At 39.8% G+C, this 72,089-nt stretch overlaps 1 protein-coding gene across 1 annotated transcript; it reads left to right on the forward strand.

Annotated features, from left to right (window-relative positions):
* The first annotated feature begins 10,010 nt into the window (after positions 1-10,010).
* On the forward strand, positions 10,011-41,474 carry LOC132096453 (cadherin-6-like). The gene is made up of 12 exons (XM_059501818.1): positions 10,011-10,143; positions 22,226-22,562; positions 24,041-24,335; positions 25,453-25,572; positions 27,891-28,064; positions 28,721-28,908; positions 29,058-29,308; positions 30,847-30,983; positions 31,238-31,368; positions 36,939-37,056; positions 37,296-37,547; positions 39,235-41,474. The coding sequence occupies exons 2-12, from the start codon at positions 22,350-22,352 to the stop codon at positions 39,738-39,740; spliced, it is 2,385 nt and encodes a 794-aa protein (XP_059357801.1). The 5' UTR covers positions 10,011-10,143; positions 22,226-22,349; the 3' UTR covers positions 39,741-41,474.
* Positions 41,475-72,089: the final 30,615 nt, after the last annotated feature.

A 72,089-nucleotide genomic window follows, 5' to 3' on the forward strand; every position in this document is an offset into this window, starting at 1 on the left:
CTGGGTGGCGCAAGAACTGGAATTGAGAACCGCTGGTATTACCATTATAATCCATAATTATCTCCCCACTGGATGCAACAAATGCCTTGTTTATAATGGGTTTTGATGTTTTTGTCTGGGCGCTCCGGGACACACAGCATCACAGTATGGTAAGGGGCGTAACATTTCTGTCGCACGCTTGAGGTATTCGGCCAATCACAATGCGCTGGATAGCTGGCCAATCAAAGCACACCTCGCTTTTCACACCGATGAGCTTTGTTAATTCAGAAAGGCAGGGCATAGAGGAGAAATAATTATATACAGTATGTGGAAAATAATGTGTTTTTTAAACTAAAACCACATAAACCAATTTCATTACACCAAATATACAAAATAATGTTATTTTTACCACCATCATATGACCACTTTAAAAGAATTTTACAATATCTTCACACATTTTTGCGTCTCTGTTATACATAGGTTAAATCTGAATATATTCATATCGTCCATTTTGATTCGAATATTTTTTTTTTTCGTTTGTTTCTCTTTGTTTTTGTTTTGTTTTCCAGTTAACTTCCTCAACCTGTGCTGTTTACAAAATATATTTGGCATATGTTTGAAAAAAATGTAAAATAAAAAACCTGTACGGTTATAATAATAAGAAATAAAGGAAAATATAGCCACTAAAGCTCTTCCTCAAAATCCTCCTTCAGTGAAGCAATCTGTGCCTAATACAATTCAAGGAACAGAAAATTAATGATTTAGCTAAAGCTACTGTTCCTCTTAAGAGATTTCATCTAACATTTTATTAATGCTCATCTTTGTACAACTTCAATGTGTTTTAGATATGAGACGTGTGCTACAGTACAAATTACATGGGCAAGTGTGGTTAGTTTGTATAAAAGCATTACTGCTGAAGGTCTACAGTCAGAGGCAGCTGCTGAAGTGCTGTGGCAAAAGAATTGCAGGGTTGAGTGCACTCTCCAACCAAAGGTTGCACCAAAGTTAATTACCATAGACTGAAGTTATTTTGTGTTCACCATGGGATTTCCTCTAAGAAAAAATAAAGCAGTAACTTGTGAATTCATGCCATTTCCTGAAGCCTTCCACCTCATTAAAAAAAAATGGGACAACCTCTAGTGAATGTTACCATAGGTTTCCAGCAGTCCCTGCTCCCGCTTATTGTAGCCCTATACCTGAACATTATTTTTGACTAATCCTTTTATTCTTCAGGCAAGACAAAGGCTCTGTGGGTCATCGCCCATTGGCTCTTTAAAATCTCAGACTTGGTCCTTACCAGTTGGAAGAAGCAGATTCCAGGCCACTTCAAAAAAAAAGGGGGGGATTAAGTCCATTGGCTTTCTAAACCACCAACACCTGAAAATGCCTTTAAACGGGCTGCACTCTGGCTAAAGATTTTCTCATTTTTGCTTTGTTAATTTGAAGATGGATTTAAACATAACTCTTGGATTAATCAACTGAACAGTCTTTAAAGCTTTAAAAATGCCAAGTGCTTAAGGGTAGTCTCCAGACAGCCGGAACTGCACAAGTGTGAAAAGTGATTTTCCTGAGGGACGGAACGGAAATATCCTTATTTGCATTTAGAGAATGCATCAACTTTATGAAATGTTTAGCAACTGTGAAGCAGCTCTTGTGTTGATGTCACAGCACAATTTGGCTTTTAATAAGACCAGAGGCTTAAGCGCAGCATTACATCTTTCCTTCCTCTTGAAATTGTCACTCCGTAATCCCTTGGCAAAGAGTAATACAGCTAGATTAGTGGGCCAACCCCAGATTTCTGAGCGATCGTCAGAGGACCCACAAAGAGATCGCAGGACCATCTAGCTTACAGTATATACGTCGCTTCATGTTTTTTCATTTGAAAGCTACAGAATGCATGCCAACGCTATACTGTATATATGTGATCTGATGAAGACGAGGGCTGTGAAATGTGTTGATTTGAGTACAAAACACTTGGGGATTTAATAACAGCAAACATGCTCTGTCCATCTGGGCCAGCGAGGGGGGGCTGATTAATCCATGGCTCTGTGCAGTATGAGGGATAATAAGAATGCACAGTTGAAAAAGGACCTGTCCAAATACAATGAAAGCAGAGAGAAATGTTTTTATTTCACATGAAACAGCTTACAGCTCAAAATATGATTCATTTGATTAAACCTTCCACCCTTCAAATGATAATTTCCACAACCCACATGAGATGCCTTTTCAGAATATAAACAAAATTAGATTTGCTCAACACTTCATTCAAAATACTAACGTAATCGCCCGTTAATTCACTTTTCAACAGCTTTTATCACCTGTCAGTATCTTTATCAATGCAAGACAATCAAGGGGTAATTGATGCTAATGTTACTTACAAATCAATCATATTATTAAATTAACAATGAGAATCATTGTGACTGTCATCACCACTGACTTGGCTGTTAATCGTCATTAGAACTGATTATATATTTATATTACATTGAGATGATAATAAAAAATGAGAACAGAAAGAAATATGCAATGCAAATTGGTTTTGTGAACTTTAGTTTACTGTTACTCTTTTAGGTAACACTTTGAAATAAGTTTTAATTTATTAATGTTTGTTAATGCATTATGTATAATGAACTACATTCATAATTTAAAATGCTTATTTGTAAAAGTGTTTATATATTAGTATTATTTTAGAATTATTATACATTTTTATATTTTTATATATTAATATGAATATTTGTTTTGTGTTTTGATAATATATGCTTGTTTATAATACATTCAAGTTATTTTATACATCTAGAAAAAGTGGAAAAATATATTAGTATGTAGAAATTAACTTAAGAAATTAAGCAACCAAAAATGCCATAATATATTGTTCATTGTTTAATATACAGTACACAAAAAAAAAGACATAGAAACAACTTAACTTAAAAATTGCTTGTAAATTTCATAATTACTTAGAAATATACCGCATATAACACATTGAATTAAACATGACATTTTGAAGTAGAAAGCAAATCCTTGTAAAATATACTCCAGAGCTCCTTTAAAGGGTCATATGATGTTGCTAAAAAGAACATTATTTTGTGTATTTGGTGTAATGAAATGTGTTCATGTGGTTTAAGGTTCAAAAAACACATTATTTTCCATATAATGTACATTATTGTACCTCTATGCTCCAACTTTCTGAAACATGTGGATTTTTACAAAGCTCGTTGGTCTGAAAAGCGAGGTGTGCTCTGATTGGCCAGCTATCCAGGGCGTTGTTCACTCGCTTCACTTGAGAATACGACCTCAGCAGCCGTTTATGAGCACTGTTTATTCATATTAATAATTTAAGCTAAATGCTTTCAAACTTACGGTATACACTACAGTCTCCGTGCTCACAGCATCCCAAACACAAATAATTTTTATATATTTTTTTAATATTTATATTTTCATTGTCTGGCTATCTGGAACTTCGGTATGGAGTTAAAGGTTAAGATTATAACTTTTTCGTTAGTATTCTATCACATTGTGAGTTTATATTAGCACCTTTTGTTGTTTTCTCGTGGTAACTGATAGAGCGTTTGGACACAGAAGCACTGCTACGTGACGTCAGACTTAACAAGCGAATAATGACATATACTGTTTGTTTGTTTGTTTGTTTTTACGTGTTGCGTTGTATCGCCCCACATAAACATAAAACCATGTGAGTATTTGTGTTTGGGAGAAACTACAAACAACAAGTGCTACTTTACACTGCTCAAAACTAATGTTTGAATCATCAATGCAAAATTCTTTAAATATAAATAACGTACTAACAGACTATGAGTCAGGAGCACCAGACTGTCCTTGCAAAGAGTGAGGAACGGCTGAGGGCTAGAGATAGGTACAGCCGGCGGGTAGAGTGAGTAACAGCCAGCAGCAAGAGTGAGGAACTGCTGGCGGCTAGAGTGAGGAACAGCCGGTGGGTAGAGTGAGGGACTGCCAGCGGCAAGAGTGAGGAACAGCCGGGGGCAAGAGTGAGGAACAGCCACCGGCTAGAGTGAGGAACAGCGAGTGGCAAGAGTGAGGAACTGCCAGCGGCTAGAGTGAGGAACAGCCAGCAGCAAGAGTGAGGAACAGCCAGGGACTAGAGTGAGGAACTGCCGGCGCCAAGAGTGAGGAACAGCCGGGGGTAGAGTGAGGAACTGCCGGCAGCTAGAGTGAGGAACAGCCGGCGGCTAGAGTGAGGAACAGCCAGCAGAAAGAGTGAGGAACAGCCAGGGGCTAGAGTGAGGAACTGCTGGCGGCTTGAGTGAGGAATAGCCAGCAGCAAGAGTGAGGAACTACCTGCAGCTAGAGTGAGGAACAGCCGGCTCCTAGAGTTACAAACAGCCGAGGGCTAGAGTGAGGAACTACCAGTGGCTAGAGTGAGGAACAGCCAGCGGCTAGAGTGAGGAACAGCCAGCAGCAAGAGTGAGGAAGAGCCGGGGGCTAGAGTGAGGGACTGCCGGTGGCTAGAGTGAGGAGCAGCAAGAGTGAGGGGAACTGCCGGCGGCTAGAGTGAGGAACAGTCGGGGGCTAGAGTGAGGAACTACCAGCGGCTAGAGTGAGGAACAGCCAGCGGCTAGAGTGAGGAACAGCCAGCAGCAAGAGTGAGGAAGAGCCGGGGGCTAGAGTGAGGAACTGCCGGTGGCTAGAGTGAGGAACAGCCAGCAGCAAGAGTGAGGGGAACTGCCGGTAGCTAGAGTGAGGAACAGTCGGCGGCTAGAGTGAGTAACAGCCAGCAGCAAGAGTGAGGAACAGCCGGGGGCTAGAGTGAGGAACTGCCGGCGATTAGAGTGAGGAACAGCCAGCAGCAAGAGTGAGGAACAGCCGGGGGCTAGAGTGAGGAACTGCCTGCGGCTAGAGTGAGGAACAGCCAGCAGCAAGAGTGAGGAACAGCCGGGAGCTAGAGTGAGGAACTGCCGGTGGCTAGAGTGAGGAACAGCCAGCGGCTAGAGTGAGGAACAGCTGGCGGCAAGAGTGAGGAATAGCTGGCGGCTAGAGAGAGGAACATCCAGTGAATTCAACGAATAATAAACATTTGACGACCCTGGGCTGGGCTCCATTTCGGCCACGGTGAAAGCCGATCCAGTGACCCACAGCTCGAAGTTTATGTATTTCCTCACCAACCAGCACGGATCAGCTCTAGGCATGACGAAGCAGATATCATCCTCTTTTGGAAAGTAGTTTCGCTTTGACTTTAAAACACAGTGTCTCCACGACATGGCACTGGCAGCAACAGAATAAAAGGTACAATACGCCTTCTTTCTTTGAGTGAACATTTGGGCGACATTATGCAAATCTTCCCACGCAGTGATGTAGACATGTGGGGGTGTTTAAATTAGCCCTTTTAGGAGGGCGCGGACAAGTCTTAACTTTTACATACAGTGTAATATCTCTTTGTATTTGAGACTTTAGTCTTTGCAACTTTACAGATCTTTAAGCACCAAGAACTTTTTTAACTCTCTGAAGAGAAAGGAAAAATTTTAATCGCATCATATGAACACTTGAATTATTTAAAATAATAATAATAATTTGCAGTGTGTCCAACACATTCATTAATGTTAATGGATTGTACATCGTTGCAAGTTGCCGTCTTTTTTTTTTTTTTTTTGTTTCATTTCAAAACACTCACATGCACTTGTATGTCCTTCTAGAATTCTTTAGGCCAGTGTTTGTCTCTTTCGCTCTTGTTTGCCCATGACAGAAGCGCTAAAAATGCAACATGACAAAGTCTATTGAGAAGCATGTCTAATAAATTTCTCCCCCTGCTGTAGTGATGTTGCCCTGGGTCCTTGGGATCTGCTCTCTTGCTGAGGGTGGAAATCAAATTCCAGTGGCGGAGTTGGGTCAACCCCTGCGATTTTCCATGCTCAGCAAGAGCACTCGGGACTACTCTCTTAGGCCTCAATGACTCACATTTGGATCCTCAGGGAATAGATACTTTACAGCTCGTCTCTTAACACATCAGCCTTACAGGACATGCAAATAAGATACCCTTGAAGTTTCCACATTCATTAAAAGAAATTCAGATATTTGCATTTGGAAACATGGAGATACGAAGACTCGGATGTGACAAGAAGTCATCAGCATAATTATGTATGTTATACAAACCGCCGTTTGCTCCATGCACATATTTTTTTTTCTTTGAAATACTGAAGGCATTGCATGACATTTCTGGGCTGCTTATTATTTTACATTGTACCCATTGCTCCTTGACTCTGTCTTGGGTGGTATAAGGTATAAGCCTGAGCCAATATGCTGTTACTGATTTAAAGCGGATTATCGTTTGCTGTCCTAAGCCTCAGTGAAATCCTTTAAAATATTCATATTGGCAGACCTGGATTAGAAAACGAAACAACAGACCTCTTTTATTTATTTATTTGTCCTGTATGTTTTTTTTTTTTTTTACCCTTGTAGATTGGGTATATGTATTTATTTATTTTAGTTTTTTTATCTGCAAAACTCTTACGAACACACTAGTTAAGATGAATCTCAGTTTCTTTACAATCAACTTAATGCTATGTTCAGAGTTAATGTGTGATGGAGTGTGTGTTGTATCTATGCTAGATTAGATTGCGCTTAATGCAGCATAAACAAAAACATCTGCTGAGTGATTGGCTGTTAACATAAAGCATGTGTGCTATCATTCCATCCTCCGTCACCACATTTATACTCATCTTCACATTACAGCCACAATCTCTTTTAGCATGAGACTGGAGACAACAAGGAGGATAATTTTCAGTATCATGCTGGTTTATTGGAGTCAAGAGTATTTGTATTGCTATCAGTAATCCATATATATATACTATATATTCACTTTCTTTAATGCACATGCATGTACAGCTTTATCAGTGTATGACAGGATATATGTCCTTTCCCATTTTTTACACATACAGTACAAGCATTTGTAGGTTTATTCACGCTGACTTGAGCAAGACTTTCTGCTTTGTCAGCAGTCAAGTGGAATGTGCATCAGCCATGTCAAAGAATACATTTAGGTCATGTCAAGATTTCATCAGTTAGAATTCAGCTGGTGTGTGTAAACGCGTTGCATTTCCAGAGTCGAGCATCATACCTATGAGTGCTCGTCACATTCCTGGTAACTGGAATTATTAATGCAGTGTAGGTCATTTTTTATTATTATTTTCTTTAAAGAGAAAAAAATGCAAAGACAATTGTTATAATTTGTTCTGATGTTGTGAAATGTCTAAGGTTTTGTGAGCAAAGAAACAAAAATTTCACATCTTTCAAGTCATAAATCTGCTGAAACAATAACTTTATTTGGTTAGAGTTGACCGGAAGGGGGCTTGCTTCGTTAAAGTGTGACCAGGTTTCATGGGATTGTCTCTCTGATGACTGAACATGGTATGTGGCTTTTGACTTTAGGGCTTGACTTTTAATACATAGCTAACTATATAAGTTATCATAACAAACTCAGTTCACAAGTTCTCTATAATACAGGAGTCCACTGGGCAGAATCTGATAATTATTTGTTTGTTTGTTTATTTAACCCACTGAGTATTATTGGTACCACTCAATACTGCCTGTAAATCAGTTTTCTCTCAGCATTTAGGTTTGGCACTTAATTTTATCTAAAGATTTACTTTTTCTATATCTATAGGTTTGCTAAACAGTAGCTTATGCCTCTGATTAGATGTACACTAAAAATAAAATGTTGTTGTATTTCCTTCTTGGAAAAAAAAAGTTGTAAATTTTACAGATAATTACAAAGATACAAGAAGCACTGAAATAAAACAACATTTTGAAGTAGAAAGACGTTTCATTAAAATCGGTTTTATTTATAGTTTTGAAGAATTATTTCTCTTTTTTTCTTTCTTTTTTTTTACAGTGTATATACATGTTCCATAATTCATAATGACTCATTTATGCAAATTTGGATATTGTCACAGTCATAAAGGCATAATTATTTAAATATTATATGAAGATATAATGCACTTTGTATGTTGATGGTGATCCTTTAGCTAAATTAGTGCTGTCAATCAATTAAAAAAATAATAATAATCACACATTTTTTTATTAAATTAAATTATTTGTGATTAATTTCCCACCTAACATAAAAAATAAAATAAAAACTTTTACAGTATATTGCAATAATTTCACAATTAATCTTCAAATTAATGTAGAAACAACATAACAACACTTTTAATATTTGTTTAATGGCATCTTTTTTATAACTGAAGGCATGTATCACTGATGCCAAAACTACTGATGTCTCTAGGAATTGTTTCCACCTAATATTTAACCGTTGACTATAGCCATGTAACATTATAATATAATTGAGCATAACTATATATATATATATATATATATATATATATATATATATATATATATATATATACATACATAACATTATCCAGTTTGTTTGCGTTTGAGATCTAATTCTTGATAGTGGTACTATTAATAAAATGATTTGCCTTGCTGTCCATTATGGAGGACTCAAATGTTAAGTTTCCCCCATGGATTACATAATTTAATATTCAGTAGAGATACAACAAAACAAAGCTGCCGGAGAACTGTTGTCACGGGAGTGAGTGATCAGCTCTATATCCTTCTGACTGACAGGAGTTGAAAAGCATGCTCCTCCCGGAATTTTGTTTAGAGCTCCATAAAATGCAAGAAGGCCAAGAACATAACATAATAGTTAAATAGCTTCTGGTGTTGGCGGCCTGATGCATTTCCCTTTATTGTGAAGTCTAACTTTACAGCTGCTTCCATAACCAGAGATCATACATCAGTAATTCTTTTATCACTAGTCAGAAAAGTGCTAAAGCATCATATGTGCAAAAGATGTCAGGCGGGGGTCTTGAGGGGGTTTTGATTCTCAGCAGTAAAATATATGGACGGTAAAACTTCAGTAAAATTGTAGGCTTCAATGCCCACAACAGCTACACAGGGTCAGTGGAGTTATGACACCAAGTCAGAGTCTTTGAAAAATGAACTAAAAAGCTTGTTATCCATCTCACATAACATGTTCAAGATTCTGAAGCCTTTCAATAACGGGATAGTTCACCCAAAAAAGAAAACCCTGTCATGTGGGCATACTCATCCTTGTTTCAAACCTTTCTTCAGTGGAACACAAAACGAGATGTAAAAATGACAGCTTTAGTCAATTCACTTTCACTGTATGGAAAAATAATGATCAAAGTGAATGATGACTAAGGCTGTCAGTCAATAATATTCTGCCTTTTCTGCATCTCATAATCTTGTACTGCAGTTATATCTGATCAAATACACATTATTATTCTTTAGCTAGGGTTAAACAAATCACATTTGCTTGGTTGGAACAGCAGCTATGCTAATTATGTCTCTATTTGTCTGTTTCTGCAACTAGGATTTATCCAGAACAGTCTGGATCCAGAACACCTGAGAAGAGATGATGCCCACCCCTCAGAGGACCTCAGATGATGCTAACCCTGAAACAACATACAGAACTACCAAATGTTGTTATACGTTTGATTGCAACATACAGTAATTGCTTTTAATAGTGTGCAGCATCTCTTTGATTATGTCTTTAATTGATTTTTCCGTACATTTCTGCCATATGTACTTTAACTGACATAGTCACCACTGATAAGTTACTACTAAATATATTGTAGAAACTGAATGTTCTATAAAGCTGCTTTGCAACGTTTTGTAGGCCTATCGAACATCACGCAACATCTCTGTTTAAGCTCTTTGGAAAAGTCGCACAAGTTTAAAATAGCACGAATAGCTCTATGAGTAAATATCCGAATTAAATTCGGAATTTTTAAAGCTGGCTCTGCCTTTTTCCTCCACGGCCAAAAATAGATTAATGATAAACTGCATCAAAGTAGAGAGTTAATAGTAGTGACCCAAATCTCTGAACAGACGTGACAATATCATATAACGCAGGCTTAATTTGCAAACTACTTTTGCAAAACCTTAATGTTTATGATCCCTCTCAGTCACCGCGCTGCGTGTCACAGCCAATCAGCAGCTCTGTCGCTTACACCTCACGAGATTTGAGAGAGAGAGAGAGAGAGAGAGAGAGAGAGGTGATGCGGCGCACCGGGAGGGGAGAGAGAGACAGGGAGTACACACACTACAGTGTCTTCACAGCGCTCAGCGAATACACATCGACAGCAGGACTACTCTCGAATCCTCAGCATTGAGGTGAGTGGGGAAATTAATTAGACTTATCTAATATTCGCGTTTAATTAAACAGAAATGCACTGAATATGCGTGCGCTGTTTGACCCCTACAGACTGTGTGCTTAAGCTGTAGACTGACTCGGATGCGCGGATGGATGAGGCCGGTCAAAATTGGCCCGGATACTTAAAAAAAAAATAATAATAATAATAAACCTATTAAGCTGCATATAAGTGATGTTTACCATAGAAAAATATTTGTATGGTCTTATTTCTACGTGTTTAATGTTTATGGTTCATGTAGGCAGCTTCCTATATTTCAGAGCACATGAGTTTTAAAAGGCTCGTTGTAATACTGCACTTGACAGTGTTGTTTATTCTTGTTTTTAATGCTTAACGTTGTATTCGAGTTTAAAATGTTAATACTATTTCTGGAGGGAAGTTGAAGTATTGTAGTTGCCGTTACAAATACAAAAACCTGCTGTATTTTTTTCCGTCTATCCATATAACTTGCAACAATAATAACTTTGTAATAGTGTTTTCAGGATTTTATCAGTTATTGAATTCAAAGGAGTAAAAAAGAGCACTGACCACGTCACTGCAGGTTATGATGTGATGATTTTACTTAATGATTTAATGTAGCAATTAAACGTAATTTTTCAGTTTTAGTTGGCTGACATTTTATGCAGTGCTCACTGTCCATCTGTTCTGTGGCAAGCATGATAGAAAGTGATGTCCTTAGTTATTTACATTTCAAGGCCTTTTTTTCTGAGATAACAATGAACAATAATTGTATTTTTTTTATCATGTATATGCGACAACTATTTTTTTCAGTACTAATCTGACAAAGACTCTCTGTGCTGCTTTGTTGAACCTTGTTACTATATTTTCACTGTATTTTTGTGTCAGGTCTGTTAAAACTGAGATGCTAACTTAATTTTTTTGTAAGATTTTCATATACACAGATGTGGACATGAACTGACCAGAAAATGTGAAATGTGAGAAATGTGACTATATATATATATATATATATATATATATATATATATATATATATATATATATATATATATATATATGGCTAGATATCACTCTTTGTGAGTGCAGACCCTTTATAATTATTTTTAAGAAAATCTTTATCCAGTAATCATGGGTGACTGAAAAAGTAATGGAGAAGTCATGGAAATTCAATGATCAAAAGGTTTGGGAACATGTTCAGACTGTAGCTCTGTTCGAGTCCTTTTATGTCAGGCACCTGTAGATTTCTGGGTGGATTGATTAAAGTTGTTCTACATTATGTAAATTATTCATAAATTCAGGGCTTCTCCTTCAGAATTTATTCTGAGGAAGAACCACAATAGTTGCAATTGTTTGTAAAATGGGAGATGGTATTTTAATTTGTCAATGCTATTATTTTGTGATATGAATACAAAACAATATTAATGTTTGTTTTTTCCAGTCTTTGTGGCGATGCAGCTTTTAATCCTATAAACTGCTGGATTTGACACACTGTAATATATCTTAGTCTTGTGAATATTGGTTGAGCAACTGTGGTCTTCAGTATATGGATTGTTTTGTAGTGTTCTCCTTGGACTTTCATTGGATTTTAGGCCATGAACGTAACAAACAGTAGACCTCTTAGATGTGATCCTTTTTGATAATTCTGTTAGGAATATATATATATATATATATATATATATATATATATATATATATAATTATTATTTTTAAATGATAAGGAAACGAATAGATGGGTTTATTCAAACTGATTTTAGTTAATAATATACTGAATGCAAAGATATTAAATTTTCAGTTTCAGTTTTCAGGAATAACACTTTGTGTGGCTCTTTATGGATGTATAATGGATTCTGAACAGTTGGGTTTTCACTAAAGACTCAAAGAACCCTGATACATAATTTCTAAAGGAAGATTATATGCAAAACATGGATTTTCAATGGAAGGAAATGTAGCTGCCTACCACGTACAACATGTTTTTTTTTTTTTTATAAAAACTTATTTAAATGTTAGCATATTGAGAAATATGTCACCTAATTATCAAAGGGTTGCAATTCTGTTTGGGTTCAGAATAGATTGTCAAAGTCTACGTGATAGTTAGGCCACATGACCTTTGACTTGCTGAAATTCTTTGACAATAAGCCACATCACAATTGAATGGAGAATAATGTACATGTTTGCTTTTGTTTTATCAAGGCCATTTTAATTAAATCTGAGAGTCTGTCTGAGAGGGTTTTATTTATAAACAAAAAAAGCATTTTAATGGCAGTTGTATTAGTTGTCATGTTGCATTTTAACATATTTTAAAATATGATGTTTTAGCAAACAATAGACTTTCTCTTTTTATCAAAAGTTTCACACTTTGACAGTTTTAATAGTTTGAGAGTTCTCAGATTGTGAGGATGCCTGTATGCAAATGTTTCAGTAGGCTCTGTATGATAATTAGATCAGAGCTATCTGTCACCTGACATGACAATGGCCCAGCAAAAGCTGTGTTTGCTCACAGGAGATGAAGCAGGATAACATTGTTTAGCACATGCACGTGATTAATTTCACCCAAGAGTGATTTATGGAGCTCCATCATGCTTTTACCTCAGTAATGGAACCCCTCATAAATATCGCCCAAATTTAAGCACTTTCAGACAACTGAACTGCAAAATAACATGATCAAGAAAAGCGCGACTGGAGTTTAAGCCTTTTTTCCAAGATATGGGTAATTTGCTGTTCTGATGTGTAGAACACTTCCAAAATCAATAGAACAGTGTTTATCTACACCCGCTTTAGTCCAATACGAGGCGATTGATTTTCTTTACCAATTTATCGTCCGCTATCTGTTTTCAGTTTCCTGGCTTGTTCGTGTTCCTTCTTGTTGTTTACTAATTCGTAAGGATGAGGTTGGAAGGGAGGCGAACAATTGAAAGTGTCTCCAGTGAATCTTTAAATGGGCCCACAAAGGAAAATACGTTCTCCACGGTTGCTGTCTATGATAATAAGTTTACTTCTTACAGCAGGGTGTTGTTATTTTCTTTCATCCACACATCCCTATAGGAAATAGCCTTGGTATATGAAAGCTCTGGATGTCCTCCAAGCATACTCCTCGCATCGTGCAGTGTGTAAGAGGACAGGGCAGATCACAGAGAGTTTGAGTTGGAGGAAATTTGGGGGAAAAATAGCATTGATGATGAAAAACAAACTTGAAACGGAATTCACTATGCACAATGAATATTTCTACGATTCAGGCTGGTGCTTTAGAATAAATTAGGATCGCTTGCTCTTTTTGTGCCAAGTGCAGTGTGAAATAAGAATGCTGATGGCAGAGACACCGTGCTGGCAGTCCTGCTATGGTTGTGTCTATGTAAGATGATTTATTCAGTCAGCACATGACTGCTCTGACCTGTGACTCCCCTCCATCTTAATCACTGTGACCCTGGTGAATCAGGTAAACTTCAGTTCAGCTTCAAGTCTTCTGAGCATGTACAGTTAGTCAAAAGGAAGAGGTGCGATTTGAATCAAATGGGCATATGGTTTCATTTAGTCATTGATGGTGGGATTTTAAAACATTTGCTTTTGTAAAAGATCCACTGTAAGCAAATTTGTGAAATGTATATAGAAATGTTATATAGAAAAAAAAACTTTCATTTCAAAAATAAATTTAATTAATTTAAATAGTGTTACTATATCAAAATACTAACATTTTTAGTTAACTTTATAACATTCTAGCAACCACCTTCAGTTGGTTAAGAGAAACAACATGATGAATCATAATTAATAAAAATTACCTTTTTCACAATCTGAGGTAAATACTAATACATATAAGGTGCACCTTGTCAATTTAAAGTTTACAAAATGGACAAACTGCTCTACATAGCGTGTTTCGTCACTTTGTTGTTTTTGCGAATAAAACACTGACACAATGATGAGCAAGAACATTCGCAATAACTTTGATTTATTGAATAATTAAGTAAATATAATTCCTAGATTTACCTTTGTAAAGAAATCTCATTGCTCTCTGCTGTCTTTACCGACGATATCTTTACCTGTGTCGGCCACCATAGCTTCTCTAAAGGGAGGGGTGAGCGGGGGATTGAGTCGTTGGTTGCAATTCGCAACCTCACCGCTAGATGCCGCTAAAAATTACATAGTGCACCTTTAAATAAATAAATAAATAATGCAGTAATCATTAATTTACCAACATAAGATGTAACATTAAAACCCTAATGTACAGATACGAAACAAAGTTAGTAAAATAGTTATTTCAATGAAAAAACCATCAAAAGTGTCACAAACATTTTGTGCCAATATTTACATTTTTAATTTTAAATTATAAGATTGCTTGTTCTTTTTCACATCTTAAAACTTTACTTGTAAAAGTGTTTTACTGAGAAAAAATACACAAAATGTCCCATTTCATCTTTGACAGTTTTTCACCATACTTACTATAGAGTGATTTATTTATTTTTTACAATAGCATATTTTACCATTAAAATTACTTTAATTTTTAGTCTTGTCATTAGCACAGAAATGCAGCACAAATCTGTTTTCACCAGAATGGAGAGGCTTTAATCGGAAATCATCCTCAAAGTTTTTGATTCGTGTTTGAAGTTACTTTTGATTCATGTTTGCAGCGACTTGCTCAGATCGGCTGTCTCTGCTGGTGTGATCTGCTCTGGCTGGTACATGTCGAAGCTAAGTTCTCCACCCTTTTTACGTAGGGATACATGAGTCATCTCGATCAATTTTTCATAGTCATATATAAGACATCTCTAACTGTCTCCAGTTGCATGGAAATTTGCGTGTGGCTAATTATCTGGTGGCTGGTGTTTGAAATACCGCTCATTGAAATCTAGCACTCATGTATCTCCTTCAGCATAGCCTTGTAGTAAAGTCTAGATTTGCATAACTGAGGAGCTTCCTCCCTTTGGAAGTTGAAACTGTGTCCACAATATATGGCAGCACCTGATTACTTGCCAGAGCTGGGTTGTCAAAAATTGGCTATCTGCGCAGGCAGGATCCAATCATGTAGTCCACTTTCAGGCACAATATTAGGCCTAATGTCATTAATGTTCCTCTCAGCTGTCATGCTTCTTTCAATTGATTGCTTTCTCCTATTACGTACGAGTCAGTCCAAAATGAGGCAGGATGTATTACAGCTCTACAATTTTCGAACCTGCCCTGGACGTGCGTGATATGAATTACACCAGTGCCGAAAAAGTCCATTTTGTTGAGGAATCACAGTTGTCTCAAACCTAGATTGGTCAGACAATCTAGCCTGGATATTTTCCACAGTGACATCTCGCACTGAAACTGCGATACTGATATATTTACCCTTGGAAAAACAAACTGTCATACAAGCAGCATGGCCCAAAAGCAAATAGTTATTACCTGGAAGATGACACAGTCAGAATGTGGTCGCCGAAAGGGCACAAGCCCCAAGAGCAAAGCGCAAGAAATACAAACCACATACAGATTACTGAATGGCTGCTGCATTTAATGGTAAATGAGATTCAGTCTGTTATGGAATGGGTAAACAAACTTCTTTTGTAATATAAGTACTTTAGGTATACACAATATTTTGGTACTTAACCAGTTATCAGCTTATTTCCCTTGCCTTATTATTCTTTTTTATTTATTTTTATTTTTGTTATTATTGGCCTATTGGGTTTTTATTGGATATTTAATTGTGCACGCTCATTCATGCTCATTCATCTCTGTTTTTTTTTTTTTACATTTAAATTAAATTTGCCATCATCAAAGTCTCATCTTATACGTATATATATATATATATATATATATATATATATATATATATATATATATATATATATGAAAAATCCAGGGTCGAGTTTCCACCGTTTTAGAGCCAAGTCCAAAGTAAGAAAATATAGAAGAAAAGAAGTCAGTTTTAATCAACAGCCTTTAACCTTTGCTCTCTGTTTTCCTTTGGCATATACAGTGGCTTTTAATATGAAGAATTTTCCATTTCCACTCACAGGGTTTATTTATTTGTGGTCACAGAGCGTTGGGATTTTCAATTGTTGCTGCGCTTGTTAATGTCAATAAATGTCATTATTGATTATTTCGGTTGATATATACGTTTTCCTTCCTTGTCATATGGGGCCTGGACTATAATATCAACAAAGAAGCAAAATCAAATGTCAGAGTTTGTTGTGATTGCAATCAAGATGACTTCGTGTGACCTTTTGAAATGGAAGCATTGTTACCTTGGTTGTAAAATCCTGTCTTTAAGGCTTCTTCTATAAAAGCAAGGGTTAGAGGCATAAAACAACACAATGAATTACGACCCAAGCCAGGAATGGTTCCATTTAGATACCTTCATGTAAATCCAGGCCGTAAATTGAAACGTAGTCTGTGGGGTTAAACAACCACGCCACAGTCTGTCTGGAACTCAAGTGTTTACCAAGGTAAAGGTGCCACACTTACAAGATGTTGTGAGTCTGAGGATGAGTTAATGGCATTGTCAAGTTGTAAAAAGGCCTTCAGGGTTGAACACACAATAAATATCAACAATGATACGAGAAAGTCTGTTTGACTTTGTCAGTCTCTGCAAACTCTATTAGCACAGTGTTTGTGATTTGCGTATTTGTCAGTTGTGGAAGTGACAAGTAAACAACCACGCACGTAAACGCGTGCGCACAAAACAACCAGACGTGGAGACATTTGCATTGCAATGGGAGCTGCATTCCAGGGCTGAATCACAATGCTGAAGGGAGGCTGCTGTCTCGTAGGCTCCCGTGGAGCTCTTTACACATGCCATAAAACTGCGGTTCCCACGGCTTCTCCTGTGCCTCATGAGGGGAACCCTAAACAAACACCCCACAATGCTGTTATGGGATTACAGGGAATCCTTTCCAGCTCCACTGTAAACACTAGGAACACACTGACACAAAGGTTAACAGGTGTTTTGTGCTGTCTATTTGAACAGTCTGCACAAATCGACAAAGGAAGGGCAATATCCAGTCTATCACGTGATGCTTTCTCGAGCAAATGAATGGTACGCAGCTAAATGGATATTTGAGGAACATTTGATTTTAGCAGGTTTGGCTAAATTGCTTTAATTCACCACACAGTATGGTCTGCCCAAGGCAATTTGTGCAGCAAAAACACACGCTTTCAACATCATTATAGCCGACCAGGAAAAGCAGATTCGAAAGTCAGTGGCACAACATTGCTTCCAGATCTCATTATGGCCTCTCTCGTTACGTAATTAAGAGGACCCATCTGGTACGGGCAGCGCTCCCTGACACTAATTGTGTTGGTGTGCACATGGCCGTCCCATTGAGCAAAAAAAGACCTCCAACATTTGAATCCATTATCTCCTACTGTTCAGATTAAGGCGCACATGTTGCCGGGGAGATTATGGCGGAGGGTCGAGCAACGCTTGTGTCTTGTAGGGTCGCGGCTTGAGGATTAAGTCTGTGGTTTAGTAACCCTATTGGTTAAATACTTCCAGCAATCTAGTCACATGCCGGGTGTGGTGTGTCTTAATAAGTGACTACTTTTATGTTTAGAGATAGTCGGTTTTTACCAATATTCATACTTTTCATACTTTACAACTTAATCATAAAGGAGTTCTTTAACACTGGGTCTATTTGGCAAGTCACTACAACTCCCAACTCACCCAACAATAGGTAATACAATTACATGTATTATTGGAAGAATAATAAGAATAACTTTTTTAAGTTAACAGCCATTCATTCTCAAATAAGAAATTTATAGCTTAAAATTGAGCTAATAATTACAACAAATATAGGGGGAAAATATAAATTCTTAATAATAATAAATATAAGTAATACAATGTATTATCATAATTTTTTTTATTATTATTATCACCAATTTAAATTAAAAAAACTATAATGATACATACATTAATATAATGATAACATTATTATTGTTAATGCATTTGTTGCTATTGTAGTTTAAGTTCAGTTTTGAATTTCAGTCATTGGATAGTTCATTATTAACATTAAAATAATCCCTCACTATCGATCTTAAAAGTAATATATCAATCGATTGTGTGCTGTTATGTGATACTCCTGTCCTTTTGGTTGTGTCAGATACAAAAACAGTGCAGTATTTACCTTCTCATCACCGATTTATTTCACGTCCTAGCCTTTTTGCTGTCAGGTAAATGTGTTATTGCTTTTAAACATCAAGCGATGTTTATAAATAGCTTTGGCAAAGGGTAGGACAGATATAAGAAAAAACATATGTCTAAAATGAATAAATCAATCATCGCTTGCAGCCGAGCTAGAGTGTTGCAGGATAAGTGATACCTTAACATTCGAAAACCCAGCTGTCTAGACAGCCCTTTTCCCCCCAAACAGACAAATCAATATATATTGATTACCCACTTTGCCCTGGGGAATAACACGGATACGCTGCTTGGCAGGCAAGTGCACTGAACGGACCGAAGAGGAACTCGAATCTGTTTAAGTGTGCCCCCCTGAACGAATTTGTGTTCACCTGAGCTCGACTTTGCCTCTCATGCACTGTTGCTCAGTGGTAGGAAGAGAACCGCAATCAAACATGGCATATGTCTCCTACCATTTGCTCGAGCGAGATGAGTACTAGCTGGAGAGTTTTCTCTTAGTGTTTTCACTAAGATGTGATATAGCCAGAAGCTACTTTATAATTTCTTAGCAGAGGCAAAAAAGTAAATTAATAAATAAATAAGAGATTTACACAGCTCAGAAAAATCAAACATTTATGCTATCGCTATCACAAGACACTATATCATGTACCTTGGCTATGCAAACAAGAATGACCTATTTAAGAGCCGTGGCGTCTAGTCTTTCTAGTTAATGGGTGGTGGTCCGGTGACTTATTCATTTTAATAGAGAGCCCGGAGACACTGTGTGGCATTAGTCAGCTCTGTTTCTCTCTACTCTGCTGGTCTGTGTTCTTGCAGCAAGACTTGTTACCTGTCGCTTCCCTCCTTGCTGCCCATGGCTGACATTCTCCTTCTCTCACTCCTAATTGCCCCTGTGGGACTTATCAGGGCTGCTGTGGCTGTCTGCAGCGTGGCAGAGCTTTCAGCGAGGGCCACGCTCGAGGCCCCACCTCACTTGCTTTCTCTCTCTCCCGCTTCCCACCACCTGACCGACTTCCCGCGTCCTCCACAGGTGTCGCCAGTTTTCCTCGTCCTCCTTCACCTATCAGCCCCCGCCTCGCTCGCGTTCCCCAAGGGCTTCCGAGGGGACTGTGTCTTTGAAAGAAAAAGAAAAACAAAGACAAAAAAATAGGACATCTGATGTCTCAAGGTCAGACTGCATAGTAAATTGCCTGATCTGAAAATAATAGCAGATAACGTTCAGGCAGATGTAAGTGAGGTGCTATTGAGGTTAATTTGTTTTGTCTGTGTTTTGGATAGCAGACAACTGTGGTCCTGCTTATTGCAGGCACCCGGTGAGTTAATTACTTTACCGTTGCATTAATTGAAACATGAAAAATGTAAAAATCCTAGCGTAACACAGTCAGGTGATATGTGTAATTTATTCTTCAGTTTGTGGGTTGGGTTCTCAGAAACTCTGTGGTCTGTTGTGTTTTGCAAAACATTGGTTGTTTGAGCTTCCACACCAGCCTGACACAGTAACAGTGGCTAAGCCAATGGCGTGAGTTTGGGAGGGACTTTTGACCAATCGCTGACAGGGAGAATGTTTGGGAAAACGTTCATTATTTTTGCAGTTCTGTTTTAGTGATGCCTAATGACAGCAACATTATGCACTGCAGATTTAGTTAATTGTGAAGTTTGCCAAAATATATACAGTATATATTTAGTTTGATCATGGTCATTTTAAAATAGTAATAATAATAAAATAACTAGTGGTTAGTAACATCAAATTTTCTAAATCACAGAACACAACATATTCACATTTTCCCCATTTTCATTTAAAAATATGAATAAAATACCTTTTATTTTTAGCACTTACTTTCACCATGCTGTGCCATGCAAAGCATGCAGTAAAATGGAAACAAACTACATCAAGTTTTATTTTAAAATGAATGTTTGGGGGATTGTAACATTTTAATGAAATCAAGGAAGTTCCAGTGTCCAAATATTTTTGTCCATTATTGCCACACACTCAACAAGTGAAGCACATATTAATTAAATAGTATAGACTATTTCTTCTGTGAATCACAATTTAAAATATTTTAAGCATTTTTGGGGTCCAACATTTTCTTACTTTGCATTTTACCAAAGAAATACAGTTCTGCAGAATGAGGTTAATAGGCATTTGGATTATCACCTTTTAGTGGCACCTTTACATTATGTTAATGGTGGGTTTGAAGTTTTAAGAAAAGCTGCAAAGGAAGCTAACACTAAATATTATTCAGTTTATGTTTTATTTTTGGTTTGTTTTTATGAAACAACATGTGTATGAACTGTAAATTATGAAATATTTTTTTCATTTTCATCTGAATTATCCTTTTAAGCTACTCAATCATGACTTTCACAGTGAGTCTGTAGGTTTGGATCAGCATATACAAAATGGCACAACAGTGAGCCTGTAAAATGAAGTGCTCTGTAGAACCATAGTTTCCCATTGAGTTCTCCTAGTTTTGTGCTTATATTTAAGAATAGCAAGGACATTTTCATCCTTCACTATCCATCTCCATCTCAGCAGGATGGAATTGTAAATGAACGAGCAGACATTTTGTCCTGGAAACTGTGTCTGTTCACTCTGACACACCATGTAACAAAACCGCTTTAGATCCAGCTGAGTTCCCCCGGCAGGACTGTGTCAAGGGATTTGCCAGGTCACAGAGCTGAGCAAAATGGCTGCCTGAGTTTGACTAATGTGCTCCAGGAGCCCGCTCTCTTTGCCCAGGAGTTTTGGGTGGCTGAAATTCATTAAAGAGCACCATCCATAAACTACAATTGTTGGACATAACAGGGCTCCATTTCACTTTCCAGTTTGTACTGAAATACACAGAAAGTATCATGCGCACATTTATATTTATACATACGTAGAGCTCCCATGATAATTTCTAGCTCATTGAATTTGACTGCAAATCAATATCCTGTGCTATCTATTGTTACCTAATTCAATTAGGCCAATTCATAAAACAGAACATAATGGAGCTAATGGAAAGCACTATTAGGGGAATAGCGGCACCATTTAAGTCACGCACAGAACTACGAAAGTCAATTCGGCATTGCGATTGTGCATTTCCATCTGAATCGCTGGTCCTCAGCCGCCGCTCTTCCTGGATGAAGGGCGATGTTGACCTGATGCGGTTTTACACTGACAGAGAGAGGTGTGCGAATGTCGCAAGCAATATTGTAAATCAAAAAACCAGAGGTACTTAAACGCAATTCATTGAGAGGCCCGCGTCTCCCCTTCGCCACTTTGCGCAATCACATTTGCAATCTGCTTGATAAAGTGCGAGAGGGAGCGAGGGCAGGCGTTCAGTTGCAGACAAAGCCACAGATTGATGTGGAAACAGGAAACGTGCTGATTGCTGATTATTATGTGGTGGCAGGATGCTTTTGTGTCTCAGACTGTCATTCCAGCAGGTCAGTTAAGAGCCAGCAGGCTATATTGTCCGTGCATGCTGATAAAACCCAACACACTTTGGTTGTTGGTATTTTTTATTTTTTGAAGGCCGGCTGTATTCAATAGCGCTGCGAGTGTTTAGATCTTTAAAGTGGGGCATTTAGAGAGCATGCGTATTGATTTATTGATTACAGATTTGCGAGAGCTCGCCCATTGGCCCGTGTTGCAGTATTTTAGTCAGAGTTTAGTTTAATGGCTAGTTGAAAAAAAGCCTTTCTGCCTTTTATAGTGATGGCTGCAGCAGTTTGAATGCCCTCTGGTTTTATACTTCATGAATGTGGGACGCCAATTAAATAGATATCAGAGCTTCGGTCACAAAACTTGCAGTGGAATTGGTGTCTTATGGAGAATGTTTCAAAGATATCTTTAATAAGGGGATGGTTGTCGTATGATACAGGAGCTCAAGTTGCCTTTAATTAGGAAGGGAACCATTGCCAGCAGCCTTGGGATAATACTGTGAGACTTTGCCCAATAACTGATTGTTTTTCAATTCCTTTCTCTCTCTTATTACAGGTACTGTGTGGCTCGCTGGCAGCAGGAAGGACTATGAGGGTGGCTGCCGCCTGCACTGCAGAGCTCTGTAACTTTGGCAGATAGGATCATTATGCCCCTGTAAGACACCCTAAGAGCGGAAAAGATGAGGACTTGGATTGTACTTCTTCTGTGGGCATGTGCACACCAGAGTGTGAATGCAGTTGCCCTTTCAAGAGGGCCTGTTCGAAGGAAAACCAAAGAAATTGAAGGACTGCAAGACAAAGATTTGCTCAGACGTTCAAAGAGAGGATGGATGTGGAGACAGTTTTTTCTTCAAGAGGAGTACACAGGAACGGAGCACCAGTACATTGGCAAGGTATGAGATTGTGTTTCTTTTCCAGGGAATAAAGGTGGTGTGACTAACGCTGGAGTAATGTTGATAGAGTCAGATGCAGAGATTTGGTTTCATCACTCCTGTCTTCTGAGGTTAAAAAACAGAGAACGATCAAAACTATGGCTATGCCATATGTAGGGATCTCCAGCATAGACCCTGCTGGATTTGACATACAGAGCAGGGTGAAATCTGACCTCACTTGTACCTCACACTTCATCTGAACCTCAGAGCTGCTGAGGATCAGAGATTAGAATAAAATATAACAGCTTGGTACTTAGTAATTATATAGCATATCTCAAACTGTGGCCCTCAGTTGGTAGGCTACACAACTCAGAATTTACAATACTAAAAATATAAGGTCATCATTTTAAAATGTTATATATTATTTGTATATTACACAATGTTAAGTAATAATGAATTTGAAATAGATTGTAAATTTACAACAATATTTTTTCTTGTAAATTCTCTTTGTATAAAGCCTCTGATGGAACTGATAAGAGTTTTTACAGGAATATTGATATAAATCAAAATATGACACTCTCTTTAATACACAGTCCTTAAGCTTGCACTTCAGAGAGGAGAATGTATTAGGTGGCCCTTGGATGTTCTAATTTAATCAAAGGTGATACTTGGCCTGAAAAATCAGAGAACCCCTGATTTAGAGACTCGAAGACTTTTCAAAGGATAACGGACCACTGGATTATTCATGTGGGAGGTTGTAAGCGCAGAATTCACAAAGCTCTCATTGTTGCTATGGACATTATGTGTCTGGATCATGTAGCAGTCAATGTGGAGTAGAAGCAGCTATTTCTAAAATGTTCCGAGGGAAAATCACGAAGAGCAAAAGATCCATTGTGTTTGAATGGTCTTTTGTATTTTACCACCCCATTTTGCTATAACAAAGCGGCTCATTCAAGTGGAAAGAAAAATGTCAAATCATTCACTCACTCCTCTATCAGATGTCATTGTCAAAGCTAATCACATCACACCTTCAGCTCTAAAGTGTGATGTTCCTATCAATCAATTTAGTCATTTCTTCGAACAATAGTCATTATCAAAAATAAAAAATAAAACAGTTCGACACATCTCTGAAAGACGAGGAGCAGAAAAGTTTGATTTACCTTATGAATATCAAACCAAATTGGTTGCACTAATAGATACCATGTGGCAGCATCACTGTTAGCAATAGAAGTGCATTATAACCTTGATTGCACATTCAGCGTGTTGTACTTTCATCTGATATTCCATCGGAATTCAATTCTGCAAGGACTCATTTTCACATATTTACCATGGAGTACCTGTCTCTTGCTACATAGTATTTCTTCATTGTTTTATACCCTCAAAATCAACGGATATTGAATACATTTAGAATTTTGAACGCAATACATATTCATGAGCCCTATCAACAGCAGAATGAGCGGAGGTGCTGATGAAATGCTTGAATTGCTTCCTCTCAACAGCTTCACTCAGATATGGATAGAGGAGATGGCACAGTGATGTACGTTCTCGCAGGAGAAGGTGCAGGGACGATCTTTGTGATAGATTCCAACTCAGGCGATCTGCATGCTACCAGGAGCCTGGACAGAGAAGAAAAGCCTTTCTACACACTCCGAGCCCAGGTTGTCAACAAGAAGACCGGCCTCCCACTGGAGCCAGAGACAGAGTTTACTGTGAAACTACACGACATCAATGACAATGAGCCCAAGTTTGACAAGGAGGTTTATACAGCATCCGTACCTGAGAGGTCACATATTGGTAAGATTCGGCAGTTTCAAAAACCAGTTGTGAGCGAACATGAATGATGTAAATATTGTAGAAAAACCTGTAATACAAAACAATCTACTGCTTTATGAAGTAGTACATAATAAAATTATATCATATTTTTAAAGAATAATTAAGTCCAAAATAAACATTTTATTATTTACTCTCCCTCATGTTGTTCCCTGCTGAAAATTTTACTCAAAGGTTAATTTTGTCCATGCAGTTAAAATAATAGTGACTTGAACCTGCAAATTTTGTCATTTTAGACATTATTCACTAATAATCTTACCCTGGAAGGCTTATAACTGCTGCAACTGCCCTTGTGAAAAATAAATATTTGAAATACTGTGTACTATAACTATGTTTACATATGTATGTACTTATAAAAAAATACCCCGCAGTTATAATTTTGGTATACTAAATTGGTATACATACTGGTATAAAGTCTGCTAAATTGGAACAGATAGTTTTGTACTTAATGCACTTTTATTGTGCGGAAGTACTGCTGAGATCCATCTGAAGATACAGTATATTGAGGTGTATTTGTATTTGCTAAAGTAAAACTATTGCAAGTATGCTTCAGGTATCCTTTAAGTATCGTGTAAAGTATGACTGATATTAGACCAATATTTTTAAAAGATCATACAATCCTCATCCGTAGTAAAATCAAAACACATTTTAGACCTAATATTAAGAAGTAGTACTCCAAATAAAGTTGAATTTTATTTATTTATTTATTTTTATCATTAAGTCTCAAACAATGTCAATAAAAAAGTTAATAGATTTGAACTATACTTAGTGTGAAATTGATGTATTTTAAATATAATACTATTTTACTTGGATGGATTAATCAATGAGTTGTTTAAAAAAAAAAAAAAAACGACAGATTCGTGATTTCAATTGGATTCGTTCAATTTAATTTTGTAGTATTTTTGTAGCTTGACATTTTCAGTGCTGAACCATTACCAAACAAGTACATTAATATTTCCTCCTTTTGTTTTCCACTGAAGAACAAAAGACATAACAAACATCATGTGAATGACTGCATAATGACAGGTTTTTCGGTTTTGTAGGTGAAGTCTTCCTTGAACTGATTTCTTCTGTTTTTCAGGCACCTATGTCACTCAGGTCACCGCCCATGATGCAGATGATGAAATGTTTGGCTACAGTGCAAAGCTGGCCTACAGCATCAGCCAGGGTCATCCATACTTCTCAGTAGAGCCAAATACAGGTCAGTTCTGTTGAACTGTTATATCATAGACAGAGATGGTGAGATAAACAGAGAGACACGGAGAGAGCGTGTGTATCTTTATAATTTGATATGGGGCCAGGGTTGTACTGCAGCTCTGTCGTTCAAGCATTTTAGCAGAGCAAATTCGCCCAGCGAGTTTAATCATTGCTAATGTGTGCCCTGGAACATCTTCCGCAAAGGTATTTGTTTAAACAAAAGAGAAATAGAAACACAAAAGCTCCCATGACAGATTAGTGTCCAGCTTAGCACTGATATGCTTTAGCCCAGATGGGACACGAACGATGATGTCCATGAGCACACAAATCCTAAGACCAAAAAAAGGGATATTCATTAGAGGTGGGGTTTAATCTGAGAACATTTGTGCCATTCAAAGAAGCAGCAGGGCCTGGGTTCTTCTCTACATGAATTACTGGATTTGCCTTTCGCCTTTTTTGAGTCTAACCCAGACATCAGGCATATTCATGTTCAAAGTCAACGTGAATCACTGCTTGAAAGCCGTTATACAGTACTTTTGTAGTGTGACGTAAAAGGAATTTCAATGACAACACATTTAGGATAGGACTGAGGGCATTACAAACCAGAAAGTGTGATTACACAGAAACAATCCCACAATCCCATAAAATATATTTAGCTATTGGTTAACATTATCCAGTAGTTTTCTTAGAGTTTTGTACATTAAGATTCTGACAGGACTTAAAATAATGTGCAATGATCAAGAACATTCACAGTAACAAAGGGAATGTATAATGTTTTAAATTATAATTATTATTATTATTGTTGTTATTATTATTATTGTTGTGTCTATCTTATAAATATACAATTAATAATATCAATAAAAGTAAAAAATTATAAAATTTTATGCATATTTAAGGCTTATGATTACGTTGTTTTAAAATTGAATTTGAATTATAACTTTTTTATAAGTTATTTAATAATTTATTTCAAATGTTTACATACCTTTACATCATGTCTTGTATGATATATTTCTTGCTGTAGATAAAAATTAATGGGATGGTTCACCCAAAAATAAAAAGTCTGTCATTAATTACACACCCTCGTGCCGTTCCAAACCCGTAAGACCTTTGTTCAACTGTAGAACACAAATCACAATATTTTCGATAAAACCTGAGAGCTCTATGACCCTTCCATAGATCAAGGCACAGAAACGTAGCAAGGACAAAATAGTCCATGTGACATCAGGGGTTTAACCGTAATTTTAGGAAGCTATGAGAATACTTTTTGTGCGCAAAGAAAATTCATTGAAAATTCAAGAAGATGCACCATACGCATGCATCTACATGAGGCCAAAGCATGCACATGTGTCATGACACTCTGTCCACAATGGCAGCGCTTGACAACATACAGGATTTACAGTTTACAGTTTTACAGGATTTTGCGCAAAATTACGGTTGCACCCCTGATGTCACATGGAGTATATCGATGTCCTTGCTACGTTTCTGTGCGTTGACTGTGGTAGTACCCTTGCTGTCTATGGAAGGTCAGAGAGATCTCAAATTTCATCAAAATGTTCCGAAGATGAACGAAGGTCTTACATGTTTGTAATGACATGAGGGTGAGTAATTAATGACAGAATTTTCATTTTTGGGTGAAGAATCCCTTTATCTTCACTTATTTTGCAAAGAATTGCTGGTCCAAACTGCCAAGCAAGTCTAAAGCCCCGTTCACACCAAGAACGATAACTATAAAGATAACTATAAAGATAACGATATTAGCGTCCACACCAGCGAACGATATCGTCTGTTTATTCTGAACGCACGTGCGTCTGCCGCTTTAAATCCTTGAGCTCGTTACAGCAGGATGGATTCTGATTGGATGTCAATGTTTATATCGTTCATCAGCAGGAAAAAAATCGTTCTGAAAATGATTCCAACGATCGTTATAGTTGAAGTGTGGACTCTGCTATTCTTTAATATTGAGAACGATTTTTAGAACTATATCTTTATCGTTATCTTTATAGTTATCGTGCTTGATGTGAACGGGCCTTTACTCTAAAATTGCTTTCTATCAAATTGGTTTAGCTTGTAAAACACCGGTTTTAATAACCCAAGTTTTTTGTTTCTTCAGAACCTGCAGCAATCTCTCAATCAGCAGCTGCTGCCTATAATAATTTCTGAGGCAAAATGTCAGTCTCAATGCATGTACACAATTAGTTCTGCAATGTTTAAACATGACCAAGACTCAGCTGCCACTGCGATCTAGTGTCGTCCATCTCCTAGAGTAAGGACACTGGGCTGGATTGGATGTTAACAAATTAAAATAAACCATCTTTCCCTCAGGTATAATACGGACGGCTTTGGGACCTTCAGATATGGACAGGGAGCAGAGAGAGCACTACCAGGTGGTGATCGAAGCCAAGGACATGGCTGGCCAGAGGGGGGGCTTAACAGGCACCACCACAGTAAACATTAGCCTCACTGATGTCAACGATAACCCTCCTCGATTCACGCAGAGTAAGAATGCATTCAATAAATGCAAAAATATGTATGTAAATGCAGAAATATCACCAATCTAATATTTGCACAAGACATTTGTTCCATAATTCCAAGGATTTCTGAAAGGACTCATGCAAATAACAATAAATACAATAGAGAATCTTAAAAAATAAAAATAAAGAGACAAATACACTTTTTGTTATCTTTGAGTGAGGGAAAATGGTTAGTGGCAAAGCTTTAGCAACTGTGTGAGGTCTGTGTGTTAATCCTGATTAAATGGACAGAGTGGGCTCAGCTAACTTACTCTTTTGCGATTCTCTTAATATAATCTTTTCTTTTAGCCTGCATGCAAATAGAAAATGCTTGGAATTTTTGTCTTGTTAATCAGAGAAATGCAGTATATGAGCACAAAGCGGATTTATAGCAGGCAGCACAATATCAATCACATTCGCCATTTATTAAGTAAAGAAAACACCAAGACTATGCTTTTTAAAACAATGCTTTAATTGGCTGCAGTGTTAGGGATCCAGTTTTTGAATGTAAAAATCCCCCCGAACCCTTATTTTGGGTTCACTATAGTTGGTGTTTAAATTATAGATTTTCTCTGAAGAAAAAGAAGACTCTTGAGATTCATAGCTCCAAGCACAGCCTGACGTTAACATCATGTTCCCCAGGTATATATCAGTTCAGCGTTCCAGAGATCACCAAGGTAGGATCATCGGTTGGCAGGATCAGGGCTGTGGATGCCGACGTAGGCAGAAATGCGGAGATGGACTATTCCGTTGTTATCGGAGACGGTCTAGATGTCTTCGACATTAGCACTGACAGAAACACCCAAGAAGGCATGCTCAGTCTTAAGAAGGTATAGCGGATTTTTCCTTTCACTCATGCAAGTTTGAAAAAAAAATCTAATCTGAATGGTTTGTGAATAAAATGCAGGGGGGTTTTTTGCTGAAAATTTGACCTAGAGTGGGTTGTTTATTCCTGTGAACGTGTTTTTTTCAATTGCAGCCTCTGGACTATGAAAAGAAGAAATCATACACGTTTCAGATCCAGGCCCAAAACACACATCCAGACCCACGCTTTCTGAGCTTGGACGCTAAGGACATGGCGACCATTAGGGTCAGTGTTGAGGATGTGGATGAGCCCCCTCAATTTGAGAAAATCAGCTATATTTTAGAGGTGAAAGAGGACGCAGCTGTGGGCACCGTTATAGGATCGGTCAGCGCTGTGGATCCTGACATGCGCCGCAGTCCGGTCAAGTAAGGGCTTTGCATTAATATCATCCCACATTGTTTCCATCATCTATATTTACAAGATTGTGGTAAATCTCTTTAAATGCACATTTCCCAACACACAATAGCTTGGCAGAAGCCTCTTAAACATCTGCCCGTTTCTTCCAGTGACCTTTTCATAATCGCAAAACCCTGATTAATCTGTCTGGAGCTATGGTGATATGAGCTTAGATGGACTGCTTCCTAAGAGCATGCTTATTAAATTCACATTTAACTTGAGAGGTCCTGCAGTTGAATCATCTTTATGAGATAATTGTAATAAACTACAATTATAAGAATAAATGAGGAAATTATCACTGTCCAAAGTGCCCTAATGATAAAGCTGATGCAGTAGGCTCAGGAGAACAATAAATGGATGTTTTTCCCTCCGGAGTCCACAGTAAATAAGAACACAGAATGGAAGCGCAATTAAAAAGCCCTGTGCTACAGAGAACAGGACTTCAGGGCTGGTAATTATCAGGGACATCAGAAGCACGAGCAACACTGTCGCTCTGAACATCAGGAGGCTAATTAGGAAATTGAACAATCCCACTGATTGATCGCATTTAAAAGAGCAATATTGTGATCTTCTGGTGAAAGAAGAACAAATGGGAACTGGGCATGTGTAGGCTCAGGGCAGTGGGATTTCATGCAGTTATAGCTCTGGTGTGCATCAAGCTTTCTCAAGTGTTTTCTACTCTAAAGGATCAGCCGTGTTAATGTTTGTGAAAACCATTGTTGGGGAAAGTTACAAGTTACAAGCTAATTAGGATTATAAGTGTTCAAACTAGTCAATGCACACACTTGAAAAAGTAGTATCTTTCATGTTAGTTTGTTTTTGTTTTTGTTTTCCTTTTACTGTGTAAGAAAAAAAAACTGAATAGTTAAATGATCATTGCTGATCATAAACAGAAAAATATGTTGTCTAATTTTTTCTTTCTTTTTTTCTGGTATTTCCAGGATTTCTCAGACTGTAGAATCTGAATTAACTGAATAGTTTATGCTAAATGCAACAACATTTAGTTTTTTTTTTTTTTGTTTAAATAAGGAAGACCTAAACAGCCACAGTGATTCATGCAAAGGGACTCAAATCAGCGAGTCACTCTGATAGAATCAGTTCATTAACATGAACCATCTGAACAAAATGATTCTGAATTACTTTTACAACACTAAACAGGAGAGTGAAAGGGGCAAGTATAGCAGTGCGGATCTGATTATTCTTCCCTACAAAGACAAAACAACAATTATGACAACACTGACTACAAAAGATTTTTCTCTCTCTCTGAATTTTTAATGATATTAATGCTCCATTTTCTCTGAGCAAATGAGCCAAACCTGTTTATCACAGGTCATGTCTTAATTTAGAAAACACAATTTCAGTTCAAAATGTGTAGAAATGTTGTTTAACCTTGTAACACATGACATGTTTTGTCATGCTAAAATGCTAGGTAAAAGTAGCTAATTACTGGAAGAGTTACACATTTTGAAAATAACTTGACTATTGGGCTAAATGGTATGAATTACAGGTACTCCATTGACCGGCACACAGATGTGGACCGGATTTTTGGTGTCTACGCTGGGAATGGATCTATATTCCTGCAGAAGCCTCTGGATCGAGAAGAATTCGCTTGGCACAACATCTCAGTGATCGCAACCGAGTTTAGTAAGTGACTTCACGCGGCTCACAGCCGCAGTTCATTTGGAATGAATTTAGGCTGATAAACTCAAGTCATTAAATTTCCAGCATTAAATTTCTCCAATAGGATTTACGCATTTTTATTTGCCATGACAGCTTATATTGACTAAATATATTAGTTTACTTTTTTAAATTAGAAATCAAGTTTCCTCCTGCGATTCCAATAATGTGAGTTTCTATCATCTCAAGTAGTCACCCATCATCTGCCACATCTTTTTAAGGACACTTAGATAACCCCGAGCAGACCAGCCGAGTGCCTGTGTACATCCGCGTACTGGATGTCAATGATAACCCCCCCATGCTGGCATCCTTCTACGAGACCTTCGTCTGTGAAAACGCCAAAGCTGGTCAGGTAAAGAGCATTTTAGTATATGTTTCCCATTTTATCTGCCACATTGTCAATTTTGATGTAAGATAAGGGGGAATAAATCCACTTCTCCTGTTCGGCTGGTGGATGGATGTGTCGATTTAAAGCAGGGGCGTCTGTTAAACAGTGTGTGACCTCTACAGAACTCACACCTCCGGAGCGAGATAGAGATCAGTGATGAGTATTTCTCCTTCATGGATTAGACGGCAGAGCCTTTTTCTGTCAGGCTTGATGAGATTATGTGTCATGGTGGATGACAGGGGCTGTCACATATCACAGGCACTTCATAATAACTGTCCACCTCTCCTCCATTTCCTGACTCTTCTTGTATCCCTCGTTGTCCGTCATCACCCACCTCACTGACCCGCCCACCTCAGCTGCTGGCAGAATTGTTCAACCTGGGTTGTGCCAAGGTTTAGTTATTACTGGGTACAAAAAGACAGAAAACTCATTATTAAGAACATACATTACATAGAGTTAATCCAATTTAAAACAATAAAAAAATAGAGGAAAAACAAAACAATTTCCTTAAGACAATTAAAGAATTACAATTAAATAATTGTAATTTACTTGCAACCCTACAGAGAATTAATTGATATTGATATAGACGATGGATATTAATATTTGAATATCTATTCACTAAAAAGTCTCATAATTATATCAATTGAAATTTATTTTACAAAAACAAGCATATATGCTATCAACTACATCTATCAAAAGTATACATATACAGTACAGACCAAAAGTTTGGAAATGCATTGGCGAGTTCAGCTGCATTTTTTTCCTGATAACGCTAAAAATAATTGACAATGCTCTGTCATTTTTGGTCATGCAAATAAGAGTAATACATCATTAAACAATTTGTGTCTCCTATTTAAGTATGTATAGGTAAAAGAGAGTTACAAAACAGCAGACTTATACGGTTATGGTGTTACTTCCATGATGAAACTAAACAATTAATCATTATTATGATGATTATTAGTTATCGTATTTAAGTGACAGAGTGTGAGATAAGGCTGGGAATTTGGTTCTTTTTAGCGGTTATATTCTAACAGACTGCAGTAAAGCCCAGAGGAAAGGGAAGCCAGCCAACAACACAAGAAATCTGGCCGGTACGTAAGCCTGGTAGAGAAAAAAACGCCAAGCACACAATGGATGATTACATTTTTGTCACAGTGTGTTGCCAGTGCACCCTTGAGAGATGCATTTAAACTAAAATTGCCCTTGGTGACAACTAAAGATAACCATGAGCCTCTATCACTGAGCCAACATCTTTCCTCGCTGTAAACATGCTTATAGTGTTTACATGTAAACACTTGTAAGGTCTGAAAGATGACATTGTGGATGGGTCATGCAATACCTTATGCAGTACATTTCCAGCTTTGGACCTTAAATAAAAATGAACAAAATATGAAAGTAATAGGGTATGTGTAGACCTATATGTGCTGGTCAAGTACATGCATTTAAATGGTATTTATCAAGTAATTTGAGAATTAACTGGAGGCCTAACTGGAAGGAAAAACATAGCAAAAATGTACCTAAAAAAAACTATGGAAATTTAAATTGAAAATAATAATAATAATAATAATTGTTGCTAATTAACACATTATCTCTAGAAAGACATTGAAAATGTTTAGTTTGAGGCATTTTTTTATTAGAAATGTATATATATATAATATTTATTATTAATTTTATTATCTTTTTTTGCTACATTTGAAAAAATAGCAAAATTGTCTAGTTAAATAAACTAGATTAGTTAAACGGATAACAGTGCTAATAAAAACTAATACGATTGTTATCTTTAATGCAAGACGCCCTAGGTAAAAGAGAAAAAAAGAGAGCAATTTTAATGTATAAATATAAATTAACAAATAACAATCCATACTTCCCCAGTAGAAGTATGGTTATTACATTAAGATTGCAAACAATTTTGTAGGTTGTTTTGAACTAGGTTGTCCGGTTTCTCTGTCACGAGCAGAGGACCGCCGGCTAGTGCTCTGGGAGATTTGAAGGTGACAGGGAGAGCTTCTCCGCCGGGCCGGGCCACGCCCCATGGACCTCTTACCCCTTCCGCAGTGTTTGTCCTGTGCGGCTGCTGGGTGATTTTGCTGGGCTGTCTTATGGCAGTCCCAACGGGTCATTCAGTTTGCCGCCGGGGATCAGATGTCGATTGCAGCATCGGGGATGGGCTGTTGACCTCTGTGGATGAAGATTCGGCGGGGCTGCCCCCCTCGGGTGTTGTCGCCACTGCCGAATTGGACCCAGAGTTGACAGCCGTGCTTTCCCGGGCAGCTGTGAGCATCAGGATGGAGGTGGCCGCCCAGCCCTGAGTGCTCACGGCTGTTTGATGGGTTCTCGGTGTAGAGCGCGGCTCACAACCGTGTTTTGCTCTGGTTCCTTTCTTCCCGGATGTGCATGGGGAAGTGATGTAGTCGTGGATGGCCCCTTTTTATGGCCGGAAGCAGCTCATTTCGTTCCTCCGTCCTCACTACCCTCGATGGCGGGGCAGCTAGGGGTGCGTTGACATTCCCCAGCAGGAGAGTGCGATTGTGGTGCACTTGTGTCCGCAAAACGCCGCCACTGGGAGGAATAGTCCGCGCCTCTCACCCAAGGCCTGTAAGCTGTCGGCCGCTCTCGCTCTCGTCGCCGTGGGCGCCCCCCTGCGTCCTCCACACCAGCTCCGCCCCGTGCTAAAAGTTATTCGAGGCCGACGCGTCGAGCCCCGCGCAGGAGAGCGGCACCTCCATGTCACTCCCGGCTGCGAAGTCCTCAAGGAAGTCGGCTAAGCGGCCCTGACACGGGCAACTCGGAGATGTGGGGAACTGCTCTTCAGGAGGAGGGCCGGGTGGAAAAATTTCAGTTTATCAGCTGATCTGGAGTCGATTCGGGGAAGCCCAGGTAGACCTGTTTGCTTCCCACGAGTCCTCCCACTGCCAGCTGTACTATTCCCTGTCCCAAGCCCCCCTGGGCACAGATGCACTGGCACACAGCTGGCCTCGGGCTTTACGCAAGCATGCGTTTCCCCCAGTGAGCCTGCTCGCACAGACACTGTGCAAGGTCAGGGAGGACGAGGGACAGGTCCTGTTGGTTGCGCCTTATTGGCCCACCCGGACCTGGTTTTCGTAACTCATGCTCCTCGTGACAGCCCCTCCCTGGCGCATCCCCCTGAGGAGAGACCTTCTCTCTCAGGGGCTTGGCACCATTTGGCACCACATCACGATTGCAGCCCATCACGATGCAGTGGACGGCCGGTCCCTGGGGAGGCATGACCTGATCGTTAGGTTCCTGAGGGGTGCCAGAAGGTTACATCCACCTAGGACACCCCTGATTCCCTCCTGGGACCTCTCTATTGTCCTGGCGGGACTTCAAAGGGGTCCCTTTGAGCCGCTGGATTCAGTCGAGCTTAAGTTCCTGTCTCTCAAGACAGCGCTCCTGATCGCGCTCACTTCCATCAAGAGGGTCGGGACCTCCAAGCATTTTCGGTAAGTGAAGAGTGCCTTGTGTTCGGGCCGGCCTACTCTCACGTTGTCCTGAGACCCCGGCCTGGATACGTGCCCAATGTTCCCACCACTCCCTTCCGAGAACAGGTGGTGAACCTGCAAGCGCTGCCCCTGGAGGAGGCAGATCCAGCCTTGGCATCGCTGTGTCCAGTAAGAGCGCTTCGCATATATGTGGACCGCACCCAGAGCTTTAGAAGCTCTGAGCAGCTCCTGGTCTGCTTTGGAGGTCAGCAGAAGGGGAAGGCTGTCTCTAAGCAGAGGTTGGCCCACTGGATAGTGGATGCCATCGCCTTGGCTTACCATTCCCAAGGCGAGCCGTGCCCCCTGGGGGTGAGGGCCCACTCCACACGGAGTGTGGCCTCCTCCTATGCACTGGCGCACGGCGCCTCTCTGGCAGACATCTGTCGAGCTGCGGGCTGGGCGACACCTAACACCTTTGCGAGGTTTTACAACCTCCGTGTGGAGCCAGTTTCTTCCCGTGTGTTGGGTAGCAGGTAATTGGCGGGAAGGGCTGGCTGGGTGTCACGCTTGCTGCGCCATTCCCCCTAACACGGGGATGTGAGCGCCTTTCTTCTCCCAGTAGAGTTCCCCGGTTGGCGTACCCTGGTCGAGCATCCTCCAGCACCCTCGGCAGTCAGACTTGGCGGAGCAGTCTGTCGCCAGGCCCAGTACTGGCGTTAGCATGCCCGGAGTTCCGGTCAGCCCCTGTACTGGGCTAGGTGTTCATATGGTTTGGTTCCCTGCGGGTAATCCCACATGGGTATTCTTCCACGGTAAGGTTTCCCTCTTGGCAAACCCGTGTCTTCCCTTGACAGACCCGTTCTGTCAGTCTCTTCTGGCAGCCGTTCCATCCCTACTCCAAGGTAGGACCTGCCTCAGAGACCCCTCCCATATGTAGTACTGCCCCCTGGGTCAGTCCATATCGGTATATCCACATGTCACCTCCCTACGGGTAGGATGTGGTCTCCGTAGCGACCTTTTCCTAGGCTCGCTTCCCCATTGTCTTGCCAGCTGAAAGAACAAATAGGGAAGATTTGAAGCAATCTTTCTCTGAAGGTTGAAATCCCTTCCATTAACTTTATGTGGGCGGAACAGCAGCATGGCCTTCTCCAGCAGCGATGTACTCACCCTTTGGCCCCTTCGGTACCAAGGTCAGTGAATTTGCGCTGGGGCTTTGGGAAGGTTACGACCTTAAGCGTAGCTTTTGTGACACGCCAGGGCTTGTCAACAATTGCAGCGCCACAGGGTTGTGACGATGTTCAGGTTGTGGGGTTTTCCATAGGACCCCCTATGTCGTTCGACATAACTCGTAGTGACCGACAGATAGGGAACGTCTCGGTTACGTACGTAACCCTCGTTCCCTGATGGAGGGAACGGAGACGTTATGTCCCCATGCCACAACCTTGAACCGTTCGCTGTTGCCGGGACACGTTCTCGGCTCCTCAGCGTAAAACCTAATGAGTGGATGCACCTGTCGCCCTATTTATACCCGTTGGCACGGGGAGTGGCTCAGGTATGTTAATCCACTAGCCAATTTTCATTGGCGTTTTCTCTTAAATTCAGAGATGATTGGCCTCCCAAGTGAGACCCCCTATGTCGTTCGACATAACGTCTCCGTTCCCTCCATCAGGGAACGAGGGTTACGTACGTAACCGAGACGTTCTGGCTCAGTGCTGGAATACAAAAGCAAGTTTTGAGAAAATGGCTTTTAAATACAGTGTATTTATTACAGTTGAAAGATAAAGTCTAATGAAAGAAACATTAAAAGTGATTTTTTTATGTATTTCTTTTCACTAGTCTGAAGAAGAAGAAAAAAACACTTGAAATCAAAAAGGCCAATGCATATAATGCATTAAATAATATAATATAATATAATATAATATAATATAATATAATATAATATAATATAATATAATATAATATAATATAATATAATATAATATAATATCAATTTATTATGGGGACATAACAAAACCTACCCAAATACCATTTGTAATGTTTGTTCTATGGACATTAAGTATGCGATTGTCATGCATTTGCTTCTTTTTGCCACAGAAAATCCAGACGATAAGCGCAGTGGATCCAGATGACCCAGTTGGTGGACATCGCTTCTTGTTCTCTTTAGCACCAGAGAGCTCAGTGCGAGCAAACTTCTCAGTCCGAGATAATGGAGGTGGGTGCCCTCTCACATTGTGTGGCCTTCTAACTAACTCACTGTCTCTCATCATGACAACACAGACCAATCAAACAGGACAAATCTTTAGGACACATGGCCTCTCCACGTCTAGCTGTTTTAACTGAGGCAGCACGTTCTGCAGCAGCCATAACTTTAGGTCAGTCTGGGCCCACTGCAGTGTGCAGAGAGGCCAGATCTTTTATTTCTTAATAAACTAAGTGCTCAACTCTCTACAGATAACACAGCTGGGATCTTTACACAACGCAAAGGATTTGGCCGAATGCACGAGAGCACCCATCTAGTGGCTGTGGTGATCCAAGACGGACACCTTCCCAGGCAGAGCAGCACGGGCACGCTCACAATTCGGGTTTGTACGTGTGACCGAGACGGCAACATGGAGATGTGCAACGCCGAGGCTTTGAGCAGTGGCACGGGGCTCAGCACGGGGGCGCTGGTGGCCATCCTGCTCTGCATCCTCATCCTGCTCTGTAAGTAGCCTTCAATTCTCTCTTTTGACTTTAACAATCAGATCACTTCTCCTACGTCCATCTGACTGATGGCCGCTTCCTCCATCTGTCTGTCTGCTGTGAATCCGACTGTTCATCTTTCAAGCCCTTTGTTAGTGGGACTATTCACTTCATTTTCCCACCTGTCTTCCTGTCAGTTAGTGCTTTCTTCTGCGCTGCCATTTGATTAATTACAATTCCAGTGGTCTGAAGTGTGTACGCCTGATCTGCATGTAAATAATTATAATTATGTGGGGGGGGGGGGGGGGGGGGTAAAGAAAAACAATTTCTGACATGCTCGGATGGCTGAACTGATAAAACTCACTTGTTGGTTATTAAATCAGGAAACTGGGTAACAAGGGCTAGATTTCAATAAAACTCAATCCAGTCTTGATGCATAAAAAAAAGAATATCACATTTAAAATGTATGCATTTTTTAGACTTAATTTTAATTTAAACATTTGTGACTTCATACAACTAACATGCTTATGTCATTGATCAATTTAATGTATATATTTATTTATTTATTTTTATGATGATGCATTTGAATTGCTGTTGGAAAGCTTACTTATTTGAGTTGTTCTAACTATTAACATCAGCTAGATCTCACCTGTGATCTGTGTGCAGTGGCTCTCTTAACGACCTGACACCTACATTAGGTGTCACCCACAGGGTGAAAGTATGCATCATGTATGAAACTCTTCCTGCTCCACTACAGTGAAAGTTCACTGATAAAAGCAACCAAATGGCACTAAGTGGTGGTGGTGGTGGGGTACTAAAAACGTATTGCGGCCCACTGAAAGTGTGGTTTATTTGCACACACTGTCTGAACTACTTCTTCAAAATGCCAAAAGCATACTTGACTACACCGCACATCTGGAAATATGGCCGCTTATAATGCTCTTCTTCATCATTTGATGAATATCTGCTATAACGATCTATAGCAAATTACATTTTGTTTACCACCTGCTTTCTGCGGGTGTTTCTAGCTAATGCTGTTTAGCAGCATTGAGTTGCTAATTGTATTTAATTGTATTTTTATCTCAAATGCAAACTCAGAATATTATATAAGCCTGCAATAATTAAATATGTTAAATAAGACAAATATAATTTATTTAATCCCATTTTATTAACCAAAGTCTTTACTACTGACCTTCCATGATCCAATTCAACCATACTAAAAATATTTATACAAGTATAAACATGTATACATACAAATATGCATTTTTAATATATACATATGTGTGTGTATTTATATATACAGTACATTATAAATATACACAGTAAACACACATATAGTGTGTAAACACAAACTAATGCAATTAAAATAAAATGTTTTCAAATGTAATTTAATTCCTGTAATGGCAAATCAGATTTTTTCAGTGTCACATGATACTTCAGAAATCATTCCAGTAGCCTATGCTGATTTGGAAACTTTGATACTTTTTGTCATAATTCATTGATAAATAGAAAGTTCAGAATTGCATTTATTTAACTTGTTTGTGACATTATAAATGGACACTTTTGATCAATTTATATGTGTCCTTGCTAAATTAACAATAAAATCTTGACCCCAAACCTTTGATACATTAATGAGTATAAATAATATTTCACTAAGCACTAATAATAAAAAATTTCTTTTTTCTGTAAAAAATCTCTCATTCTGTAGTGATCGTGGTGCTGTTTGCTGCACTGAAACGTCAGAAGAAGAAAGAGCCCCTGATCATCTCCAAGGAGGACGTGAGAGACAATGTGGTCAGCTACAATGACGAGGGCGGTGGCGAGGAGGACACGCAGGCCTTTGACATCGGAGCGCTTCGGCATCCGGAAGTAATGGAGGAGAGCAAACTGCGGCGAGACATTCTACCCCCCGAGTCGCTCTACCCTCCGCCGCCACTTCGCAGAACCATGGTGCCGTCCCGAGAGAACGCAGACGTGTGGGACTTTATCAACCAGCGCGTGCAAGAAAACGATGGCAACCCCACGGCCCCCCCTTACGACTCGCTGGCCACCTACGCGTATGAAGGTAACGGATCGGTAGCCGAGTCGCTCAGCTCGCTGGGGTCCGTGTCCTCGGAAGGGGAGCAGGACTATAACTACCTCAGCGAGTGGGGACCACGCTTCAGGAAGCTAGCAGACATGTATGGTGGCGAAGACAGCGACTGGGACTCCTAACGGACAGACTGTGGAGCCAGACTCATTTGCTGATCTGCCTCTACATGAAGACTGGAGTGGCAGAATGAGGCAGCCTAATTTCTTTTACAAAGTGCCCTTTTATCCTTCTCTTTGTCCTACAATCAGGCAGCCGGTTTCTCTGTCCTGATTGGCTGAAGAACTTCACGCTCTGGCGAGGAGGACGTATCCATACGCCAATTTCTGAACAGAAAGATCATCTGCAGTGACATCTTCCTCTATAATCCCAAATTGTTCTGGAGGTGTCTGCAGTTTTTCATATACGTAAACCATCGCTGAAAACCTTCCTTTGAAAAGCTGAGCATCTAATGCTGAAGCGCTCTTCAAATCCTGCTGCAATGATCAGTTTATCTGTTGACTGTGAGCCTGTGAAACACTTGAAGTGACACTCGAGCAGGCCATGGACAAAAAAAAGGCCAAGGCCGAGGACTTTATGGAAGTAATGAAACCACCGCCAAACTCGAGCCTTTGAATTCACCATCAGACCTCAACATGTAGCGGGCAGCTTAGAATCAAACCGTTCAACATCATAAGAATTGTCTAATAACTGGGAGGAATTTTCAAACCCTTACTATTAACCATTTGCATATTTTTACTAATCTACTTACGCACTCAAGAAAAGATGTGTTGTCCTGTAACCCGAATCAAGACGGATTGTATGAAGCCCATCTAGAAAATGGGTCAGAAGATGTTTTGCGGTTGACACTGGTTTTCATCATCCACATGAAAAAAAAAAAAAGCCAGAAGCTTAAAATTATCTGCTATGTCATTGGACCTAAATGTGTTTTGCTTCCTTTAGCAGTCTGACAAATATTTGGTTGAATTGAGAACTGCTTAGTATGACTTTCAGACTTTCACACGGTCTCTTAATGATGTGCTGCAAAATTTACACTCCATACTATAACCTTTAATCACTGTATGTGTGTTTTTTCCTCTCTGTCTATTCATTCAGATGAGACCTTGACAGGAACCGCAAGAGAGTCAAACCAACAGAAAGAGAATGAAACGTTAATATCCATATATAGAATTACAGCTTCGTGGACCAAGAGATCGAAACCAAAATTGTTAATTAATCAAAGATTGAAGCTGCAGTTCTCACCTTTCCTTTGACAACATTCAGCTTTTAATAGCGAGCGTCAAATAACCAGGGAAGTAATAAAAGCACAGCTGATTTTTTCCTCAGCTGAATGTTAACTACAACAGTGTTGTATTGAGGTGTGAGTCAAATCTTAAAGTAAATCACTCCGCAATGATTGCTCCCTCTCTTCAAACTACAAAATGAGCCTGAGATTGCCTTCACCTCTTCAGTTAGGAGGGGGTAAGTCAGCTCTGAACGGCACTCTAACAGGTAAATATTTGTGTTTTATAAGCGGAATATAGATTCTTTGTCATTGATAGGCTGTAAAAAGAAAAAAATAAGAAAAAGATGGTAACTCATGCTGTAAAAACTTGGTTTAATGAACAATGCTTTGTACCAGTGGCTTGGGAGAGTAGATTATGTCCATGTACTACTTTGCTTTATATCTTGTGAAATTTTTTACCAAATATTTATATACCACAATGATGACTAAATATTCTTGAAAGATGTACATTCAGTATTATTGTTTCTGTGTTTTCAAAGTGTTAAACTGTAAATGTGAGCTGGTTGCAGTTCATTTGATGACGTGCAAATGGAATGAAACTTTCATTAAAATAAATGTTCTCTTTTACAGAAAACCTGAGCAATTCTTTACTGAGCATTTACTGAGCTTTAACCTGAGCATTACATTAAGCTTTTGACTATCAGAAGCTATTTGTATTTATTTATTTTGCAAATGACTGTTGGGCTGTTTTGTGAGCAAAGATAAGTTCAATCATAGAACCTTAAATGTATTTAATATTTATTTAAATGTAATATATATATATATATATATATATATATATATATATATATATATATATATATATATATATATATATATATATATATATATATATATATATATATATATATATAACACACAAATACATATAGATAATATCTAATAATATTACTTCCTGTGATGCTAGATATATGTGCATGACTTTAACATGATTCTTAGAGGCCAAATGTCATGATCGTTATTGGAAAATGTCCAGTGTCTGTCCCAGATCGTCAGTTCATTAGGCCAATCTATAATGAAGATCTCAAAGCTTGCCACTGGATTTGGAGGGAGAAGAAACAGTGTTCATTTTAAATTGATTGGGGATCAGCAGTTGTGAGGCAGATGGTGACATTTCAAACAATGCCCATGTTAACTCAATCACCCTGCCACCAAGCGCTCTCTGCAAATATGTACAGAGACACTAGTCTCATCTGGTCTTTCTGTGTGTCTGTACAAGGCCATTAAGGGCTTAAATATAAAGCATCACTCCAGGATTCAGTTGCACTAACCTCATTTAGAAGGGTCAGTTTGCATGTATTGGAAAGAAGATGGAAAAATTGTGCTCCGGCAAAAGTGCTTCTAAGAGAAACTGGTTGAGGTTTATATAGACGAATACTTAAAAAACAGAAAAAATTATACATTTGAAAACAGGGATGGGCAGTATTTCAAATACATGTATTTAAAATACAAAATACTATTTTGTATTTAAATAGATTTACCGGTAAATTTTTTGTAGTTCCAAAATACATAAGATACTTTTTGCTAATCAACCTCTTTATTAGACTGCTGCTATTTTCTGTATCAACAGGTATACACAAATACTAAAATCAAAAAGAAAATCTGGAAATCAGCAGTCTAATAAGGAGGTTGACCTTATGTATTTAGAAAATTCTAAATTACTCAGATTAAATGATTAAATACAAAATACATTAGATTTTTTTTCAAATGTATTTTAATACAAAATTTTATTTTGTATTTCAAATACATGTACTTGAAATACTGCCCATCCCTGTTTGAAAACTATATAAAGGATTGGTATTTAAAGGAAGAATTAATTATCAAATAAATAAATAATAATGAAAAAAAAATTACAAACCAATATGCCGTTGGATATGCACGCACACACGCATACACACAAAAAAAGGTTTTAAAAAAAAAAAGATGAGGGGAACATATGGTTACCCTGCTGTGATTTTATATTTAATTTAAAGAATAAATATTTGTATTTAAGGGACCAAAAAAGCCATGAAAGCTATATTCTAATATGTTTTAAGCTATAGCTTCTATGAAAAACAGACCCAAATGTCAGTTTATATTAAGCAGTAACTATTAATTCTGTTCTTCCCTTTCTTCTTCTTGAAGCTGTATTGTATGAAAAAGAAATATATATATATATATATATATATATATATATATATATATATATATATATATGTGTGTGTGTGTGTGTGTGTGTGTGTGTGTGTGTGTGTGTGTGTGTGTGTGTGTGTGTGTGTGTGTGTGTGTGTGTGAGTGTGTGTGTGTGTGGGCATGTCTTTGTGACATATCAGGACACAACTTTGTATAATGACATGGGCATGACACATAACCCATGTCCCCATTTTTCAAAACGCTTATAAACCATACAGAATGAGTAATTTATTTATTTATTTATTTTATTTTTTTGAAAAAGTAAAAATGCACAAAGTTTCCTTTTGAGGGTTACAGTTAGATGTAGGGGTGTAGGGTCATACAATATACAGTTTGTACAGTATAAAAACCATACGCCTATGGGATGTCCCCACTTTTCACAAAAACAAACATGAGTGTGTGTGTGTGTGTGTGTGTGTGTGTGTGTGTGTGTGTGTGTGTGTGTGTGTGTGTGTGTGTGTGTGTGTGTGTATTCTTGTTTTGTGATCAGAAGTAATATTATACAGTTTATGAGTCTGAATGACATGAAATTATTAAAAATAAAAAAACCTTAAATGAGCCTGCACTAGTTGGCTGGTCTTGGCTGGATTAAGCTGGAAGTAGCTGGTTTTAGCTGGTCTTATAGCATGACAAGCTAAAGGAGTGGTCAAAACCCTTACAGATCGAGCCTGAAAACCAGCTATGACCAGACTGGAACACCAGCTAAAACCAGCCAACTGATTTCAACTAGTTTTTCCAGCAGGCAATGGGTGAACTTTGTTTAACAATACATGCTCAATTATCAGGTGCAGATTTTTCAAATAATGAAAGCGCCTGAGCAAAACTTAAAAAGCTTTTGCCTGATATTCATAAGACATGAAGTTTTGCTGAACTGAAATGTTGCAAACTCCCTCAAGACCTGAATTCATTACAAGTGTATATCTCAAATCAAATACAGCTGGTAATCACAGGATAAGCCCTGAAGACAAGATTACATGAACTGTGCAGTAATGAAAGCAAAGGCGGCACAAAGCAAAAGAAAAACGTACACTCAAGTGTGTTTTAATCTCTGTAACGTTAAGCTGACTAAAGGTTAGCTGTGCTTGAGGCCGGCGTTGGTTGTACGCTGAGGATCCGTCGCTCTCACAGCCGACTCTGAGAAGGAACCAGCTGAATCAAGGGCAGTCAACATGTCACCACAGCAGTGCGGCTGCTGAGGGTTGTAACTCATCATGGCCGAGGCTTAAAACGCTGCGTCGCTTCCCATTAGCCTCGCCTGTCTCTTTAGCCTTAATCTTTAATGGGCATGTCATGTTAGGGGAAATGCTAAACACCAATCTACCTCATCTTGTGCTTTGATTTCCTTCTCTTTCTACCCAACGCTTTCATGGGGTGCCGTTGCTATCATCATCGCTGACAGGCGAAGTTTTCATTGCTATCCAAAAAACCATGTACATTTTTTTGGATTAAACTTTACTCCAGAGAGTTCTCAAGCACTGTTCCTGCTTTCTTTTGTTCCAAAAATGATGTTTATATTCAATCTGTCAAGCTGCAAATGTTATAAAGTGCACTGAAAGGTCTGTTGTCTGTTATCTAAGAGCTCCTGATGTTGTTTTGAATGCGTCGTGTCATGGCCTATTTTCCAGTCATTCACCGAATGAGTCTCATTCACTTGTAGACTCATTTTGGTTACTTGTTGTAGTTCTGACTCATTTAACAAGTAATAGGGTGTTTATTTGCCATACAAAAGACATTTAGCTATGGCTCAAAATAATCTCCCAAACAGCATGTTTAGTGATACGTACACCATCGTTCAACAGTTTAAGCAACAGTGACTGTTAAACTTTACGTAGACATCATTAGACTCTGATACAGTGAGCGCTTTTGATGGATTATTCTAATTAATATGGAGTCTTGCGCTTTTCTTGGAATGGTGCTGATGGGAAGTCTCTTATCTCAGAGTCCAATACATCTCATGTTTCAAAAGTGCCCAAACTTTCTGAACATCTCAGTCGAATATAGGCTTACATTGATTAAAAAAAAAAGTCTCTGTAGCAAAAAATCTTGTAAGCATTAATGCAACATGATCTTTATCACCCACAGTATCCTTTTCTTTTCTTTGTTTCTTCTTCTTTTTTTGTTTTTACATTAAACTGATTAAATTAAAAGCTAGTGGGGGACATTACAAGAAACTGAATGTGACTGATGAATTGTTAAAAATTAAACCATTAGAAAATGTATAATGAAAATATGACAGGTGTTGCATAGCATTTAGGCTATGAATTGCCAGCGGTGGATGAAGTAATTTTATTTAAGTGCCTTTTTCAGATATCCTTTCATTTACTCCTTTATTACAGCATTTTCACTTTGGAAAACTTCATTCCAAAACGTAATATCTTACTTTTGACAAATTTTGACTACATTCGTACTTTTCAACTAAGGCTCCAAGGCAGGATAGCAATGTCTGAGTCAACAAATCACTCATGTGAGCTGATTCTTTTAGACAAATCTATTAAATTGGTACACAAATTGCAGTAAACGATTAATTTGCGAACTGATCCAATAACATCTGTTCTCGAATCAACAACTGATTCAGTGAACTGCATGAAGCGAGTCTCTAGTCAACTATCCTAACTTGAGGGTGCAGATGATTTGACTTATGGTACAAAAAGATGCTAACGCTGAACTTAAGTAATGTTTGTTGTAAATGAAAATCATATTTTGGTTTTAACATGACTAAGGTATATGTGAAGTAAATCTGCTGTTAAGGGGAAACAACTTGGTTCATAGTTTGAAATTATTGAATGTTGACAACTACAGTGGTTTTCTAGTAAGTTTTGAATTAATTTATTAAAAAATCATAATAATGTCAGACTGAGAACTCATTTAAGCTCTATCCTATGTGTGTGTGTCTAGGACATTAGACCCCTCTCTCCTTAGGTATTTTGCAACCCAGCCTCACAGGAAAACCTATTTAATGAGGAGGCAATTTTGTGTTAATTTTTACAATGTGAATTGTACAAAAATTAAAAAAATTAAAAATAAACCCATGAAGGTCCACCCGTAAACATAGGCATCAATGTGGTTTGAGAAATGAAAATGAATGAGGTTGAATTAGCCACCAGTTCAACCAAAACCAAAAAGAAATTAAGAAATGCCACAGAACTGTGTTGGTATTTTGAGCAGTAGGCTTCACTCTAAATGAAGTCCATAAAAATACTGACCAATGGACTATGACAGAAATTCCATTTTGATTTTCTAGAAGTGTTGTAGTTGATTTTTATTTACTCACATTTTGAATGATTTATTGCACCATGTTGTGTTTAAAGGGTGAAGGAAATGTCTGTAAACTTAACAGAAAGTGTACTGGTTGTAACGAAAAACTGATCTGTTTTTCTACATATGTACGTATACTGGAGGCTGGTTATCTGTACTTTTTGTGTACTTCATCTACCACTGTGATTTGTAAACCAAAAGTATTAGTACCAGACAATACTGTGGCATTGCACAATTCACAGAGCCTTCAATTTTTGTCCTTTCACCCTGCTTATCTGAGTACATGACATGTGCATTTGGTAATCACTGTCTGCCCATCAGAACAGCACAGCGTGTTGAAGAGTGAGTGGTCTGGAAGACAGCTGATGTCAAAAAGGCCAGCAAAAATTCATTAGAGCTTGAAATATCAAACCTGTAAGGCACCAAGTAACAATCTCCCACTGGGTTTCATGTCTAGTTTTTCATGTCTGTAGTGAATGTGAAGCCATCCACAGAGGATCCAAATCTGTAAGGATACCCCCGTATATGCGCAGAAGGAGTCGTAGCGCTTTACTTTGAACTTCTAAACCTATGCAGCCACATTAGGCAAACTCTGTTTCCTGCTAGAAAGGAGGACACAAAGGTTCGCTTCAAAACAACCCACATCTGAGTTCTAACATCTCTCTCCAATGGGCTGGAAAATGTAGTTTTTACAGCGCACGGTGGAAGGAAAGAACATTTATTGGCCACACAATGTCCGTCATCACGGACCAATTCGCGAAAGCAAAGACAGCATAAATTTTTTACCCCAAGTCCCCATTTTCCCACAGCTTAGCGCTAACTGCCTACAAAAAGGATTGCTTTGTCATCAGATAGTGGATTATCGGTGGAAATGTGAAGTTGTTGTCAAATTGAGATTTTCTAATATGCCTCCATCTGCCAAGTCTATGACTTTATGTTTACTCGGATGGGGGGAGGGAGGGTCTGGAGGAGAAGAAATGAAAGTTTGTCGGGTCTGCCGCATCTCATCCACTTCTCTACATTTTATTTCACCCTCAGTATTCATTTTCCTGCCCCTAAAATGATCAGAATAATTCATGTGCTCCAGCGTTGCCTGTAGAATGCGATTTCCACTTCTCGGCCCTCTCAGCTGAACAACCCCACAGAGGCTTTGGACTTTGAGGTCACTCGGATCCAGCATAGATGATGCCCATATCTATAATTCAATGGACAGGAAAAAAGGGATGAGTACAGATCACAGACTACTTAGAAGACATACAGTGGTGTGGAATCTCCCTCGTGTCCACAAGATTGGACCCACATTCCAATAGGGGCATCTAAAAGCAAAGTCCATTAGCAGGAACCTTTCCTTTAAAATATTTGTTTTGGCCCTTTTAACTGAACTTTTAGTTTTAGTCTATTTTAGGGTCTTGCGCATTCCTCTTTTTTTTTCAAATGTAAGTGTATTTGCGTTCTCAGTTCGATCGCCCAGATGTCACTGAATCCACTTTAGTTGCTACACATGGCAATATGAAAATGGTTCCATTTTCTTCTTAGATGCACTTAGCTTTACCAAGTTTAAAACTCCTGTGTACTAAACAGGCTTTTTGCTCAGAAATGGGAGACATCAAAATTGCACTAGTTCAAACAGGATTACAGACCTTTTCATGTGGAGTGCTAGTCCTTTCAAGTTTGATCACAAGTGGCCATTAGGTCTTCTTGCATAGCTTCCTTCTCAAGCACTTCATTGATTGAGCTCAAGGGCCTCTCTTAACCAGTCTAGTTACCTATTAATAATCCTCGTTACGAACAAAGAACGACACAAGTGCTTCTGTCGAGTCTAAATGCATTGTGAAGACCTTATATGACAGAGAAAATTAAATACTGTACTATTTGGGTACTGCCAATCATCTCTGCCCTTGGTATAAAAATAATGCAGTTTACTGAAAAAGAGATGCCTTGATACAACTACAGTTCTTCATGTGGATCTGAAGCGACATTGAATCCTTGATACAATCTATATAATCTATGTTTTTAACAAATCAATAACAAACCAATTTTCTTCACTTTGCAACTGCATGATGCATATAAAATGGCAATGGAATGGTTAATAATGAAGCAGAAGGAAGCAGTCAAAGTTTTCTTGGTCACAGTATATCCTCTAGTTGTTTTCTGGCACAATGCACCATGTAGCACATTTGTGCTCTGGAGAATTGCTCTCAGAAAAGCATTTTTATTGATATTCTACTAATTTTAGAGTACTATTTCTATGTAATGATTAATTTAACCACTCAAAAGTGTTTGTTACCTGCAATAAAATGCATCATTGTGCAATAACAGAGGAGTGGATGCAGCTATTTGTATTTAACTATCTATCTTTTGTACGATTTACCAACTTTTCAAAGCCGAACAAAAAAGCAGAAATGTTGACCACTATGGTACTGGTAAAACTGTTCAAAAAGCCAGTTCTACTTTTTTTACATTAAGATCTATGGTTAATTTTGAGCATCAGCGATCTAATCACTGGCACTCTCCAGGCTCACCTTCATTCATGATTATTTCAAATTTGAGGGCCCTCTAAACCATCCATGGTACATGGTCTGGAGGAGAAGTGTCCCTCATCTTCTCCACACCAATCATTCTCAGAGGTGCTAAGACGCTCTCAGACATGGGGCCATCAGCTGCTCCCGCATCACTTCAAATGAGACGACCATTCTTTGTCTTAATGGCTTTTAAGAAGAAAGAGAACATTTTTGCTCTGTGTTCAATGAGTGCTGACTAAAATGTATTGTTTCAAGGGGGTGACTATTCTCTAAATTATTATCTACATTTTTATCTATGTTTGTCAAATTTAATATTATATCAGTTTTTAAAAAGATGCGTTCATTTGACACCAATGACATGGAGGATTCTAATAAAGCAGTCTGCTTCATATGCGTATCACATCCCATCGGGAAAGGCCATAAGTGGAAAATACATTGAAATTGGCTGCCATAAAGCACGGCTGTCCCACTTTCTTGGGCACATTGTATTAGGCTCTACATTTGAATTTTCAACTCTCAAAAGACACACACCTCATTAGGCATGCTGTGATGCCAAGAAATGGAATGAATGGAATAAGTCCGCTAATACATGAAAACTCCCCTGATAAAACATCGCCATTAGATAGCTTATAAAAATACTTTATTTTAGAGGACTTGTTTGATTATTTAAGCAAGCAACCAGAAGTGCATTCTCACTGTTGATTTACTGATGGAAAGAACAAAAGAGCTCTGCCATCTTTATATTGATCATTTTGCTCTGGAGAACATGTACATCCAACAGGCTGGACAATCTAGCAACTGCTTCTATGTGCTGTTAACCTTGCTACCTGAAAGAAAAAAAAAAAAAAAAAAAAAACATTTTCTGTTTCAGAGTGGTCCTATATCATAAATCCAGGGTAAATGATAAAATCCCAGGTGTTTTTGATGAGCTGATGTGCTGTTAAAAGACAGCAAAAGCCCTGAAGGGGAATCAGACTTAAATCAAGTTTACCTGTCTCCAGTTACATTAAATCAAGGACAATTCAGTGCCCTCCAGTGCCAGTTTCTCAAAAGTGCCCTCCAGGGCCTGCTCCTCAAATCGCCCTCAGCCCACCATCTATGTGGTCCGTGCTCTGCGGGACTGCCATCCTCCAGCGTCACCATAGCTGAAGTCTCCTATGAGGCCTGGAGTCCGCCTCGGCCCGTTGACCCGTTGGCTCCACCATGGCTCCTAGCTCCATCCTCTTCGTCTTGGCCCGGCAGTCCACAAGCTCTGCCAGACTCTCATCCCTCTGGCTCTGTCAGGCTCCTTCATCCCCTCGGCTCCACCTCAGTCCTCTCTCGCTCCGGCTCCACCGTGGCATCACAGATCCACATCTGCTCCGCCTAGGACCACCGGATCCTTCCCGTTGCCCTGGCTCATCGGCTCTCCGTCTCCGCCTTGGACTCCTCCACCACCTGCACCACACCGTTGGTTGGCCCCCTGGAGTCTGTGGCCATTCCCTCTCCAAGGCTCCTCCATCCATCGGTTCCACTGTGGGCCTTCAATAGCCGCGTTTCCACTGTCGAGCTTAAAGCGGGCGTGCTAGTGCGTGCCAGGGCCAGTCGCGTTTCCACTGTCACTTCTGGGGCTTGATCTTGCCTCGTTGGAGCTTCCCCGGGGCCAACGGACAGGGTTTTTTGCCCCGACAAAAACCTTGGGCCAAAGCGGGCCAGCTGGGACTAAGGAAGTGGTTATGAACAAAGGTGGAGTTTCTCCGCGTCTGGAGAGCGTCAGTCGCGGATCATTTCAGAAAGATAACAGCTACACCAGTATTAAAGACTTTTTAAAATAAGTTAAGCTCAAAAATCACTCTTAGACAGCAGCGAGTGTTTGAAATAACTTGATCCCATGTGGATTATAATCTCTAAACAAGGCAGAAATATTTATAAGCGATGTAAATGACTGTGCACGCTAAACATTAACGTTACCATAGTAAACATGGTAAATGCAACCAGGAGAAATCAGACGACAGCTTCTTATTCTCTATCACAATCGTGAATTTATTTAGTAACATATTTTATCTGTCATAAGTCTCGTCGAGTTTAGCTCCGCATAGCATATGCTATGTCATCTAATGATTTTTGTTCGGGAGCTTTTATAAAAATAGAGAGTGTCTGCTTTTCAGAAAGCTAACAGCTATAACACCAGCATTAAAAACTTTTTTAAATAAGTTGCTCAAAACTCACTTTCAGTCAGCAGCAAGTGTTTGAAATAACGCAATCCGATCCGATGTGGATTATAATCACCATACAAGTCAGAAATATTTTAAGCGATGTAAAAGAATATGCACGCTAAACATTAACTTTACCATAGTAAACATGGTAAATATGACCGCCTGACGTCAATCAGACGTCAGCTTCTTATTCTCTGTCACAATCGTGCATTTATTTAGTAACTTATACTATCTGTCATAAATCTTGTCTCGAGAGTTTAGCTCCACGTTGCCTATCATAAAAATATAATAATGTTTTTGTTCGGAAGCTTTTATAAAAATAAGATATTATCATTCATTCTAAATGTGACGTATAGGCTACTGTGGCTACAAAAAGAGCCATATGGCTCTGGCTACAAATAAACAGAAACTGACTCAACTGATTAAGCAGGCTATTTTCATAAGCGTTAAAAATAAATAAATAAAATATAAATACATTTATTTCTGTGTGATTAATTTTGAGTCCTGATAAATTAATTAATTATGATCAATGTATCACTTATTCTATAGTAAAACATCAATGCTTTTGAATTTGAATATTTAATAAAGCATGCAAACAAACGGCCGCTTTAATCGTGTTCGTGTGTGATCTAGCATGTTCCAGTGATTTATTTCTTATTAGTTTTCTGATAACTTTTCTTTATTGGTGAAATGATGGGATTTCGTGACGTTGTTCCTGAGAGGCATGTAAAGGGCATGTTTTAGTGACGCGCTGTGAAGCCTCAGGCTCGACAGTGGAAACCCTGCGATATTCTGGCCTTGGTGCTACTGGCCCGGGGCCATTAGCCCCACCCAGCCCGTTTTAAGCCCTGGCTCGCACTGGCCCAACAGTGGAAATGCAGCCATTATGGCTGTGGCCTGGGTCCAGCTGGGCTCCTGCTGCTCCGGGTCCCTCCTGTGTCCTCCCTCCTTCATCAACCACCCCGATCTCTGTCTGACGGCCTCCTCCCGGATAGCCATCCTCCTCTGGAACCTCCTCCCAAGTTCCCACCCATGCCTCGCTGTGTTGTTGCTACAGTGCAAGGATGCACCTTCAGAGAGGGGGAATAATGTCAGTATTATGGACTTGTCTGTGTGTGTGTTTTGCTCCCAGTGACCCAGTTTACTCCCTCATGTTGATTGTGTTAATTTGATTCCAGGTGTGTCTCATCCCTCCATGATTATCCTGTGTTTAAAACCCCCAGTCCAGTCAGTTAGTGTTTGCCGGTCCTTGAATGTCATACTTGTTCACATTGATGTGCTACGGATGTCTCCTGGCTCCCCTGTTTTTCCTCCTGTGGATTATTAAAGACAGTTCTATGTTATATACCTTGTTTCCTCGTTCCTCGCTCCTCGCTCCGGTCAGTAAGCAAACCATGACAATAATATATGCTTTAAATACATTTATTTTTCATGTATTAAAAAAAAGTTCATACTTTTTCTGGCCATAATTTTCCCAAAAAGTATGAACTGCAGAAATATCATATTTCCTCCAACAAAAGTGTTTTCTCCTTGACAGAAGCACAAACATACCGCAAGCAGTGTTCACTTCACAGAAATTTTAACCTTATTAATCAGTTCTTTTATTATATTATTAAAAATGTAGTTAATGTTTTTTTTAATGACTGTTACAAAAGTAAACTTTAAATAGTATAAATGTTTGTGGTATGATTGTAATCTGTACATATTTGTCTACAGCATCAGATGTGTCACTTCACTGCCATTCACAATTCCTCTCTCGTGCCCTCGTGTAATTTTAAGTCCATCAAATGTAGAGTCCATCAGATGCAGATTCTAAATTGTGACTGAAGTAGTAAGACATCTAAGTACTTTTCTCCTAATGTATAATCAAAACTTTGAATTCGGACATTGTGAATTGACTCGCTTATTTATACTGTATAGTATGGAAGTATATTTGGATGCAGCCAGAAACTCCTAGTTTCAGAGCAGCTAGTGAATCAACATAGAATGAACATTGAATCAAAGACTCACTGAAAGGAAAGCTGCAATAAGACCCGTGTAGTCGAATGACTCGCATGGTAGGAGTTACTGATCTGAAACACCAATTCACGGTGAGTTCAGCTACTGAATCAACATAGACTCAATAAACTAAAATTCCCATAAAAATATAGCCGGCACAAAGAAAACAAAAATACATAGTATTCCCTCTTTATATGTATACTTCAAAGACACGTGTATTCTCATTTTATGGTTTACTATAAGTCTCCATATGGAGTGAAACAGATAACTACCGGTACACAACCTACAATTTATGAGAAGAAAAGCTTACTTTTAGGGAGCCACCCTTATGGACATTAACCATGGATTTACTGTAATAACAGTGTAGTTACAACATTTGTGGCATTTTGATTACCATGTGTGACCCTGGACCACAAAACCATGGCAATGCATATTACTAATCAAAAATTCAGTTTTGATACATTTACGGTACATGATTTACAAAATATATTCATGGAACATAATATTTTCTTAATATCCTAATGATGACAATTTGACCCATACAATGTATTTTTGTCTATTGCTACAAATATATGACTGGTTTGACTGGTTTTATGACTTTGTGGTTTTGTGGCCCAGTGTCAAATTTGTATAACCTCAGTTTCACTGCAAATACAAAGGGTTAAACTATGGTTACTGTAGCAAAACCATGATTTAATTTTTGTAAGGTCATTGCTCAAAACCATAAGTGCTTTAAAAAATAATGAATCATCATTACTATTAGATTGTAATGAAAAAACAAACACAAAATGTTTTTTACAGTAATATACAAACTGGATATTGATATTAATATCATCCTGACTTTTACAATGATACAATACAACTAAGATATCTGAGTGACTTAATTATGCTATGTCAAAAGACATGCATTTGTCCACTACTACCCCTACATCACCACCTACAATTCACTCCCTTCCATATAAACGTACACAGCATTGCCAGAGTTTTATTTACATCCTCGCCAGCCATCATTGAATTCAATTTGAGGTCGGATACCGGAAACGGATAGCTTAATAAACCCGCTCCTCTCCCACTGCATCGCTGCAATGGGCCCGTAGGAACAGAAAAGGGGGATGAGGAAAAAAATCCTCTCTCTATTACCCCGGAGGAGCACTTAAAACATCTCCTATAGTACAGGAAATAAATGAGGACACCAATCTCTCATCTCCACAAAAGCTCAATGCACAGGCAGGGCTATGGAGCCTGGGGTAACGGGGGGGATGGGGGTTTGGTTGGCGAGGGGGAGGCACAAAGAGAGCAGAGGAGCACCTATCAATCTACTCTGACAACCTGTCCTGATTTCTTCCTTTATGCCAAGTCAGAGAGCATCCCTCATCCATGTCCACTCCACCCCAGCTCCTACAGTATACTTTTACTTCCCTCCTCTATGCCGATCAATCTCTTTCTCTCACCCAGAAGGGATTCTGTCATCTACTATTGGCTCTGTCGTTAACGAGAAGGGAACACATCAAAGTGAGGCTGAAACCTCAGGAGGGGAGAGATCAAAGTTTGGCTCTAATCTCATCAGGAATGAGGCAGATTGATGAAGATTTGAGGATGGGTGGTGGTCTGCTCAAAGACAGGAGCGCGGTGGGAGGAGGCCGAGGAGGGGAACCCGAGATCTGTCTTTCAATCAGCCAGATGCATTATATGAACACTGAATACTGTCAGGAAACGAGACTGTGTCCTGAAGTTTTCCAGCTCTTTGATTATTTTATTACCATTTCAAAAGAATGAATGACTGCAGGTGAACGGAGAAGCAAAAAGTCAAATTAACCCACATCACCTTTTATATCACAATCTTTATACTCCTCCAGAAGCCTCCATCTAGTTTTCCATCGTCTGTGCCAAACAGTTTTGTGACATTTGTGAGGGTTAACGCAGCTCAGTTGTGACTATGCTGCTCCCTGAAAACATTTGCATGCCTCTTTTGCTGCAATAAACTCAATGATATCTCTATATGATTGTAGCACACTCTGCTGGCTACTGCTGCAATGTGTTGACACAAGCAAATGTGAGATACAGCTTATCAGTTTTCAGCCAATTTATCAACCACATACAAATTCAGAATATGCAGATCTTGAGCTGTATGTTTTATGATATAGGCCTAATCATGTGGCTAACCATGATGGCATGTGACATTTAGTCTTAACGAGTCATAAATAAGCCCATGCACCTTCTCTCAAGCTGTTTAACTTCAACTTAAGAGGCGCTGAACTATAAAGAAGGGGTTAACGTAATGTCAGAGGTAAAGGGTTTGTGCCAACAGGCAAATTGAAAGGCTTCTTGTTGTCCTAGCAACAGATGAAAAACCTCAAAATGCAGGACAACATGACTGACATATCTTTTCAGTGTACTCATAAAAATTCAGGAATATCAAACATGCCTTTCTAAATGAACGCTGAAGTGGTTCCTGTGCATTGTGTACAAAGAAATCTAGAAAGGAATGATGATATTGTGATCTGTGGCATTGAAATCTATTGTGCCAAAAAAGATTGCTTGTCTTCTTGGAATTTATTTATAATGTAAATCAAATCTTAATTTGGACTTTGTATATTTTGATGAACATATTTGGTTCTGCAACTCTACTGGTAGGGCAATGTACTTGCTGGTAAATACTGGCCAAATGTACATGCTGAATGTACTGTTGGTCACTTTGGATAAAAGAGGATTTTTATTATTATTATTATTATTATTATTTTATTTATTTTTTTACATGTTTTTAGTTCCTCAAAATGGCACCTGGTGGAAAATAAAATACAATTGCAGCATTTACAATTATTGCTAACATTCATATAACCAAAGAAACATTTAAAAACGTTTGCGGGACATTCTGAATGTTAACTTTTAGAAAATAGTATTACTATAACTTACTGAGAATGTCAGGACAACATTCATAGAAATTGTTTTCTGGAATTCAATTTAGGGATGAACCATTTCTGTCTGATAACTTATAAATAGCCAATATTAAAATTATAGTTTACCCCCAAAATCATAATTTACTCAACAATAAAGTTTTAATGTGGATCCTCTGTATGAATGTCTTTCCTCTAATGAACAAAGAAAAAATATTGAAGAATACTATGGAGAAAAATAAATATTGTAAAGGAATGGCTATGGACTGTTTGGTATTTTCACTCACAAAATGCTTGTACATTTTACAAACAATAACAAATAACTAACAAGTAACACATTGAGTAAAGCATTACATTTTGAAAAACTGAAGTCGTTTTCTCTTTTAAAACACACTCTATTAATCTTTGTTTTATTTACATCTTGGACAAATTATTTTAACATTGTAGAGTACTAAAAAAAATGAATATTTTGTATATTAATTTTTTAGATTTTCTAAGGGATACATTTCACAGTTATTATATTATGAATTATTTAAAGTTAGATTACTAAATGGTAAGGTTAATGTAAATGTAAGGTAAATTTAAAAAAGTAAGGCAATCTAAATCAAAAAAAAAAATGAAATACCACACAATACTCGATACTGACATGCATAAAATCTAGATTACTGTCTGATAATACTGATGCATCCCTAATGTATTTGCCATGTTGTAGGTTCTATTCTGATTTATCTGTTGACAATCTCCCTTAACAATTACAATGAGAAACAGACTTTGAGCCAAAAACGCAGTATGTGGCAATCATTTGTCAACTGTTGATTTGTGCACAGGTCTCAATAAAAGGCTGTTACTTCTGGGATTAGATAAAGAGGGGTGAGCATGGGTGGTCACCCGAAGATGACCACGGCAAACACAAACACCCCTTATTTCTCTCTTTGTACATTGCTACCTAAAATGCTGTGGCTCAAATCTCCCCCTCCATCACTGTCCTAATATTGGTCCAAGACCAAAACCTCGTCCATCAGGACCCTCGCATATCTTCTAAGTCGCTAAATGTGCTCTTGGCATCACGCTCGCGTGTTTTTATCATCCCCGCAATCTATCATCAGCAGCACAGCACAGTTCAGATGCCCTCTGTTCTTGTTGGGATAAAGCAAAGACCCACACGGTTTGAGTCACCCATCACCTGGATTCATGAATCCATTCCAGGTTGGTGAAACAAGATAAAGCGCGTCCTTATGGATAGCCTTGAGTGACAAAACAGCATTTTTCAATAGGAGAATTCCCATCAAATAAACATCTCGTATACCCAAAAAGTGTGAAATGCCCACTCAGTGGCAGAGTTTCACCAACACAAAAGGCATATATATATATGTAACTGTTCTGCTGCAACTTGCCACGGGTGATCCACGCAAAGGCTAAACAGCTGTTTGAAAGGCCACGGCCCCTATAATCTTACCCAAGGCATTGCAGAACAATATTGCAAATATCACCACTGCCATATGGGGCATCATTCTACCGCAAGTGTGGGCTTACAAAATTCTTATTACCTCTGACATTAACATTCATCCAAAAGCATTTTCCAACAACTCGACTCCTCTAGTTTCTAATAACCCCATTTATAAATGTACGTAATTTACATCATTTGTTTTAATGGCATTTTGACTTATGTAGGTCAGCGGCTTGGTGCGAGTCAGTCAAATTTGAACCGCAGAGTTTATGTAATCAGAAATTAGTCTTGCACATTAAAAGGGCAAATGAAGCGAAAGGAATTCATTTACCAAAGGGTGGTATTTGGATGGGAGATGAAAGCAGCAAGGGCTTCTACAGGGCACTGCGCACGAAGCAGCTTTGACTCGGGATCTTGTTCCGACATTTTGCTGCATTAGAACACTGATGGGATCTGAGTTAAAATACTTGAAGTTTGGCTGTTCGAGTACTCGAGCGATTAATTGAACTGACCTTGCAGCTTTATTTTTTGTAATGTTTTAGAAAGAACAGGGATCATAATTAGGCCTTCATTTTAATACACTGTGCAGATATGTTTTGTGGATGAGTTGCATATTGCCTCCGCCAAATGCAGCTGAAGATTTTCATGAGTGAAAGCAGGGGTGGACCCATCTCTTTTAAAGGCATCTGGTTAGGTCACCCACTTTTGATGGGGCAGTATAAAAGCCTCATTATAGTAAATAATGTTAAGGATGACATCTTTATTTAACAATTTTTACAATATTAGAATACAGCAGGACAAAGGTTATTTGTCATTTGTAAGGTTGGGTCAGCAGGAAGTAAATGCAATTACATTTTTATATCAAAATTATCATGAGGCACTGGACAGTGTTATTTAATATTATTAAAATGTATTTTATTATTACTATTATTATTAATTAACGTTTAATTTATATATATATATATATATATATATATATATATATATATATATATACACACACACAATGTCCCTTAACTAATACTGACATTTAACTTGTATAGTTAAATGTACAGCCCAAAATGAACATTCTGTCATAATTTATTCATCCTTATGTCATTGCTAAGCTGTATGACTTTCTTTTGTGGAACCCAAAAGATGATACTTTGAAAAATGCTGTCTTCGACCTCATTTCATTGTATAGATAAAGCAACAGTTTAAGTCATTCTTCAAAATATCTTCTTCAGTTGAATATGAAATATATGCAAAATGGACTAATGCATAAGGCAGATAAACTATCTGAATCAATGTCATTTTTCATTTTATGCAAATAAAAATGCACCTGTGCTGCATAGATTTACAGCCCATTCAATTGTTTGTCAGCAGACTGCACATCAATCTTTCACAGTCTAGTTTGATTCACATAATTTAAATATGCCATCTATACTCTGACTATGGCCTTTAGATGGAAGTCTAGAGAGAGATGGAGATGAGAAATGTTACAGGTGTGCTATAAAGATGATGAAGGGGGCTGTTTTAAGTAGCCCTTTTCACCTTGCTGCTGAGCAGCTATGAGAGCGGATTTTGCAGACTGAGAAATGCATTATTTATTACAAATCATGTGTATATTTTTACCTTAAATTTAGGTTAGTTAATAAACCATTCAATGGTTCATCTTTTACAGCAAATGTGTGAGAAAGTACTTCATTTACTATGTCTAATAAACCTAACCTGACACGGGTCACTGTGCATTTAGACTAAACTCAACAAGCCAGAAACTGAGTGAAAGAGAGAGAGTACATTCAGTACTGATTATATTGAAATGTAAAATGATTCTTTGATTTCTTTATATGGGTGAATTTGATAATTAAATTGCATAAATGATTAATCCTCTAAAGCCTGACATAATACATATATTAGACTGGTCTGACTAAGGTTGCTATATCTTTTCTAACTGATCTGGCTTACGGTTTTTGTAAACCAGACTATCAAAACCACCTAAAATCCCATAGACTTTCATTGAGGGGTAAAAACTTTAAATAAAACTAAAAAAAGACTCAGGGTCTATTTAAGCTATCTATTGCTTTAACAAAGCTTAACAACTCCCTACTGAAGAAGAAAACGTACTCGGTTACTAACATAACCTCGGTTCTCTCTAGAAGAGGGAACGAGTACTGCGTCTTAGCTAAGACGCTACGAGAAAAGTCTCTTTTCACGAAACACTGAAGCAAAAAATTATCCTTAATTTTGAATTATTGTAAAGCGCATTCGCAGCAGCACACAGCCATAGGCGAGACGGCTCGCTCACTCATTGGCTGCTCTGCGGCAACTGCACAAGCCTATCGAGCGCAGACTGATGCAACATCAGACCAATGAGGGGGCTCGCGTCCTCCATGCCACTTCCCGCCGAAACGGGTGTGGCCTAGCCCTATAAAGGGTGCTCGAAAAGTCTGACTCACCTGATTTATTTCATCGCCGAAGCGAACCAGAGTGAATCGTACGCACGGCAGAGAACGCAGTACTCGTTCCCTCTTCTAGAGAGAACCGAGGTTACGTTAGTAACCGAGTACGTTCTCTTACGAGAGTGTTCTCGTACTGCGTTTTAGCTAAGACGCTACGGGAACCCCATGTAAAGTGCCGTGCGCGCAGGGATCACACACCAATAAACCTGGAAGCGACGCCCAGGACTTACAGTGCACAATCACCAGAGGGACTCACAGAGAGTCCTAGAACAGGACGGGGGGGGCCCTCCGTCCCATATCTAGCAGCGTCCGTAGATGCGGCGACATGACATCACATAATCAAGGCAAGGCCTGACCAATGCGGTAATGTGGGTCTTACGCAATACTGCCCATATAACAGTCGGCAGCGCATAGCGCCTGTGATCTCAGAGTTCCAATCAGGACCCTGATTCAACTATACCGACAGCAGCTTTGCTTGCAGGGCGGGAACCTCCAGGTTATAGAACCTGATAAATGTAGACGGCGAGGCCCATCCTGCCGCCATACATATATCCTGTAAGGAGATCCCACTAGACCACGCCCACGATGAGGCGACGCCTCTTGTGGAGTGTGCTCTGATGCCCAGTGGGCACTGAAGGCCCCTGGAAGCGTAAGCTAACGCTATGGCGTCAACTATCCATCTGGATAGGCTCTGTCTCGAAACAGCCATTCCCTTGGAACGTCCACTGAACGAGAAAAACTGAGTCTGCTAGACAGCAGCTAGAGCTGCTCAGTCTGTCTGAAGACAGCGGACGGAGACACATGAGCTCTTAAAGCCCTAACAGGGCAAAGAAGACTTGAGTCTCCATCCTCTCCTGACATCGACAGGGCAGAGAGGGAAATAACCTGAGCCCGAAACGGCGTGTTGAGGGATTTCGGCACAAAACCGTGCCTAGGTTTGAGTATGACCCTTGAGTCATTAGGCCCAAACTCCAAGCACGTCGGGCTCACCGAGAGCGCGTGCAGGTCACCCACACGCTTCACTGAAGCGAGAGCCAACAAGAACACCGTCTTGAATGACAGATGTTTGAGGCTAATAGTTCGGATAGGCTCGAAAGGGGAACCTTTCATGGCCTCCAAAACCGTCGAGAGGTCCCATGCAGGGACTGACCGAGGTCTGGGAGGATTCAGCCTCCTAGCTCCTCTAAGGAAGCGGATGACCAAATCGTTCCTTCCTATTGACTGACCGAGCGTTGTCTCAGAAAACGCTGCGATAGCCGCGTCACATAAACTTTGAGCGTGGAGGGGGATTTGCCCTCATGAACTGCTCTCAGCGAGCGCAAGTTGCGCTGAGCCCAAACCAGGAGACGTTCCGCCAACCTGTACAGGTTTCGGGACCTGAGACCACCCTGGCGATTTATATAGGACACCACAGACATGTTGTCCGAACGGACTAAGACGTGGTGGCCCTTGATTCGGGGACAAAAGCGCGTCAGCGCGTTCTCTACTGCCAGCATTTCCAGACAGTTGATATGTTGGAGCTTTTCCCGTTCTGACCACAGGCCAAAGAACGGTCTGCCCTCGAGCAGCGCTCCCCATCCCGAAGTGGAGGCGTCTGTCGACACCATTTTCACTTTCGAAGGAAGTCCCCAGGCTTACACCTGATTGGTACCAGTCGTTCGCTGTCCAGGGTTTCAGGGCTGTAACACAGCTCTGATTGACCTTGAGATGCAACTGACCGGATATCCACGCTCCGCGCGGTACCCGCGATTTCAGCCAGAACTGCAAGGGGCGCATGCGGAGCAGGCCCAACTGAAGAACTGGAGATGCTGAGGCCATGAGACCTAGCATCTTCTGAAATTCTCTGAGCGAGAAGGTCGTGCCGCAGCGGAGAGAGCTCGCTGCGCGCTGAATTCCCAACGCGCGCTGTGGCGACAGTCCAGAGCTATACCCAAAAACAGTATCGTCTGACTGGGGTTCAGCAAACTCTTCGTCCAGTTGACACTGAGACCGAGTTTCTCGAGGGGATCGAGTAAAATGGCCCCGTGTTCCACGAACTCTGATCGTGATTGAGCCAGAATTGGCCAGTCGTCCAAATAGTTCAGCACTCGCATGCCTCTGAGTCTGAGAGGAGCGAGCGCTGCGTCCATGCACCTCGTAAACGTATGAGGAGCCGTGGACAAGCCGAACGGCAGGACTGTATACTGGTATGTCTGGCCCTCGAAGGCGAATCTCAAGTATCGCCTGTGACGTGACGCTATCTGTATTTGAAAATACGCGTCCTTCAGATCCATCGACATGAACCAGTCTCCTCTGCGAATATGCGCGAGGAGTTTCCTGGTCGAAAGCATTTTGAAACTGTGTTTCACCAATGCCTTGTTCAGCTGTCTTAGATCCAGTATGGGCCTGAAACCCCCGTCTTTCTTGGGCACTAGAAAGTATCTGCTGTACAGCCCCCCTTCGCTTTGAGCTTGAGATACAGGCTCCACAGCCCCTTTGCTCAACAGTTTTGATATTTCGGCCCGAAGTAGGTGTGCTACTTCTGTTTTGACCGTAGTTTCGACGTACGCTAAAAAGCGCGGAGGGCGTCGAAAAAACTGTAGCGAGTAGCCTCTCTTTATAATGTCTAGCACCCAATCCGAAACCCCTGGAAGCGCTGACCATGCATCTGCATGAATGGCTAAGGGTTGGATGCGAAGCACGCTCTGTTGGCTGGGCAACGGCTGCGCTTCAGTGTGCTGTAACATGGGCGTTATGCCTGTGACGTTTGAGGCGGGGAGCACGCTGATCACAGCGGGCAGATGGCTCTTCCTCGACCCCGCCACGGTGCTTAACCGAGTGAGGGAAGGCTGAGCGGGTCCTGTGGGACTCGTGCTGTCTGTGAGTAACTGTGGGCTGTAAGCGTGCACATTTACTGCTTTCGACTCGCTGTCTGCCTGGGCAGAGCGCACGTGCACGGGTTTCGTTTTTACAGAAACCACACGCCGTGTGTGACATAGTGTTTGTGGGCACTGAGGAGTGGGCACGTTTACTATGTAGTGCGCGCGATCGATCTGAGTCAATCTTATGGGCGCGAGCCCTGTGTGAAGGGCTGTGCTTATATGCGGAGATGGGCACTGAGCAGTGGGCATCGTCACTACATTTATAGCACCATTGGCCGTGGCCGGGACACCAGAAATTACACTCTTTTCGGGAAATATCTGGGTAGCCGTGATAACGGCTTTTGTGTGCAGGCAAGCGGGCAACTGTGCAGGCTTGCGCGTTGCAGAAAACGCTGAGACAGTCACAATTCCTGGAACTGAAACAGCGGCGCGCTTGGGTGAGAGCTCGGCCACAGCGGAACTCGTACACCGGCGCTTTCCTAGAAGTGCTAGGATGACTTCGGGGCTTCGGGCCTCACCGTAATCCTCTGCCGTGTTTCCCGCGGCGCGGGGCGACAGCTGGTAGAGCGAGAACGGGGTCTCGAGCTGCGTTGCTGATGCTGTTGCGATGAAGCAGCAGGAGGCGGGGGGCGTGGCTGAGAGCTTTGCGGGGCCGGTCTAGCACGACTCGCTGCAGAACCGGAACGCTTCGGCAAGAAGTGCTTGAAAGCTTGCGACGCTTTCTGGTCCTCGACGAATGTCTCAACAAACATGTTGACAGCCAACCCGAAGAGGCCTGCAAGAGTCAGCGGGGCGTCGAGGAACGCAGCGCGCTCAGACTCCGCCATGTCTGATAGCGTCAGCCATAGATGTCTCTCAGCCACAGTAGCGGAAGCAATAACCCGTCCCATGGCCTGTGCAGCGGACTTAGTAGCGCGGAGAGAGAGATCCGAAGCACTCCTCAAATCCGCGAGACAGATAGCTTCAGGTCCCATCTCATCCAGCTTACGGAGGAGATCACCCTGGAAAATCTGCAGCGTAGCCATGGTGTGTAACGCAGACGCAGCCTGCCCAGCAGCAGAAAAGATTTGCGTGAGCAGAGATGACGTCATGCGGCAGGCTTTCGATGGCAACGCCGCTTTCATCCGCCGTCCAGCAGAGGGCGGGCAAAGGTGCGTCGCTATAGCCTGTTCCACCGGCGGAAGTGACTGGTAGCCTCTGTTTTTAGCATCATCCAGTGTGGAGAATGCTGGCGAAACAGACGAACGAGTTCGCGCTGAGTATGGAGCATTCCAAGCTTTCGCCACTTCTTCATGAAGCTCAGGAAGAAACGGGGCGGGCTTTGAGCTAGGAGAAGTACGCTCATCCGGAAGAAAGCTACCATCCAGCCGGGAACGAGAGGGGGGCGCTGGTGCAGACCACTCGAGGCCGAGGCTCGCCGCGGCCAGCGTGAGCACTCGCATCAGCTCCTTCTCAATATCAGCCCGTCTGCTGGGCTTCTGAGCAGAAGGCGCGAGATCCCCGGAGCTCGCCCAACCCTCACTGCCCGAAGCTAGCAGAGAGCACGTGTCCTCTTCCCCCGACGCGGCCCTGAGTTCCACTTCCTCGGAAGATGCGGCAGCAGACAGCGGGCGCTGACCATCGGAGACGAGCTGGAGACAGTTCCGGAATTCGCTGGGAGCGGCGCTTTTTACGGCGCTGCGTCGCAGCAGGGAATGCAGGCTCGGAGAAGAATGCCAGGCGAGTCCTCAGAGTCACCATCGGCAGTAGCTTGCAGTGAGGGCAGCCGCCGTCAGCGAGCGCGAGCGCTGCATGATCCTCACCCAGGCAGGAGACTCAGATGACGTGACGGTCCCCTTCGCTGAGCGGGGGTCTGCACGAGCCGCACGAGGGCATCTTTAAAAAGACGCAGCTCTTTTACGAGTGTGTGTCGCAGGGCGAACACACACGAGGATACAAAAAAGGATATAGGCGCCGGAACGCCCAGCAGGAACGGCAGTGGAAGGCGGCGTAGGCCAGCGGCTTCAGGAGTGGCTCGTCCCGCTGAGATGCTATCGACGGCGCTTGCTTCCTCTCGTGATCCAGCGATGCGTGAGCTTCGCTGAAGAGATGAAAAATCAGGTGAGTCAGCCTTTTCGAGCTCCCTTCATAGGGCTAGGCCACACCCATTTCGGCGGGAAGTGGCATGGAGGGCGCGAGCGCCCTCATTGGTCTGATGTTGCATCAGCCTGCGCTCAATAGGCTTGTGCAGTTGCCGCAGAGCAGCCAATGAGCGAGCGAGCCGTCTCGCCTATGGCTGTGTGCTGCTGCAAATGCGCTTTACAATAATTCAAAATTAAGGATAATTTTTTGCTTCAGTGTTTCGTGAAAAGAGACTTTTCCCGTATCGTCTTAGCTAAGACGCAGTACGAGAGAACTCTCGTAAGACAACCCCGCTAAAACCAGTCTAAATTGACTGAATGCTTTGACTGGTCTCCCAAGCTGTCAGGCTGGTCTTAGCTTGATTTTAACTGTTTTCTTACTGAATCAACCGGTTTTACCTGGATTGGCATAGTAACAACATGCTAGTAACTTGCTAGTCATGCTAGAAACATGCTAACAACATGCTATTAATATGTTAATCATGCCAGCAACATGCTAGAAACATGTAAACAACATGCTAGTTACTTGTTAATCATGTTAACAAAATGCTAGTCGCTTGCTAATCATGTTGACAAAATGCTAGCGACATGTTAGTCACTTGCTAATAGTGCTAACAACATGCTAGAAACTTGTTAACAACATGCTAGTAACTTGATCATCATGCTAACGACATTCTAATCACTTGAAATCATGCTGGGAATATGCTAGCGACATGCTAGTCATTTGCTAGTCATGCTAGCAAAATGCTAGTCACTTGTTAATAATACTAGCAACACGTTAATCACTTGTTAATCATGCTAGCAACATGCTAGTCACTTGTTAATCATGCTAGCAACAAGCTAGAAAAATGTTAACGAAATGCTAGTAACTTGCTAAACATGCTAACAACATGCTAGTCGCTTGCTAGTCATGCAAGAAACATGCTAGTCACTTGCTTATCATGCTAGTAACATGATAGTGACATGTTAGTCACCTGTTAATCATGCTAGTAACATGCTAGTACCTTGCTAATCATGTTAGCAACATACTTTAAACATACTTACAACATGCTAGTAACGCTAGCGATATACTAACTTGTAAATCATGTGAGCAACATACTAGTCACTTGCTAATCATGCTAGCAACAGGCTAGTTTGCCATTTCTTATCTATCTATCTATCTGTCTATTTATCTCTATATTTTTGTAGTAGATTGTATTGCCTTCAAAAATTTAAAACTACTTTAAATTAATTAAAACTGAAAACCCTCAAACTTTAAGCTTTTAAAACTACTTCAAACTTGCTGGGCTTTTTCAAGCCAACTTAAAGTTTGTCTACAAACTTTACTGTCTAGTTACTATTTAGACCTACTATCCTACTGAAACTTTAATTTATATACAGTACATGTACAATATTTTATTTTTGATACAGTTTATCCACAAAATGTTAAATTTTTAATATCAAAATACAATATAAAGCTACTTTACAACGTAAGTGCACTGGGAAAATGACATTTACAAAATATATTAAAAGACCTTTTACACAACTCAAACCTCTCCGTGAAGTACTCCCAGCACTGCAAGTTTTGTATGTCTCCATATATCTGACACACCAACTTTATGAGCTGATGAGCTGAATCAGGTGTGACAGATGAGGGAGACAAAATGTGAATGGATTGGGGTACTTCATGGAGAGGTTTGAGAACCACTGTAATAGGGCAAGTATTATCCACAAGGGTGCAGAAGACATATAAATTGTACACAAAAGTTTTTTGGGAAAGTATTATGTAAATGAGTGCCTTAGAAGCCTTAGAAATTCATGCTATTACATATAATACATATGGTGAAGTTTCACTTTTATACCTTTTATTTTCCTGATGGATCCCCCTATTGGTCATGGGTCCATCTGCGCTGCCTAGTCAACATATATCCCCTATACAGTATTTGTGCTTTTGAGTGCAAGCATGAGTGATGCTTTAATACGTAACTTCATCTTCTCCTCAGAATGATTCCACCTCATTGGTGCTTATCGGCTATGACTTAGTGACAGTAAATATAAAGAAGAACATTTACAGGAACTGTAAATTAAAAAACCTTCTCACTATTCACTTCTTGTCTTTCAAACTAATTTCCTGAAACCATGGGCGTAGGTTTGGTCTCAGCTTTGGTGGTGACACCCCCATACCCCAAATGTTAAAATGTTTTTACTCTGGCCTTTGTATGTGGCAGAGAGACAGCCCTGGTGACTTACCGTCGGCGTCGTCAACATGCGCGCGCACACACACACAAACACACACACCACCCGCTCGCTGCTAGTGCAAGCACAAAAGTAGTCCCGGCCCGCGCGTGTACCCTGTCAGATACCCCGCCGCCAATCAAATTACGCCGTTTCTTGTACTGTCGTCGTCATGGCCGTTAGAATCGATCCAAATAGCAGTGCAAAGATCCAAATAGCAGTTCAAATGAGCTTGCTAAATATTGGTGGGGACAAATTTGTAATCTCAAAATATTGATAGGGACTAGTACCTAGCGTCACCCCTTAAACCTACGCCCATGCCTTAAACCTTGCAACTTCTTATGATCACAGAAGTCCCTTTGGCTATTGCATGAGATCCAAGGATTCCAACCAGGGGACCCTGAAGGGACTCTAAAGGGGTCACGGAGAAGATAGCATATATAAAATGTATCTATTATATTCAGCTGGGTAATGGAGTCTTTGGGTTTATAAAGGTTTAAAACTTCTCCATTAGACAGATGAATAACACACAGATTGAGAGCCTTAAAAAAAGATAAAATATCATTGCAATATTCAATCCTAGGGTAGTAATCCTGTATTCTGGTCTTTTTAATAGGAAGAGCTTAGAAAGGCATACAAAGCCCCACCATCTGCTCCGCAATGGCGGGTGGCTCAGCTAGACTATAATCCACAGATCAGCTGCACACAGAAATTAGGGACATAAAGCGCAGCAGAACGGCCTCCCTCTTGCTGCGTTTGATGGAAATGAAGCTGAGAGCTTATCAGCCGGAGAGGCGTCTTAGGTGAAGATAACGCTGAAACAAAGCCAAGTGAAGTTTTCCAAGGAGTTCAACGGTTCACTTCCAGTCTGTGAGAGTAGAATATTTTTAATTGGAGATGGGGAGATGGTGACCCCCCACCACGAAATCCATCGAGCCTTGACAAGATGATGAACAAAGTTGTGCGTTCACACTGGTGGGCTTTGAAATTCGGATGAAGTCTGGGAAGGTATTGATGATGTCATGCGTTGAGTCTTCAAGAAGGCTTGAGGGATCTTCTTTGTGTGCTCAAAACCAGAGGTGGAATTATCAGTTCTCCTGAGTCCCATAATGGCAGTCATTTGGATTGCATGGGAGTTGTAATGTCATAATGATCACCATGGGAAACTGAGCATAATCAAAAAATCAACATAATCACTTTCAGTGCTTCTGTACCTCACGCAAACTGTTCAAAAACCAGGTGTTGTTTTGAAGAGCGAGTTCCATTCTGAATCCCATCATCGTCCAGACGGTTTCTTTCAAATCCCAACAGCATTCGTAAAAGCACAGCAAGACACCAGAGCTCTGTTTAAGTGATCCGAGTGCACCATTAATAGAGCGTATTGTCGCTGCAGAGTGGTAATGTGACTACTGCCTAGCCACTGAGCAATGTCTGCTCCTCTTGTCAGTGCTCCCTGCGCCAGCCTGATAGATGCGTTCTCGCAGGGCAAGAAGAAAGCCTTATCTGCTCCGATAAAGCCTGCTTTCTCCAGGTGCTCTTAGTTTAAAGGCCACATTACGTAGGCACCAGTACTGTTTGGAGTCTACGCGGCATATCCACGGTATCTGTAAACGAGTCACAAGCATGGCAGGAGATAGCAAAGACACCCTTTGTGGTCAGCCCTGAATAGCATATTCAATATCAACCCCTTTGGTGTCAACAGAACATCATATTAACTTATCAAGCTCGGTTGGGGGTCAGAGATGGAGAGACAGGTTTGCTACCAAAACTGTTCTTCGTAGTCAGGGAGGATGACAAAAGTGTCAGTGAAGAGGGAGGCAGAAGGGTGGGAGGTATCGGAATCCACATCTTCCCCTCGGTCACGGATGCATGGCCCACAGTAAGCCACCGCTATCGGGAAAGGTATTCCTAGTCAGTCCTCCATAGGATGACTTTTCTGCTTATTATTCATAGAGGCTGAAGGTGGAGAGATAAAGTGTGCATTGCTGTCACTGTGTCCTGTTAGCATGGGTAGCTGCTTTGAGGAAAGGCCAACTGTGGAGATGAATATGAAAGAGCAGGAGAAAAAAGGTGGACACATGCTCTCTTGCTGGGTACGGCCTTTGCTGCCAAAATGCCTACTTGTTATGATACAAAATATTGAGGCGTGGCCAAAAAAACCTGAAGGAAAAGGCTTTTTTTTTTTATTATTAAACAAGCACTAACACCCGCTGGCGTGCAAGTAAATGATTGATCTTATCATATGCTTCTTAAACAGATTGGAGTGTCGAGTAAAAGATGTGATGCCTTTGTAAACTGATGTGACACAAATAAATAAATAAATCAGCTTTAACATTCTTTCCACAGAACTTGATATTTATAAATATCAAGTTCTGTGGAAAGAATGTTAAAGCAGTGGTTGCATCTTTTCCCATGTGCATTGCATTCCATCTGGTCCATACAGCCGACAGATGAAAGTTCTCTCGCAGCTCAGCTTGGGCCTCACCGAGCAGATGTTTCACCCTCTGTCTAGCTATAAACACAGTTAGCCAATGCACACAGAAATGTTTTCTGTCTGGCCCACATAAACTTCTAGAATACTGAAGGCCAAGTGTAGCCTAAAGACTCTGCAGGATTGTGTCAGAGTGAGTGATGAGTAATTCACCTCAGGGAACTCTACTGCTTTCTGTCCCCTTTTACAAGGTTATTATGGTTTGCATTTTCAATTTTGTATTAATTATTAATAGCATTTTCAGATTTAATTGTATTGTTTGTTAATCTCTGGGTCTGGTTTAGTTTTGATTTTGATTTAGTTTGATTTGATAATGCTTGTATATTTGATTTATTGTACTTGTAGTGAGGAATGCAGTAATATTGAAATCCAAAACAAATAAATCAAGACTCATCTCAAATAATTTTTTTTTTTTTTTTTTTAACACCTAATTTTAAGGACCAATTCTCACTAATAACTAATTGCTTATTAGCATGCATATTACTAGTACATTGGTTGTTTATAAGGCACATATTAATGCCTTATTCTTATTTTAGATCACTTAATCCTACCCCATATGTACACTAGTAAAAAAAAGTAAGATATTTAAAATACATGTATTAATAGGTCAAATCTATTAAAATTTTTATTGTGGTATCACTTGAGATGCACATTTCTTAATAGTAAGCGTAACATTTTTTAATGTCACTATTGATGAGGATTGTGATCTTTCAAAAATATCAGTCTTTTTTACGTGAATTTGGTCATGCCTCAATTTTATATAAAACATAAAAATATGAATAACAATTTTGAGATGAAGAAAGGTGTTAAGAAGTTACATATTTGTGGAGTTCATTGCTGACCCTTTAAGTTTTCACCAGATGACAGCAAAAGTATTTTTGAATATACAAAAATGCAGAAACATGCATTCACAATTAAATTTCCAGCATCTATAAGGCAAAAATACCTAAAAAAAAAAAAAACACTATTTACCTGTTTGCTGTCTGTCTTTCTATGTCTGTCTTTCTGTCTGTCGGTCTAACTATCTAGCCCTGTGCAAAGACCGCACTGATATAGAGGCAAATTCTCAAACCAAACGAAGAGATTTGGAGTGAGTTGGACCACAGCATGGTCTCTTCTTGTGTGGTTGAACACTCCTCTGTTTGAAGCTCTGTTGGAGAGCTCATTAAAAAATATGATGGACACTGTCCTCTGCTGGTGAGACAGTGAAAGCCTGCTTTTCCAACAAGCATGCTGCAAACTGGTCTGTAAATGTGCTACAAAAACCAAAAGTATGATCTACTGTATATCAGCTATGATAATCATGCACCTCATCCTCAAAACCACTTGGCAAATTAGTGTTAGTAATTATGTTGCCTTGGAAAACATGATGAGTTTTTAAACAGAACACAAGCTTGAGATGAAATTCAGCCCTCAGATACCCATAGCTCTGAGGCAAACTTTATGACTGTCAAGTTATGAGTCTGTAACTGACAAGTGACGAGTTTGATATAACCACCACCATCAAAGCTCAATAGATACACACACACTCTAAGAAAATAGCTTTATTAAATCCAGAACAGGAAGAGTTAAAAGGGCAATGAAGGAATAAAGATTTAGATGTTCCTGAAATGAAACAACTAAGTTCCAAGTTCTTACCCTGTGGGCAAATACAACGAATCACAACAATAGATGACAAGAATAGCTGCCCTCAAATGTCTCTGTGAATCCTACCTGTACTCTTACTTTTCTCATCATCTTTTACTTTCTGCTTCTTAATATTTTAAAAGCTGACATTGGGGGAAAAAAGACTACTAATATAGCCCTGCATATGTTTATATGGAAACTAATGCTGTAAAGATATCAATCTATTTTCCCCACTGGATTTATGAGAGATTACCATCAATAGACTTGTCAATTAATGTATGTTTAAACATTTAGGCAATGCATTGATCTGTGAAGTGTTTTTTGAGGAATAAATGGGAATGAAATACCGGGCATGTAGCTTCACTCCCCATTTATTTTTTGTGTGTCATCCATCTGCTCGAAAGAGAGTCATCTAAAACCACAAAACTATTTTATGATATCTATACAATCAAGCATAAATCACAATGACATACATATCAGCCAATTACATATTTTTCTGCATTCACCACATTTCAGACAGGTGGCATTATCAAGCCAAAACACAAGCTTCTATTTAACTAAATCTACCCATAAAAACAGTAGTTCTTTAGATTTTTTTCCCCCAGCTGAACAGATTATTTCAGCAAGGATAGATATCAAACCACCATGTCTTCGAGCAGCTGACTATGGGATTTCCAAATCTCTCTGCAACCAAAATATGAAAAGATCCTCTTTTGTAGTGGCATGAGATCTTCACTTGATAAAGTTGTACAGCTGAATTATTCAAGCTCTCTGGGATGTCTCTACTCCTATCTAAGCAGAAACTTGAGTAAGTACAAGCTAATACGAAAAAGATGGGGGAAAGCATTAATCTTGGCATTAGATTTCCTTTTTAACGACTAATCACACAATAATACTGTCAAGTCTGTGTTTTATAGAATCTTGAACACCAGTGGGTAGAATATGTACCTATG

Source organism: Carassius carassius, chromosome 20, assembly GCF_963082965.1.
Source record: "Carassius carassius chromosome 20, fCarCar2.1, whole genome shotgun sequence".
Classification (NCBI taxonomy): Eukaryota; Metazoa; Chordata; class Actinopteri; order Cypriniformes; family Cyprinidae; genus Carassius; species Carassius carassius.

Coding starts and splice junctions, on each gene's coding strand:
- LOC132096453 (XM_059501818.1), top strand. CDS start 22,350: ATGAGGACTTGGATTGTACTTCTTCTGTGGGCATGTGCACACCAGAGT. Junction 37,057..37,295: donor CTCAGTCCGAGATAATGGAG/GTGGGTGCCCTC, acceptor AACTCTCTACAG/ATAACACAGCTGGGATCTTT. Junction 37,548..39,234: donor CTGCATCCTCATCCTGCTCT/GTAAGTAGCCTT, acceptor CTCATTCTGTAG/TGATCGTGGTGCTGTTTGCT.